This window comes from Diabrotica virgifera, chromosome 7, assembly GCF_917563875.1.
Source record: "Diabrotica virgifera virgifera chromosome 7, PGI_DIABVI_V3a".
Lineage (NCBI taxonomy): Eukaryota > Metazoa > Arthropoda > Insecta > Coleoptera > Chrysomelidae > Diabrotica > Diabrotica virgifera.
In genome coordinates, this window is record NC_065449.1 from 239,221,544 (window position 1) to 239,284,672 (window position 63,129).

The 63,129-nt window shown below is 32.7% G+C and overlaps 2 protein-coding genes across 3 annotated transcripts; one reads left to right on the forward strand and one right to left on the reverse strand.

Moving 5' to 3' along the window:
• The first annotated feature begins 1,286 nt into the window (after positions 1–1,286).
• Positions 1,287–12,630, forward strand: LOC114328184 (cytochrome b5). The gene is made up of 2 exons (XM_028276971.1): positions 1,287–1,684; positions 9,833–12,630. Exons 1-2 carry the CDS (start codon positions 1,469–1,471, stop codon positions 10,016–10,018), a joined length of 402 nt encoding a protein of 133 aa, XP_028132772.1. The 5' UTR covers positions 1,287–1,468; the 3' UTR covers positions 10,019–12,630.
• A 5,656-nt stretch (positions 12,631–18,286) lies between these two features.
• Positions 18,287–39,139, reverse strand: LOC114328133 (metallophosphoesterase 1). 2 transcript variants are annotated; one of them, XM_028276913.2, is made up of 6 exons: positions 39,005–39,139; positions 38,587–38,939; positions 36,924–37,090; positions 36,600–36,688; positions 34,430–34,696; positions 18,287–28,564 (listed from the first exon to the last, which is right to left on the reverse strand). In XM_028276913.2, the coding sequence occupies exons 1-6, from the start codon at positions 39,101–39,103 to the stop codon at positions 28,409–28,411; spliced, it is 1,131 nt and encodes a 376-aa protein (XP_028132714.1). In that variant the 5' UTR covers positions 39,104–39,139; the 3' UTR covers positions 18,287–28,408. The 2 variants fall into 2 exon arrangements, with proteins under 2 accessions (XP_028132714.1, XP_028132728.1); XM_028276927.2 differs by lacking the exon at positions 18,287–28,564 and adding an exon at positions 33,414–33,884.
• Positions 39,140–63,129: the final 23,990 nt, after the last annotated feature.

Below are 63,129 nucleotides of genomic sequence, written 5' to 3' on the forward strand. Positions count from 1 at the left end.
CAAATATTATATTATGATTGAAGGGAAGTTTTATCAATGAAATTCGATATTTTTAAGACATTCCAGAAGCGGCTGCAGATAAAATGTTTTAACATAATACATACATTTTTATTGTTGAAATGTTTGTCCGATGAAAATCGGTCCGGGTTAGCCGGACTTCCGGGTTATCGGGGGCCGACTTATCGAGGTTCCACTGTAATTTAGAGGGTGGGCGGCACAAGTGTTTGCATAAAACAAAAATAATTCTATGTGAATAATTTGCTTTTCGGGTGGCGCCCGCGTGCGTCACACTCGTCGCAGGGACCCTGGTTCGCAAAAATTCTCAGTATATGAAACATCTATTGTGATTTATTTTGTGGGAAGCCAGTTTCCGACTAATTTCATTGTCAAGTTTATATTATATAAAAAATCGCCTTTTATCATTTATTGTACCGCCTATGTAATTTCAACACACCACGTTAGATAAGAAACACTTAAGTTGGATTTATAGTTTGACGTAGCGTAGACGTAGACGCAACGGAGACGTAAGGAACGGACTGGAAACGTAAGAAAATATTATGTCAATTTATAGTTCGACGTAGCGGAATTTTTGCGCATGAGTAGAAAGAGTAAACAATGACTTAATTCTAATTCAACAACATAGCCTATAAATTATGCGAACAGTAATAAACAAACTTTGTGTTTATTTATTTATACTTATACTACTATTTATTATAATATTTATCTGTTTTGTGTTACATGGATTAGGAAATAAACGAAGATATGCTCCTTGGTGCCGCATGCCGTGGGATTTCCAACTATTTTGTTTCATTTCTGGTCTTTAAAATGTTTATTGGATTTACCTATCGTATAATATGTGTATATAACCCCGAATTAGGCTAATAAACAACTCATATTTATCTGAAATATTGAAATGACTCTATGATATATTTTTATTAAATTAATAACTTAACATTCATTGTATTCAAATAATTAACAAAATTCGAATATGTTGATAAACAACTTTATCTTTACAAAATTGATGAGGGAGTGTCCACTTTGGGTGACAGAACAAAATTCTTAATTTTGATTGGCCAGACGTAAGAAACGCACTGTAAAAGATGAAAGTTGGTCATCTCTTCCGTTACGTTACGTTTCTCTTATGTTCCGTCAGGCGCTTGCGTTCATTTATAAACACGAGTACACAAAATTCAGTGTTGATCTTTTCCACTGCGTCTCCGTTACGTCTACGTCTACGCTACGTCAAACTATAAATCCGACTTTAGTAATTGAGTAGCTAAAATCCTTCCTTCATATACTTTGCGAAACCTGATAACTATTTAAGCAGATTATGTTTATCGATTGGCATCATTCAAAAGATATCCGGTGCGGAAAGACAACTTAAAGAACTTAACCACAATATCAACGCGCTAACCGTATTTACCTACATATTTTTTCTACCGTTTCAAAATATACTTTCTTTGAAAAAATGGCAAAAGTTGCGTCAACTATATTTTCGGTTTTTTCGTTCAGTGCTCCGAGACCAGTGCGAGTTCAATTTGCTGATTCTTCAGGCTTGACGGTATCTGGATTACCAGGAGAAAGAGTTATAACTTTAGAGGAAGTTTCAAGGCATGATACTGATAAGGATTGTTGGGTTGTAATATACGACAGGGTTTATGACATTACGGAATTCTTAGACGAGGTAAGTTTATGAAATGGCATAATGGTTAATTAAGTTTGTGAAAAATCATCCTCATTTTCTTTGCCTTGAGGAAGCATTGCCATCCTCACCATGAGAAATAGGCGTTCCCAATTTTATTTTTCCATTACCTTGCGTTTTGGATCATTTCATTTTATTGGTATCGATATCTTATACAGAGGACCTTAAGCTAGCGATGACACATGAGAGGAATCTAATTCAACCATTTTTCACTAATTTATTACCACCCTAACAATTTTTTACCCTTAAACCACCCTTAATGGAAGCGATTCTGCTAATTTGAAATACCACAGTGTTCTGCTAGGTTTTTACGAATTTATTTCCACCCTAGTAATTTTTCGCTCCTCAACTACCCCGTTTGGGAAGTCAATAATTCTGTTACACTAAAATTTAAGGTGAAAAATCTGAAATTGATTTTCACAAGGAATAGTTGAGGGATGAAAATTACTAGGGTGGTAGGAAAACACTAGCTGAACAGTGTTATTTCAAAAACATTTATTTTAATTCTGCTAGCTTGAATATTAAGCTAGCGAAATCGTTCTTATTCAGGGTGGTTTAGGGATGAAAAATTATTAGGGTGGAAATAAATGAGTGAAAAATTGGTGAAAAAAATCGCAAGAAGAATCGCAAAAAACGGAAAAAATTAGAAATACCACAGTGTTCTGCTAGGTTTTTACGAATTTATTTCCACCCTAGTAATTTTTCGCTCCTCAAGTACCCCGTTTGGGAAGTCAATAATTCTGTTACACTAAAATTTAAGGTGAAAAATCTGACATTGATTGACACAAGGAATAGTTGAGGGATGAAAATTACTAGGGAGGTTATAAATTCATAAAAACCTAGCTGAACACTGTGTTATTTCAATTTTTTTTTTAAATTCTGCTAGCTTGAATATTAACCTAGCGGAATCGCTCTTATTCAGGATGGTTTAGGGATGAAAAATTATTAGGGTGGAAATAAATGAGTGAAAAATTAGTGAAAAAATTTGGCGCATGTTAAATTGGATTCAGTTCATGTGTCTCCGCTAGCTTAACAGTCCTCTTATACCTACTGATATGTCTAACAGTTCTTACAGCAACTTTATACTCAGCAATTTTTTCTTGTTGGAACCCCTTTCTGGTAACAACCTCCTTAATCTCTGACTTTTACCACCTATAAAACAAGAGACGACGAATAAAGAAAACGAAATGGACCGAGAACTAGCAACGTCGAAAAAAAAATCATTTTAAGACGGCTGATTCTTTCATATATTGTTCCCTATGCTTCCTCGAACACCGTACCGGCCATCGGGCTACTGATACAGGTTGCGTTCATTACTGTGCAGCACACTTGTACAGGTAAACATATCGAATTTAAAATTATTGTAAGACGAAAAATTTTTTATCATTACTTTTTAAACATTATTAGAAATATGAACTGTAATTGCCAGACATTTCTGTGGTTTAAAAAGTAATGACAAAAAATTTTTTCGTCCTAAAATAATTTAAATTCAATATACAGCGTGATTGATGAGTGTGATAAAGCTCAGTAGATCCGCTATAATAATATATAGCAATAACATAATAATAAATAATTAATAATAAAAATTGTGGCCAACTTTCTGCTTCACATTACGAAATTAGTTAGATTGTTTGATAACATAGTGGCAGACCAAACTTGTTTTTTTTAATGGAACACCCTATATCTTTTTTATATTCGAAATCCTCTTAACTTCCCCATCACAAAAATATACAGGTTTGTTATGTTATATAGGGCATTTACAAAGTTATAACCAATTTTTTATGAAAATCCTAAGAAGTTCAGCTCCCTGTATAAATAAAAAAAAGCAGAACAGCGATGGTTTATTGGTGCCATATTTTTTTGTTGATTGTGAAAATTTTTAAGAATTGTTGATATTGCTAATTTTCCTTATATCGAATACAGGGTGAGTCAAAACGCAAGTACATTCTTTTCTCAGAAATTTTAAATGGAACACCCTGTATTTTATATTACTATCGAAAAATATCAATACCATAAATTTGTCAGTTTTCGAGATATTTTCATTTTTCAGAGCAAGTTATTAATTAAGGCTATGGGTACATAATTCGCAAATATTTTACGTGTATCCCTACTTTTTGTCTTTACACGGCAAATTACGCGTAGTAAAATTCACACTGGTATGGATATGTAAACATTACTAAAATGTCATTCTACTTGAAAATGTCATTATTAATTTCAAGAGATGGGTTTTGAATGTTCTTGGATAACTGTTATTTTTATAATTGGAAATTATTAATTCAGTTAATAAATGTGATAATTTTTTCACTAACTATGTATTCAGTGATTGTAATAATTTATTTGTACAACAAAGACTAATACTCAATCGAGAAAAGAGGAAAAGTGTTAAAGTGATTTTTAATAATATATTGTTATGGAACGCTTACAATTTTGAACATCTTTAACAACAAAATACTTGGATCACAGAATATATTATCCTGATGTATTCTCTGCTTGGATCTTCCACAAATAATACACAATAAATAACATTTTATTAAGTTCACGTCTTAAATCAATTATTTATCAAATACACTATATTTCAATAATATTTAATCAATAACTCAACATATTCCCGATGCAATGTCAAATATTTAAAATTGTCACTGATTGTCAGTGTCTGACTGACAATATATGCTGACAATATTATATTCGGCTGAGTGCGTTGTAAGACAAAGATAGATTTGGAAAATATTACCACGGCATTGTGTTTATTTTTTTCGAATCCTGAAAAAACCAATAAATATTTTTGAAAAATTTAAACGCAGAATGAAAGACTAAATTATTACCGAGGGCCGAAAGTCCCTTAGAATAAATAAAAAGTTTATTTTGAATGATATATTTGAAATTAAAAATCACACTAAATTTTCTCTTAGTTTTTCACCCCTGTAACTTATTAAAATAAACATTATAGAAGTTCTCAGGGACTTTCGGCCCTCGCTAATAACGTGATCTTTCATTCTGCGTTTAAATTTTTCAAAAATACTTATTAGTTTTCTCAGGATTTGAAAAAAATGAATCCCCATTTAAATTGCATTGCAGCCGAAAATACGTACCGATCCTCTTAAGGTGTTCTATTTAAAATTACTGTGAAAATAATGTACTTGCGTATTGACTCACCTTGTATTCGATATAAAGAAAATTAGCAATATCAACCATTTTTATAAATTTTGACAATCAACAAAAAAATATGGCACCAATAAACCATTGCAGTTGTGCTTATTTTTATTTATACAGGGAGCTGAACTTATTACGATTTTCATAGAACATTGGTTATAACTTTGTAAATACCCTGTATAACATAACAAACCTTTATATTTTTGTGATGGAGAAGTTAACAGGATTTCGAATATAAAATAAAATATGGGGTGTTCCATTCAAAAAAACAAAAGTTTGGTCTGTCACTGTTATCGAACACCCTGTAACATTCTAACTAATTTTGTAATGTGAAGCGCAAAGTTAGCTACAATTTTTGTTATTAACTTTTATTGCTATCTATTACTATAGCGGATCTACTAAGCTTTTTCACACTAATCAATCACCCTGATTTTGTGTTTACCTGTACAGGTGTGCTGCGCAGTAATGAACGCAACCTGTATCAGCAGCCAGATGGCCGGTACGGTGTTCGAGGAAGCATAGGGAACAATATATGAAAGAATCAGCCGTCTTAAAATAATTTCTCGAAAACGTTGCTAGCTCTTAGACCAAAAAGGACTCTACAATATGCAGTCACATTTAGCTACCATTCGTCTAAGAAAAAAAAGTCCGAAAGAAAGTTCCTAGTACTCAAAATCTGAGTAAAGATAAAAGTGAAAAAGACAGTTTATGTTTTCTTTCTATTCAGAGGCGATACACAATCTCCAGACAACTGTTTCTGTGTTCCGACTCCTCAGTGGACGTGCGTATACTCAGAATTGTGCACGCAACAAGAGTAGTTTAAAATTATCTTCTCGAGGTAGAAATTACCATAATGTATATTGGCCACTAAAAAATCTAGATCTAAGCCCCATGAGATTTGTGGAATAATATGGAAATGCAACTTAGAGGTCTACAACCAGCACCAACAGACCTAAATGTGCTGACAATAAGATTAGTGGAAATTGACCAAATTGACCAATGAGGTGTCAGAACATTAGACAGTCAGTCAGACAGGTGACTGTCTCGCTTGGCTATCTCACCGATGGAAGCAACAACTACCTCTGCAAATTGCAGTGGTCATAGAACAATTCTCAAAGCAAGGTTCTCCTGTTAGCAATACCATTGCTAATGTTATATAATGTTATGTTTACAAATTAAGCTTTCTCGTGTTTTATATTTATAAACTGTTCATCAAACCAATGTAAATATCAATATTTAATTAAAATGCAGTTGTTAAGCATTATTTAAAGAGTAATTTAATTATATACATACAGTTATCAGCTGAAGTTATACCAGTTATAAATAATTTAATCACATAATATTTTCATTTAGGTACTTTAAATAACATTTTCAATGATGTAATAATCAGCAGATTAGTATATCTTAGTATTCTTTTTTTATTTTTTATGTATTTTTAGATATTTATGAGATTGACATTTTGATCAATTTTTATCTATCATTTCTTTGCTCTACATTTCTACATTTAAGAAGTAGGTACTAAACCTGAGATAGGAATCGAGACCTGCCTCTTTTCGGATTTGGTTCCCTCAATGTTGTGCACTATTCTAGCGCAGCCTTCCTCCACTTCCCATTCTGGTGCAACGTCACTCCTAGGTTTTTTACGCGTTTCTTCTGTGTTCGACACGCTCCCGTATATCGTAGTTCCACCCTTTGCCTGTTCCTTTTCCAATTCAGAATGATGGCTCCGAAAGTTTCAGTCCGTGCTGTGTCATCCATTTCTTCACGATGCCGCCTGTGTTCCGAACCCAGTATTGGATATACAGGGTGTCCGACAAACGAAGACAGGAGATTCCTCAGATAATTTTAAGATAATTTAACCCAATTCACCTAGTCCGAAAATGCTTCCTAAGGGAGCTAGAGCTCTTTGAAGATGGCGCCATGTAATTAGTTTTTGTTAAATACCTCCAGAACGCTTCTATTTAGAAAAACGAAAATTTGTATACATATTTACTTTCCAGAAATGAATCGATTCCATCCATTGCGAATTTCTAGTACCGGTCATAGACGTCCGTTTTGGGTAGGACAACGGTTATTTTATCGCAAAACTTTTTTGTCTTCAACTTTTAAGCATTTTTGATACTGGATTATTAAATTGTGAGGTATTCTAGTACTAAAAGTTACTCTTACTTTAAGTCGGTAGGACACACCGTTTTCTAGAAAAATCGATTTGAAAGTTTTTAGTTTTGGGAATTTGAAAAAAAAAATTGAAAAAAATAAAAAAAAAAAACGAAGTATTTTACCAACTTAAAGCAATAGTAACTTTTAGTACTTGAATATTTCCTAATTGAATAATCTAGTCTCAAAAATACTTAAAAATTAAAGACAATAAAGTTATGCTATAAAATAACTGTTGACCTACCCAAAACGGACGCCTATGACCGGTACTAGAAATTTGCCATTAATGAAATCGATTAATCTCTGGAATATAAAAAATGTACGAGTTTTCATCTTTCTAAATAGTTTTTTTTTAATCTTTTTTTTTTGAAATTCAAAGAACGAAAAGTTTTCAAATCGATTTTTCTAGAAAACGGTGTATCCTATCGACTTAAAGTAAGAGTACCTTTTATTACTTGAATACCTCACAATTTCATAATTCAGAGTCAAAAATGCTTAAAAATTAAAGACAAAAAAGTTAGGCGATAAAATAACCGTTGCCCTACCCAAAACGGACGCCTATGACCGATACTAGAAATTCGTAATAGATGAAATCGATTCATTTCTGGAAAGTAAATACGTATACCAATTTTCGTTTTTCTAAATCGAAGCGTTCTGGAGGTATTTAAGAAAAACTAATTACATGACGCCATCTTCAAAGAGCTCTAGCTCTTTTAGGAAGCGTTTTCGGACTAGGTGAATTGGGTTAAATTGTCTTAAATTTATCTGAGGAATCTCCTGTCTTCGTTTGTCGGTAGAGTTTCTGAACACCCTGTATTATGGCTCATCCTGCGCCACTACCATCCGCTAATGCAGGATTAAAGGTTGTACCCTCTCCATATTCACAGTTCATAATTCCGTCATATGCCAGGTTCCATAGTGTCAGATCCAAGACAGATCCCTGGTGAACTCGAGTCGTTACGTCGACACAGAAGGAGGCAGATGGGACGATATTTTTCCCTAGATTTGGAGAGCAGTGCCATTCTCGATGCTCTCTAAGGCTCAGTAAAGATCTGTGCTTCCAACAATGCATTCATGTGCTCCGGAAGCCACGCAGGCTACGCTTCCCATAGAAACTTCACCGCCTCAAGTTGTATACGATCCAAGCATTGATTTCATTCAATCTCGTCTCAAACGACAGACATTTTATTACATATGCAGAATATGGAATGCCTTTGTCCGGTTAGCCGCTCCTCCAAACAACCAATTTCTCTAAAATCTTTTGCCTTCTTAACAAAAAATATTCAAAGGTGAAGTTTTCAATCCTAATAGCAACATTTATAATATTGAAAAATATTAAAAATATTACTAAAAAATTTTTAAATTGAAAACTTATTGGTCCATTTCCCTGGTGACACCTCCATGGCTTCTAAAAATTGCAAGCCAGATGGATTCTGAAGTGAAGAAGACAAGAGGGAATTAAAAACTTACAATTCACGACCCCGTCTGTTCAGCTGGCAAATTCCAACGGAAAATGGACCTAGTTACTCAAAGGAGTAAAGACCAATATAATAATAAAATAAAAATTCCATTTTTATTCAGTTGCAATGCGAAGGAAAAACAATCTTATTTTTCACTTAGAATACGGAGCGCAGTCCAGCACTCTGAATCGACGATTTTCGACTCTTATTGGAGTCTCATCGGAGAGACGTAGGCCTGCTGCTCCATACTCGAAGTGAATAACCATGAAAGCTTACCCCCACATTACAACTGACGTGTATGGATTAGGTGACTAGCGTCATCTGGCAATTGACAGGTGAAGTTTTCAATCCTAATAGGAACATTTATTATATTGAAAAATATTAAAAATATTACTAAAAGATTTTTAAATTGAAAACTTATTGGTCCATTTCCCTGGTGACACCTCCATGGCTTCTAAAAATTGCAAGCCAGTCGTGAATTGTAAGTTTTTGAATCCCTCTTGTCTTCTTCGCTTCAGCATCCATCTGCCTTGCAATTTTTAGAAGCCATGGAGGTGTCACCAGGGAAATGGACCAATAAGTTTTCAATTTAAAAATCTTTTAGTAATATTTTTAATATTTTTCAATATTATAAATGTTGCTATTAGGATTGAAAACTTCACCTTTCAATTGCCAGATGACGCTAGTCACCTAATCCATACAAGTCAGTTGTAATGTGGGGGTAAGCTTTCATGGTTGGTCACTTCGAGTATGGAGCAGCAGGCCTACGTCTCTCCGATGAGACTCCAATAAGATTCGAAAATCGTCGATTCAGAGTGCTGGAGTGCGCTCCGTATTCTAAGTGAAAAATAAGATTGTTTTGCCTTCGCATTGCAACTGAATAAAAATGGAATTTTTATTTTATAAAAAATATTCATTTTTAGCGACATTTACCATTAGTTTTCATTGGAAATGTTTATCCTAAAACAGATTTGTCTGTACTGCTGGACATAGGCCTCCCCTGTTTGTCTCCAAAGTGTTCTATCTTGTGCTTTCTGTATCCAGTTTGTGGTTGTCTTTCCTACGTGTTGGTGGTCTTCATCTGCTACGTTTATCGGCTCTTGGTCTCCATTCAACTAGTTTGCGAGTCCATCTCCCGTCCTTCATTCTGGCAACGAGTCCAGTTCATCTCCTTTTCAAGTTACTACTTCTTTCAATGACCTCTATGATTTTTGGTCTTAGCTCGTAGATCTTCGTTTCTAATTCTGTCTCGTAGAGTGGCCCCTATCATCTAGATTCTAGATCTCATAATGAATATAGTATATTTCATCTCAGTATTAGTTTTATATAAACGATTTTCTCAAAAGAATTAATTATTTTCTAGCATCCCGGAGGTAGCGAGGTTTTACTGGAATATGCAGGAAGAGAAGCAAGCGCAGCGTTTAGAGGATCCGGACACAGCAATGTAGCAATAAAACTTCTCAACAAGTACTGCATTGGAGAACTACCGATAGACGAAAGAATTTTCCGAAAACCAGGCGGGTTAATGCTGAGTAATATACCAGAGTAAAACGGAGCTAGATAAATCTGTATAAGTATTAGGTATCAGGAAAATAAGACCAAATGGAGTCAAGTAGAGGGCATAGTCATTGGTGGATGGTTAGAAGGCAAGTTTTATATACATTTCTTAAAAATATTCAATTGGTTAATATCAACATACTCTTTAATAGTTAGAAAGTAACTTTTATTGTATAAAGCACTAATCACCCATTTCATAGCTTCAAATTTTGTGATAGAATGCAAATATATCTTCATTGAGGTCGAATAGACCTAATATGATATCGACAAACTTTTATTGTCATATTTCTTCCGTTAAAATCTTGAACATAGTTGTTTTATATTTGAATCAGTATATAATTAATTTATATTTATTATTTTTTGGTTGTGAGACATATTTATATATTGTTATTGCTAATTTATTTTGTTTTATTGTTAAGTTACTGTTTATTATTTATTATACATACGTTATTCGTCAATATAAACGGTAAGTAGGCACCTACCGAAATATCGGGCGCTGTGAATTGTTCACTTAACCCATTCGCGGACACGACTGCATATGCAGACACTTACAAAGGGAAATTACTGTCTGCATATGCAGTCGTGTAGGTGAATGGGTTAAGTTACATTTATATTATTTAACTTACTGTGATCGCTCTCTAAGCGGTTATAGCGGTGCAAATTATAGAATTATCTCATCTTCCTAGCTCCAGCATCCGATTGGCTTGCATTTTTAGAAGCCACGAAGGTGTAACCAAAAAATGGTCCCAATAAAGTTTTTAATTTAATATTATTTTATATTTTATTAAGTTGAAAACTTTGACTTGTTTCTAGCAGATGTAGCTATGACACCCAGGCTATTTCGTTAGTTGCAATGCGAGGCTAGTCATCTGGATTATTTCAGTTTGGTTTAGAGATAGTAACATACGCATTCTCTGCTGAAAAACTAACGAGTTTTGAAACCGTTCGGTAAGGGTGCTTGTTGCGCTTTCTAAACGAACTGAAATATAAGATGGCTTTGGATTCGTATTGCAACGAGATGAAAATGGTTATTCATTTTTATTTTTTATTAATTAAAAAATAGTTTGTAATTAATATGTACCTAGGTTGCGGTTTATTTTGGCGAATACGGTGGAACAATTAAAAGGGAAAATTTAAGGAAATATTTCCAGCAATTATTATTTCTTTAATTTAATTAAATAATTTAAAATTTAAGATTTCATACTGATAAGATGTTTATTATTAGTAAAATCATTTCTACCTCATTTTTAATGTTATTCACGCAATATTTTCAAATCTCACAAAAAAGTATTTTTTGTACAATAGTTTTCGTTTCCATTAAAAAGTATAAATATGCACGATGCATGAATATTTCATTAATGCACACTTTTAATTTGCTTGTAGTATATTATGTACACAAATTGTTATGCTCAGGTAAATACTGTATTATTAGTTTAATATGATAGATTGATACAGCCTGCATCAAATTATGAACGAAGAACCAAATCAAATATATGGTATAAGGGACAAAGAAATTCCACATGGAAATGGATTTCTTGTAGTTGGTATATCTACCATAAATCACAAAAATGTTTGATAAAAGGCATACTTATTAAAAAGGCCCTTTAGGACTACATCACACAACGTTTTCGGAATGACAATTCCATCATCAGTGTAGTATTGTAACTAATATTATGTGATGTTTGACCTTTTACTTGATTTTAAATCAGGGGAACTCGGTATTCCCAACCATGGGGGTTGCTGGCCCTGAGGGAACCTCTCTAAATGGATTCTAGATGGCAACTGATTCTGTTGCTATACTTTTGTTGCTTGTCCGTTTAGGGAGATTTTCCTCAAGGTTAGCAACCCACACAGGAGGGAGTACTGGATTGCCATGATGTAAAATCAAGTATAAGTTCAAAGATATCATAATATTATTTACAACAATGTAACATTATAATATTTTTACAGGAATTAAAGGATTTTCGCCCAGATATTTTTAGTGGCTCAACGATGTTGATACTTATACCTTCCATCACTCTATTTCCATTTGGCGTTTTCTGCGTATTGCACATCGAAGGTTGAAAGGTAAAAGGTTGTAACCCACAAATCAACTTTTTTCAAGACTACTTACAATCTACTTTTTTAAGTAATTTCATGAGCAATTAACCCAATAATTTTTTTCATTAATTTATACATCAATTATTGATCTACACATTGGTGGAAAAAATATTAGGTTAATTCCTCATAAAATTACTTAAATGGAACGTTTTTCATTGAAAAAAGTTGATTTGTGGGTTACAATATTTTACCTTTAAACCGTCGAATGCTATCTAAAAAGATGAAATTTTTGTTCGTAATTTGCAGTAATCTATATCAATTTTTTTTTATAAAGTACACCCTATTTGGATATCCAATATGGATGCTGGAAATATTATATTTTCCTAATAATCATTTTCAGTATTACAATTTTTAAATATGTACTGATTGTGTAAAAAGTATTTTTGTTTTAATTTATTTTAGCAGCAATTAGAACAAACGTAAAATATGATGCAACAAATATATATTTTACGTATAATTGTTAAGTATGTAAATAATAGTAAAAATAAATGTTATTAAATAGAATATGTTGTCATTTTTGTGTATTTTGCAACTTTTAGAAGTTAGACAACCCAAAGAAATTTAACTATGTGCACATAGGTCAAAAAGGTCATGTGGAAATATAGAAGAATGTATTGAAAATAAAGAAATAGGATAGAAAAATATACTCTCTATTTCAAAGCCTGATATGTCACCTGTATAAACTATATGAACGACTTATTTTTAATCGCACCCCGGAACAATTAGATGCGAAGTTAATTCCACACCAAATAGGCTTCGAGGCAGGCAAATCCTGCGCTAGACAAGTACTTAACCCTTCCCAAGGGAGGGAGTTCTGTAGAAAAACTAGTGGGGTAGCCTTGGTAGACCGCACGGTGCCACAAGATACAATAAACCACAGGACCCTGCTAAAATTTCTAAAAAAACACTGTGCTTGACTACGATCTAGGGATCATTAAATCATTGCTATTTAATGGACGCTTCTACAATGTTGTAGAAGCAGATAGCGTCAAAGAAGAGCAGATAGCGAACTCAGAAAAATGGCCTGCCTCAAGGAAGCCTTCTGGCCCCGTCCCTTTTTAACATCTATACGACTGACCAGCCAGTGCACCCCAAGCTGAACCTTAATGAAAAACAACAATGGAAAAAGGCTTTAATGATGTTAACTTCTTACAAACAAAACGCACTAAAACTAATTCTGTCCTAATTAGATTATACCGGGTGGTGAATTGGAAAACGGGCCATAGGAAATTCAATGTACAATTCTAAACTGTTGAATTCCTGCTTCCCTAATTATTTTACATCGAAAGTCATTCGAAACTATTTGTAGAGGATTGAAATGTGTATTGAAAACAACTGTTAAAATTGTTCTATGAATTAAACATATTCAAAAATTTTGTAAAAAATGTAATATATTTTTCAGCCCAAAATTAGGCCACACACAGTGCAATAATGTGTCACAATGAAGTTATTTAATTTCACAGTTTTGAACTGTCAATATTTTTATTTTATCATTTATTGTTTAAAAACAATACAGTTGATAAGATACCCTTAGTTGCAGAGAAAGTATTAATTTAATAATAAAGATTCTTTATTCAGTCAATGGTGTGAGCACTGTCAGTTAAATAGTAACGTGTGGCCTAACTTTTACACACATACCTACCTACTGTGGCAAATGTTTCATATTTTTCAAAATTTTGGAATGCATTTAGATCGTAGAATAATTTTAACTTTTAATTTTAATACAGATTTCAATTCTCTACAAATATTCTCTCATGACTTTTGATGTAAAATAATTAGGGAAGCAGGAATTCAACAGTTTAGAATTTTACATTGAGTTTTCTATGGCCCGTTTTACGATTCATCTCCCGTTATGTATATGGACATGATAGAATCGTACTTTGACAAAAAAATTGAGTTATTTTCTCCTCTGCGACCGGTGACTTTGAAAAGAGATAGCTAGACTATTCACTAGATGAGCTCCAGCAGACTCTGGTGTCAGAGAGAGGTGTCACCAAGACAATCACGATTGGAAAATTATGGTACTGGAGTAAATAGATCTACAAAAACTGTAGTGTCAAAAGGTAAGGTCAGTATATCGGCGGTAGCAATGTCAAACCGTAAGTAGAAGCTCCAGTTTGCCCATTTATTTAAAAATTTTAATTCTTAACAATATTATTATTGGGGAATTTATCTTGTAACAAAACTAACAAAATTAATCATGTAACACTGTTATCGAACATGAACCTCTGCACCTATTTTTTTTTGTCGCGAAGTTGATATAGTCTATCAATTAACGTCTATTAAAAGAAATAATTAATATGTAATATTACTGCGTAAATAAATATAAATGTTTTTGTAAATAAATAGAAATGTTTTTGAGAATGATGAAATTAATTAATTTATTAATAATACCATTAATACGTTATAGATCAAGAGATCGATATAACAATTTTTAGTTATACAGTGTGGTGCAAATGTCTGGAATAAATTCGATATTTCAAACCGGCGACTTTAAGGAAAAATCCCGAAACAGGTCGATTTCTATTTTTAAATTACGATATTTTGGCATATATTTCATACAAGTGACGTCATTCATATGGACGTGATGACGTATCGATGATTTTTTTATGAGATTAGGGGTCGTGTGATAGCTCATTTCAAAGGGTATTCAATTCTGTATTCAGTAATATAAATATTAACATAATTGTTTATACACAGTGTCCAAATTTTTCTTAAATTATATTGACAAAAAAAGAAGAATGTATATAATTTATTTAATTCAAAATACATTTTACTGTTGTCAGAAAACAGAAAACAGCCGTTTATTTGACAAATAAGCATTGCTTTTCGCTTAAATTAAATGTTCAAACTTCCAACAGGCAGGTGGTTGGCAGGAGCTGGTTTGAACATTGAATTTAAGCGTAAAACAATGCTTATTTAACAAATAAACATTTTTTTCTGTTTTCTGACAATAGTAAAATGTATTTTGAATTAAATAAATTACATACATTCTTCTTTTTTTGACACTGTGATTACACAATTATGTTAATAATTATATTACTGAATACAGAATTGAATACCCTTTCAAATGAGCTATCACACGACCCCTAGTCTCATTTAAAAAAATCATCGATTACGTCATCACGTCCATTGGGATGACGTCACTTGTATGAACTTTATGCCAAAATATCGTAGTTTAAAAAAATTGACCTGTTTATGGATTTTTCCTTAAAGTCGCCGGTTTACGAAATATCGAATTTATTCTAGACATTTTCACCATACTGTATAGTATATATTTAATAACAAGAATATTTTACATTCTAAAAGTTACATTGTAGGTTTAAGAGTGCTTGTAAATTCTCTAACGAGTCTCGTCTGAACTGAGAAGAAGAAGAATTATATTAATTGCATAATTTATATAAGTAAAACCACGTATGAATATAAATACACTTTATTACCTGTAATATTGTATAAATCTTTTAATATAAATATTTGGCACAATAATTTATGTTTGGAGTTACGATTCATATTTATATAATAATTCAAAACAGCAAAAATAATGATATATACTTTTAATCTCAACAAAAACATTGTCAATCGCATAAGGTGTGATCAGAACTATAACAATTGCTAAGTTAAAACAGCTCGTTCGATAAGCCACATTAGTGTGACGTCATTATAATTTTTTTGAGGTTAGATTGATTTTAAACTTGGTTGGCTACCTGTGTAGACTAAGAGCCGCTATAGGTGAAATTTCTTAATCATTTTAGGCACGATGGGACCCTATAACTTAAATAGTAGAACCTAAAAGAAAAGGTTTGAACACTGTGCCGTCACTTTTCAGTGGCACATGCGTCGACAGTGGCGCATCAAACTTTCCACTTATGGACGGGATAAATAAATTAAAAGTTACCCTCCCTTACTAACAGAATTCAATTTTTTTTATTTTTTTAAGTTCTATGTGATTAACACATAAGATTCAGCGTAATTTTAACCCACCACCCCCTTCCCCCTGCCCCCACCATCAAAAACTTTATTTTTCGATTTTATTTTTTTTGGTGGGATGCCATCAATTTTAAAATTTCAAAAAATTCACACGCATAGTTAAGGCTTTTATGAAACACGTCTATTTTTTATAGACCTGTAGGTTGAGTGTACATAACCTCAAAAAATTTAAACAAATTTTTTTTGGAAAAAAGTATATAACTTTTTTTTGGGGATAGCTGCAGATCTAATTTTTTCTTAATCTTATGTATTTTATCAAACACTATATTTTTATTTTTTTTAGATTTTTATGTAACGCCGGTCACCTTCAAAAATCCAAAAAACTGTTTTTTAAGGGGGTTTTGGGGGGTTTGAACGCGTTTCTCCCATTTTTAAATATTCTAAAGAACTCAGTTACTTTAAGTTATATATAACCTATATAATCGAAATTGATTTGATATATTATGAAGTCTATAAAATAGGGAAAACCCCCAAAACCCCCTTAAAAAACAGTTTTTTGGATTTTTGTAGGTGACCGGCGTTATAGAAAAATCTAAAAAAAATTAAAAATATAGTGTTTGATAAAATACATAAGATTAAGAAAAAATAGACCTGCAACTATTCCTCAAAAAAAGTTATATGTACGCTTTTTTGAAAAAATTTTTTTTTTATTTTTTTTGAGGTTATGTACACTCTACCTACGGGTCTATAAAAAATAGACATGTTTTATAAAAGCCTAAGCTATGCGGGTGGTGGGGCAGGGGGAAGGGGGTGGTGGGTTAAAATTACGCTGAATCTTATGTGTTAATCACACAGAACTTAAAAAAAATAAAAAAAATGGAATTCTGTTAGTAAGGGAGGGTAACTTTTAATTTATTTATCCCGTCCATAAGTGGAAAGTTTGATGCGCCACTGTCGACGCATGTGCCACTGAAAAGTGAGGGCACAGTGTTCAAACCTTTTCTTTTAGGTTCTACTATTTAAGTTATAGGGTCCCATCGTGCCTAAAATGATTAAGAAATTTCACCTATAGCGGCTCTTAGTCTAGTGCCATTTCAACAGCCATAGACATATAATACCCACAACGCGCGCTGCAATCTAAAATTGTTCACCCAGTGCGACAGAGAAAAATGTTGTAAACAGGGTATGCATCTCTTTCTAATCGGCGGGGTTTATCGACCACGTGACTTTCCTATTGCCGTCGATTAGAAAGAGATACATACCCTGTTTACAACCTTTTTCTCTGTCGCAGTGGGGAAACAATTTAGTTGAGAAATTCTTAAGAAGTATGAAGCAATTTTCAATCAATAACTAATGAAAATTCTCGCTTAATTTAAACCAACTATGTAACAGCAAATGTCATAGTTCTGATCGCAAAAGCATCCAATAAGCTCACTTAATCACAATTTTATTCCAATGTAACAGGTTTGGCACAACCCTCTTAAAATTAACAGAATACCTTTAATAATTTTATTGAGCACAAAAGCAGTTTTTCAGCAACATCGTTTTAAATGTTTTTGGTAAATTAACTATAACAGTCCTTGGGTCACCATTAAAAAAATTATTACCTCCTTCATGAGACTTTCTTTATTCAGTTATTCATGTCGACTGGGACAATTTTTTTATTTCGGGAGGGGGGTGTTTCGTAAATATAGAGGTTTCTAAACTTTACTGCGTCCGACAACTGGAGTACCTACCCTTAAAAATTTGTCGGAAAATATTACTAGTAAATTGTAAGTATTTTTATTAAACAATCCTGCAGAAAAAATCATCATTTATGACTCCATAGTGCGCCCCTTATGGAGGAAAGCTAGAGTGGTAGCCCTCTTAAAACCAGGGAAGGATTCGGCGGATACAAAGAGTTTTAGACCTGTCTCTCTTTTGTGCCACCTTTTCAAGGCATTTGAAAGAATGATACTGAACCGGATCGCTGAATATGTGGAGACTAAAATTATTCCAGAACAAGCGGGATTCAGACCCGGAAAGTGCTGCTGCAGTCAAAAAAATTAATCTCACCCAACATATTGAAGATGGTTTTGAACGGAAAGAAATAACAGGAGTAGCGTTCATAGACCTAACTGCCGCCTATGACACAGTTAACAATCAACAGCTACTCGCAAAACTCTACGAAACTACAAAGGATTTCCGACTAACAAGGTTAGTGAAATGTCTCCTTCAGAATAGAAGCTTCTACGTAACGCTCCAGTCCAAGAACAGTCGGTGGAGGGACCAAAAAAATGGGCTACCACAGGGAAGTGTCCTCGAGCCGATTCTATACAACATATACACCAACGACCAACCCATACACCAACAAACAAGGCAATTTATTTACGCTGATGATACAGCTGTTCAGCTCAGGGAAGAACCTTCAATGAAGTCGAAGTGAAACTGACAGATGCCCTGGGAGACTTAGCTCTATACTACGATAAAAACCACCTGAAACCCAATTCCACAAAAACGCAGGTATGTGCTTTCCACCTTAGAAACAAGCATGCCCGAAGGCCGTTGGAGGTGGAATGGCGTGGTCAGATGCTGGAACACAACGAGACGCCAAAATACCTTGGCGTCCGTCTGGATAGAACTCTGTCTTACCGATACCACTGTCAAGATGTCAAGAAGAAAGTAAGTGCCAGAAATAATATCATCCGCAAGCTAACTAATACAAAATGGGGAGCACAACCACACACACTCCGCACTTCTGCCTTAGCATTATGTTTTTCGGCCGCGAAGTTTGGAGCACCAGTATGGACAAACTCTGCTCACGCAAAGAACGTCGATGTGGCTCTAAATGAAACGGTTCGTATAATATCGGGTTGCCTGAAACCGACACCTATCGAAGAGGTATACCCCATAGCTGGGATTGCTCCACCACCTATCAGGAGGAAGGTCACGTCAGAGGTATAACTAAAAAAGCAGGAGACGGACCGAAGACACCCCTTATATGACCACCAAACTCAGCCAAGTAGACTAAGATCTCGGAAAAGCTTCCTGAAAACATCAAGATCCATCCCCGAAGCGCCAGAGACGCGCCGAATACACCTATGGTAAGCGTCAGCTACCGCGACACATTTTCCTCCCTCAGAGGAAATGGCTGCTGGACACAATTTACCGTATCCGACTTGGAAAGCGCTAAATAGACTAAGAACCGGCGTTTCACGTTGTGCTAGCAAACCTGAAAAAGTGGGGATACCAGGAGGACGATACCTGCGACTGTGGCGCGGTTCAGACCAGCAGGCATCTATCATGCACAGAGATGAGAGAGACCTGCCCAGAAGAAGACTTAATTATAGCAAATGACAGGGCCATCTATGTGGCCAACCATTGGAAATACAGAATTTAGAGTTGTTGGTGTTCCGGACACGGAAAGTAAGTATAGGGGAGCGACACGTATCATAAAGAGTAATAAATTTTATACCCTCACAGCTGATTTTTGCAGGATTGTTTTGATAAAAATATTTACCATTAACTGGTAATATTTCCCGACAAATTTTAAGGTTACTCCAGTTGTAGGACGCACCAAAGTTTAGAAACCTCTATATTTACGAAACGCTCCCATCCCGAAAATTTTCCGAAATAGAAAAGTTGTTCGACTCGATATGAACTGAATAAAAAAAGTTTCATGAGGGAGGTAATAATAATTTTTTTAAATGGTGGGCCCAATGACCATAAACCATTTTTTTCTGGATGTTTTAAACGATATTTTATACATACATTTATTTATACACTTTAAATAATAGTTTTATACTTTTATAATACCATAGGAAGTAAGATTACTTCTTAAACTAAAGACTTAACTTTCTTATCCACCTATATTACAATGACTAGTATTACATCTATTAGTGTTATGGTACCTTGATTTTAACCTGAGATTATTTCCTAGAACAGCGTTATAAAAGATTGACCAAAGTGATCAATCTGTATAACGCTAAGTTAATCATAGATTTTTTCCTCCGATTGTTTGTTGGTTTAAAATATTTTTGTTGTACTGTTTTGTAGTATTTCTGTTGCACTCAAAATATATCACACTTGTTTCAGTCTGTCCACTCCATTACCAATTACAAAAAACTCATAGTTCGCTATCTCAGATATTTAGTAAATTTAGATTCTTCATTACATATTGACATTAACACACACTTAGACCTATATTAGTTAGCTTTCTTTCCATTATTCACTCATACAATAACACTTCGTTTGGAAGCCTATCATGTTATATTTCCTAGAATTACTTTATTTTATCGAAAACAACATAAATTTCAATTAGATTTTCCCCTTTTCTCATATTTCATTTCCGCTGTTTGTTATTAATGCCATTACATAATTTTATTCATTTTATTATTTAAAATTATTTCTTTAAGATTATCATTCACTTCCGGATCTTTATTTTTTATTTTATTTTAGCTACTTTAACTTCTCCACAACTCCTACCCAATCTTAACAGACAGAATTTATTATTACAACAGTATGCAGCTAAATCTAAACACTTCTCATCTTGTTAGGCAACCAATAGTACATTTTTTTTAAAACATATAAAATTAGAACTTTGCTTTATTTACCATCCAATCTTTCCACGCCAGGTTATTAATTGTTTACTATGTAGTATATATCTCATTTTATTATACTAAATTAAACTGCCATCTTGTCATTTTACAACCAATGACGTCACACTTTTAACCATGGATTATACCAACCTTAAATCCTACAATCCAAAAGTTTTTTTTCTGGACTAGAGAGTTGCTAATTTAGACTTTAAAACAGATTCATATTTGTTATACAATTTTAATTACATTTTCAAACAGTTATTAACAACCATTACATTTTAATCAAAATCCGAACTTAAAACTTAACTTTTTGAAGTTCTTAACCAAAAATTGACTTTGTCTTATCTTGTCATGTCATATTGAAAGTACATTTCCTATTTTATCAGTTGCTCTGTGCCCATTGAACTGGCAAGTACCTAGTTTTTCCAGCAGGGAAGCATGTTGCCCTTTAAGCATGTACTAATTTAATCCTTCAACATCGACTGGTATTCACCATATTTTATTTAAATCTATCATGTAAACCATATATTATAATGTTACCACTCTAATTGGTGTGCTAGTTTCAACTAATCAGCAGAATGTAAGTATTCTCCACATGTTTTCTCTAATTAACAGTCACAATTTTAACTTTTTTGCCCTCAACTAACGTGGAAATACTTCATTCTAGGCACTGAAGATGTTCTGAATTAGAACGAAAACGTTTTGCACGACTTTTTATGAAGTTTTTAATAAACCATTTTATACCAGTATACAACTTGAAGATTTTACTTCTGTATGAGTTTTTTTAAACTATGGTATACAGCCAACTATTGGAATTTTTCCATTGATTTTGAGCATTATATCGTCTGCATATCTGACATTCTGTCTTCTAGTGCCTCTAGAAACATCACTTCTGAGCACATATAAAAAAGTACAAGGTAGCACATTTTGCATTGACAGTTTTCAGCTAGTTGTCAATCGGAGGAAAAAGCAATAATTCTAAGGTGATAAGTAGTAAGAGTATAAGTCAGTTTTTGTTGGTTCTGAGGATTTTCTTTGACTTCTCCATTGACGTTTTTCCAAAAATACAAGTCAGTTCATTAGTGATGTTGAAAAAGTAACTATTCGTTACAAAGTACTCGTTACTTACGAATACCGAAAGTAACGATTACTATTCAGAGAGGTAAATCGTTACTTTGATTACTCTGATTACTTGGTTACTTCGTACCAATCGTATCAGAGCTAGTAACGACTATTGTATATACTTTGATTACTCTGATTACTTCGTAACAATCGTATCACAGCAAGTAACGACTATTGTATCTACTTTGGTTACTTTGATTACTCTGATTACTTCGTACCAATCGTATTAGAGCGAGTAACGACTTTGTATCTACTTTGATTACTTCGTTACTTCGTACCAATCGTATCAGAGCAAGTAACGAGTATTGTATCTACTTTGATTACTCTGATTACTTTGATTACTTCGTCACTTCGTACCAATCGTATTAGAGCGAGTAACGACTATTGTATCTACAACCAGTACACTTGATTACTTTCTAGACTGACCGGAAAAATGTGGAAATGATAATGTTTCTACAGTATGATCAACAACTTTAATTTTGTATGTATTGCATTGGTTTTATTAGAATTAGACGAGGGCATTTAGGGGGGGGCATACAAAATACCTACCTACTGAGAAATACGATTTTCGATATAATTACCGGTACTCCAATACAAAAGTAACAAAAGTAATCATAGTAATCAAAGTAACAAATACTGCAAATGATTACTTGTTATATCGGAATACCTATACAAAATACCTACCTACTGAGAAATACGATTTTCGATATGATTACCGGTACTCAAATACAAAAGTAATCATAGTAATCAAAGTAACGAATACTGTAAATGATTACTTTATACAAAAGTAACGATTTGTAACGAATACTTGAAAGTAACTATAATCAACATCACTATAGTTCATACCATAATTTACTATACAACTCATATTGATCCATGTGAATATAAGTCCTATCTCTATTTATGGGATAACAGTCCAGAGAAAGAATGGTAGGGGAGCCCAAGCAGGGATTTTTGCAGTTACTCGAGCACGTCAGATTATTACACGGGGAGAAACCTTGTACCCTGAAAATGTACCTCTACCATATATTGGCTCTTAATGCAGGGGAGTTCGTTAAGGGGGGACCAAAAAAAAATCTGTCCTTAGAAAAACTCGAAATCGTCAGATTAAGATAGGGTAAGTTAAGTACATGCAAAACAGTATTTCAAAAATCTGACGATTTGAGCGGGGCGTAAGGAAATGGGTGAGTCCCAAAGTTAAACAAGAAAAAAAGCGAATATTTCGCGAAATGAATGACAGATCGAAAAACTAAAAAATATGTGCTCAATATTTTTCAAAAATATATCGAATGATACCAAACACGACTTCCCACGGAGAGGGGTGGGGGGTAAATTTAATATTTTAAATACGAATCCCGCGAAATTTTGCGAAATGAACATCAGATCGAAAAACTGAAAAATACAGTTATTCAATATTTTTGAAAAATCTATCGAATGGCACCAAACACGACCCCCCACGGAGAAGGGGTGGGGGGTTACTTTAAAATCTTAAATGGTACCCCCATTTTTTATTGCAGATTTGGATTCCTTACGTAAAAATAAGTAACTTTTATTCGAGACATGGATAGATGGAACTATAATCTAAAAAAACGATTGTTGAAATGGAAAATTGAATTAAAAATGGACAAGTGCCCAGTAAAATGGAAAACTTGACTTAACTTTTTTTGGTTTTAGGGCCTACTCTTCACAACCCAATAGGTCCTCAAAGCGCTCGAGTGGCTGCACATATAGCATACTTTGCTCCCCTACCATAAGGTTAAAAATCAAAAAGTTGTGGACTTTCACGCGGCCTGGTATCTGACGTTTTTTTTTGAGTTTTACGGACATTAATACGTAAAATCTCAATGTTTCATGCAGTGAATTCGGTAGGCTTAATAAATTATTTACAATTTAAGGCCAAGAATGCAAGTAATTGTTTTATAAAACATGATTAAAGTTTTCAAATAGCGATTTATTAAAGTTGATTTGCCAACTTGTTGCTTAGAAAACTATAAAAAACTAAAGAATTCATAATTTTCAATAAATTTTAATAACTGCAATAATTGCAAAAATGAAGCTACAACCTTAATATTGCGTGGAAAGTCAGGTCTTATAGAGTTAAAAGTTTGGTTAAAGTTGTACAGGCATTCATTAATCAGATAGTGTAAAAGTTATTCAATTTGTTTATTCCAAACAATTTTTCTTGCAATAACCTAAGTCAGAAAAAATGAACTCACAATGATTCTCCGGATAGCATAATAAGACTTTTTTGATTTTGCCTGGGAAAAATTACTTTTCATATTCGAAAAGTAGCCAATTTTAAACAAAATGGTCCTATGAATATTATGGACGACATTAATTAGTTATTTCCTTTTTTCAAATCGGCGATATCGAAAAATGAAATTTGAACCTCAAAATTAAACTACAAAATATCTCTTGTTCTTTTTGATGGATTTGGACGTTTCTTTTTATAAATTAAATGTAGTGTCTGCATATTAAATTGTTAATAATTAAAAAGTCTACTGAACCCACTGCAGTAAACATAGAAATAGGTTATCGAGGTCCATAACTCTCAAAAAATTGTCATGATATCTGGCAAGATCGAAATCACGGGAATAAGTAGTATATAGAAGTAGTATATAGAGTCTAAGAATATTTTCTGCAAAAAACTATTATTTGACTTATACTTTTACTACTGACCACCTTACGATTTTCGTCGTTTATTTGGATTTATGTTAGGAAAATATTCTTTTGTATAAAATAAAAGCTTGAGATTGTATGTGATATGTGCAGATCTGTTAGTGTTTGGTTATCTGTAAAATATAGTACAAATGTTAGTGTTCTTTTATTTATCTAATTTTTAATTTACATATAAAGCTAAAAGCGACAACGAGATTGTTATGATTACAAAAACAAATATCAAATTTACTCAGATTTACCCAGAAAAATGTTTCTTTGGTAACTACACCATACCAGCTCGACTCTTGCTTAAGAGTATTTCAATCAGGTGTTGTTGTGGATTTTAGCCTACAGTCTTCTTTGAGCAATCACAGTGACCCCTTTTACAGAAATATAAAAATGGCTACTCGATAGGTTTTAAAGAAATGTAAAAATGGCTACTCGATAGGAGCTAAATCGTAACAGTAATCAACAGACGGTGGCCTGAGAATGAGAAAATTTCAGTTCCTCTTTAATATTTCCAATCTTAGCTCCAGTGCCAGCTAGAAATAAGTTCGGAAAAACGGAAGACAATAGTAAACGCAGCAAAGACTCACGCAAAAGACAAAGATGCTGATGATGCTTGTCTTTTCCTTCTAAAAGTCAGTATCAAAGAGAATACAGACCCGGAAAGAGTATATCAGGATTTCTGTCGTTATTTGTTTCGAGTCATTCTTCGATTTGATACTGCTTGATGAGACTCAATAAAGGCGAAACATGTTGTAGTGCGAACACAAAACTTTTAGCGAGAAAAAAGAGGCATCCATAGTTTCTGCACGTCACTCTCTTTATGGTTTAAATAAGCAGAACTTTGAATGAGCTATTAAGAACCTACATACATATATGTATTCATTATATACAATGAACACTTATATGTATGTCGTACGGATCATAACGAAAGAATGATTTAACACTATTATCTAGTGTTAACATGTAATAACATAGAGAATGTTTATTGGAAAAAAGTAAGGATGAAGCAATCAATTGATGGTGGTCAATTCCTTCTATAAGTAGAAGAGGAGGAAAGACGAACTGGAAGACAATTTCGTAAATGATACTGACATTGTTATAATACAAGACAGGAACACTGGGATAAATTCTAATAAGGGAAATTGATCCAACACAATATAAAACCGTCAATAATACTGTGATAATACTATTAAAATAATAGCGCATTTTTGTTGTCACATGTCACATTAATTCCATTTATACACATATCGGTATAAATCTATTTCTTATTTCTATTAAAATTTCATAATATAACTTCTACGATTAAAATAATTTCAATTTTTAGATCCACATAATTTTCTTAACTTAATGTTTAGAAATAACTAATACTAAGAAAAATATAACAAAATTACACAATATATAACAAATCCAAGGCTTTTTCCATAATTATTTTTATAGGCAATAGCTGATCATTTTTTAGACCAAAAATGGTAACAAGATAAAACCCATTCAAAAAGAAAGAACATATAATAACAATTAAAGAAAAAAATAAGAAGTTTTCGAGTTTTTTCGTATATTTTTGCATTTTCTGAGAAATTTCGCCATCATTTCATCATCAGAAATTAGAAGTCTCGACGAACAAAAAGCATAGAAACAAACTTTTTGAAAATTTTTGATTAAAAATAAGGGTGCTTTTTCGATATTAAATCAAAATAAGGGGAATAATAAATATTTTAAATAAAAAAATAGAGAATGTTTGGGACATAAAGATGTAAGTTTTGACTAAAATTTCTTGAACATTTTTTTCTTTTGATATAAAAATAAAAAAAAGTTGTATATCTCTTTATTACTTACTTCTTCTTCATGTGCCGTGCTCGATTATCGAGCGTTGGCTATCAAATTGGCTATAGTAATTTTGTTAACGGCAGCCCGGAAAAGGGATGCAGAGGATCTGTTAAACCATTCTCTCAGGTTTTTAAGCCATGACGTTCTTATTCCACCTGGCCCTCTTCTTCCGTCTACCTTGTCCTGTATTATTAACAAGGCCATAACATGGCCAAAATATTCCACTCTATCCACCCAACTTATTCGTAGGATTCTCCGGTATAGCCAGATTTCAAAAGCTTTCAATTTCTTGAGAAGTGTATCTGTTAAAGTCCAACCTTCGACATCGTACAACAGAGTAGAGAACACATAACATCTCACTAATCTAATATTAAGATTCAAAGTAATGTTGTTTCCAAATAAAAGTTTCTTTATCTTAAAGAATGCAGCTCTGGCCTTCTCTATACGTATTCTAATTTCTTTGCTCATGTCCCAGTTCTCATTTAGATTGCAACCAAGGTAGGTGATACTGTTAGTTCTCTCTAATTGTTCACCAAAGTTGTTACTACTTCCGGTTGTATTGGCGTCTTACTGACAACCATCACCTTGGTCTTTGCGGTGTTTAGCTTGAGTCCATATTCATCACACGTTGTGGTAATCCTATTAATCAGATGTTGAAGTTCTTCATAATTGCTCGCAATTAACACTGTGTCATCCGCGTATCCCAAATTATTAATATTGACGCCATTCATTTTGATACCACGTTGAGCATCATCCACTGCTTTATGGAAAACAAACTCAGAATAGATGTTAAATATTAGTGGGGACAAAATGCAGCCCTGCCTTACTCCTCTTCATATTTGAAGTTCTTCAGACGTGTCCCGGCCAATCCTGATGTTTACACGTTGATGCCAATAGAGTTATTACTTACAACTTTGCTATTTAACTTTTTTCCCTTGTACTTGTAGTGTTGCCAAAAATCGTGATAAACCGTTTCTTACCATTTAAAATTCACCCACTTCCATTTCCCAAACTCAGATCACTCGTAAATAATTTTCCTTTTATTTTTTGCATATTTTCTTTATTGTATAATGGGCTTCATCCATTTACTATTTTTGTTTTCACTTTTTTCCCATTTTCAAAGTCTTCGGCTCTGGTCTATTTCTTATTTCTACTAAAACTTAATAATATAAATTACTACAAATAAAATAATACCAATTTTCCTCAAGCCCCCTATTTTCGTAACTTAATGCTTGGAAATAACTAATAACAAAAACAATTAACAACATTATGTACACATTATATAACATGGTATAGTATTAAATATGTACATATTTTGGATTCAAATAATCCTCAAAATGACGAATATCTATGGAATATGTGGGAATCATACCACATATTAAAAAAGCTGTAAAAATTGAAGATCTCTGCAAACGATAAAATCAAATAAAAATAAAATTAATATCTTAGGGAATCGTACCACATAATAAAAAAACTGTAAAATTTTAAGATCTCAATAAAAGATAACAAATAAAAATACAATGATCTCACAACGCCTTCCACAGAGATAGACTCGGTTAGTTACAATATATTGTCACTGAAATGAAATAAAATTTACATGAATAGGTTGGTCTCGAAATTACAATAATTTCATATCATTGCGCCACCTCTGAATTTTGAATAATAACTGCGTAAATTGATATAAATACATCTAAAATCAAATGAGAATGTCACTTAATAAATCTTTCTTCAGGTATTAAGGCAGAGGCTTACTCCTATCTTATAGATAATAAAGTATATATAATTTGGTCAGTCGTACAAAACTATATAGTTTCTCTAATCGGCTTAGCTCACGTTGGGTTAAGTTCTTTTCTATAGCCACTAGACTTATAGTATTTATGAATGACCGTTTTATGGACTTCAAACATGTAATTTTACGACGTTATTATATAAAATTCAGAGTTGTATAATCATATAAATTTTATTTCATTTATAAAGTTATAAATTTCATAAAATTTTGACGTTGATACAGTGTTGCCGTATTGTCGAGATAGTAGAGAATATAAAGAATCATAAAATGGAAGTTTAAAATAGTAATAAATAAAGCAGATTTTGATATAAATAGAAGTAATAACTGAATGATAGCCTTTGCATATATAAAAAAATTAACATAAAGCAAAACTGTGTCAGCGAAATTTGTACTTTCGTTTGCTTCTACACATTAATGAGTAGAGTAACCAAATAATAAATATTGAGGTTCCGAAGAGATAGAGGTTGATTACTGTTGATTCTCTAGGAAGCTCACATTTAAAGTAGGCGTAGTTGTTGGGTGTGATCGTAGCCTGCGATAAAAAGAACAATTTAGCTGCGACCAACAGTAGCAAATAAGAGTTTTGAACAATTTCCGCTGTCAAATTGAAGAATCTCAGATGCAGAATCCACCAATTTAATAAGAATTAAAATGGTAAATAGTATTTTAAAACTGAGATTTTTCGTGTTGAAAGTTCTTACTGGTACATCCTTAATCTGCGACTTTTTCAATAAATAAGACAGCAGACGACGAATATAGAAACCGAAAGGGAAACGATCACATTCCGCTTTCATTCGTCTAGGAAAAACGGACAGCAGAGGAACTTTCAGTACTCAAATCCGAGTAAAGGAAATAAAAATAATAAATGATGGTTTTGCTTGTTTTCGATTCAGAGGGTTGCACACCAGCTAGACAGGCTCTGTTTCTACCATTTCAGGCGTCCTCAGTAGCTTTCGTTAGTGTGCCTACCTCTAGACCTAAAAACAGCTCTACCATCATTTTAAAGGGAATCTGAAAAATATGAAAAATATAAAGGGAAGCTGTATCGCGTCTGATGGGAAATTATTATTTTTAATTTCCGCTGTATTTACGGGGTTTGTTCACATAGAAACACATATTTGGCCCAGAAAGTATTTATTGGTAAATACATCTATAAATATTACCACTATAATGAAGGCACATATCTCATTGTTTCACCAACCGATGTATACCCTGATTGAAGAACTCTTGTGGCTGTTGCTCTAATAATTCTTTTACGACACTTTGTACTTCTTCGTCCGACTTAAAACGATTCCCTTTTAGCACCTTTTTTAGTGGGTTAAAGATATGACAATCAAAAGGCGATAAATCGGAGCTATAGGGTGGATACTCTAATATCCTCCATCTCTTTCGATGTAGATTTTCTTTCACTATTTTGGCAACATGGGGCCGAGCATTGTCGTGCAAAAGAATGACACCATGTGAGAGCTGAACGTTTTCGTCTTATTGCTTGATGGCACGATAATCTTCTTCTTCTTCTTTTTGTATAGACATGACTCTGTCTGTTTTTTCAATGTGCCTCTAGTAAGTTGTCGTTCCATCGTTTTCGTGGTCTTCCCACTGATCGTCTTCCTATTGGAGAACCGTCTCTCGCTGTCCTGACTACTCTATTTGTTGTCACTCGGCTTATGTGGTCACTCCATTCTATTCTTCTGTTTCTTACCCAGTTATTAATGTTGTCCACCTTGCATCTCCGTCGTATATCTGTACTTCTAGCTCTGTCCCATAGAGTCTTACCATCGATTTTTCGAAGGGTTTTCATCTCTGCTGTTTCGAGCTATCTTTTTGTCCTCTCTGTGTCGGGTCGTGTTTCTGCCGCGTATGTCATTATTGGTCTGATGACTGTTTTGTAAATTCTGCCTTTCATTTCTTTTCCGATATTTTTATTTCTCCATATTGTGTCATTCAGGCAACCTGCGGCTCTGTTTGCTCTATTCACTTGATCTTCCAGTTCTGTGTCGAGCCTTCCGTAGCTAGATAGTGCGATGCTTAGGTATTTAAACTCCATCACTTGTGGCACGATAATATAAGATAATAATGACACCTAATTTCACCGCCAGCAATAATTGACGAAAGAAATGAATTACCATTTTGTCTGTACTCCGTGAGATGTTGCCAATATAAACTCATAGGCAAGCTTCTTTGGTACTCTGACAAAAGGCTAGGAACCCATTGGGCAGAAACTTTGTTGTAACAAGTCTTCCACACATGCTACATTCTTGTCTGTTGATTCATTACTCAATGTACCTGGTTACGGCTTATCATTCATCTCATGCCTTCCACCCTTAAATTTTCGACATTATTCCTTGACAGTTGGATATGTAAAACATGCGTTTCAAACCTTCAGCATACTAAAATTCAAAGGTCGCAAGTGTTACGGGTTAAAAGTCGCTAAGCAACTAGGAACGATTTTTAATATTCAGATTGTCATAATTTTTGCTTTATTCTCCCAAGTACTGGCCTAAACAACTATAAAAATCAAGCTTCTATATTGTCTTGAATATTAGCTGCTATCAAACCATTTTTAAGTCCGAAATTATATAGGAAATCAGGCATGAAGTAGGCTTTAGGTATAAATTGCTACCTGTCTAGTAAGTCTCATCTCTTTGTCTTTACCTGTCCAGTGTCATATTTTGTTCACTTTTGATTTTCACTTCATGAGGACAAGAAGTGTTGTCTTATGAAACTGTTTAAGATTTTAAATCAGAAGTCACCCTGAGAATTAATCAAGAAATATTAAACTTTCTGAACTTTTAGAGGATCTTGTTTGTCAAGGATTTATAATTCTCGGATATTTAGGTCTTCACGACCTCACTTTCTTCTGGCCACACGCTATCGTTCAGGTAAGCCTTGTCTTTTTAACACCTGATTCGGTGTCTAAAGGGAAACCTTTAGTAGTTCTTTTAATAAAATTTATACTTTCTGCACTTCTTGCATGCTGATGTATCTATTTATTTCAAACCATTTTTCTTTCTCCCCTATTTATTGTATATAGTGGGTTTTTTTGAGACACCTTTCCAAGGGCCGATAAATACTTGGAGAAACTATTAAGTGCCCGTGGAAACATAAAGTGGAAATAAAGTAAACTAGAGAGTTGTGTGCTTTTTTCCCGTACGACAAATGAAACATCGACAAAAATATAAGGTAGGATCAGACCAATTTTTATCCTAAAAGAAAACGTTGTTTTACCAGTCTAAGCCGCCACCTCCACATACAGATATACACTCACCGGCAAAGAAAACGGGCACCCCAAAAAATGGGTAATTTTTAATGTCTTGTATTTCCTAAACCTGATGTCCGATTTAACTCATCTCTCAACTCATCGAGATGAGTTGACAGGAGAGTGGAGAAGGCGCCGCAATGCTGAATTGGTGACTCTATATGGTACTGAAAACATCGTCAGACATATAAAAGCTAATCGGATAAGATGGGCAGGTCATGTAGTAAGATCAGAGGAAGACAGAGTGCTAAAGACAGTGTTCTTCGAGAGACCAGACGGTAGAAGATCAGTGGGCCGTCCCAGAAAAAGATGGAAGGATGATGTTGAAACCGATCTATCTAGGATTGGGGTACAACAATGGCAAATCGAAGCGCAAGATCGCAGACGATGGAGGGCCATAGTGGATGCGGCGAAGACTCACCCCGAGTTGTAAAGCCAGTCAAGAAGAAGAAGAAGAAGATGTCCGATTTAAGTAATTTTTTTAATATGTTATAGCCTTATTCTTTATCAATATCGCTGTAATAATATTGTTGCTAGACAGGTACATTGTCATTGTATACAGGGTGTACGAATCAAACTGTGTTTTTTTCTCAAACTTTGGAACACCCTGTGGAATGTTCTAGCTTTTATAAAATACTGAAATTATAACCAAACTATAGCCTCAGGTTTTCTTAACATTCTGTTTTTTGATTCATTCGCTTATGTTGGATAATAAAAAAGTTAAGCACTTTAACAACTACCCCTGTTTTTCGTTAATACAGGGTGTTTTTAAATAAGTACGGCAAACTTTAAGGGGTAATTCTGCATGATAAAATAATGACAGTTTGCTTTATAAACGTATGCCCACAAATGCTTCGTTTCCGAGATAGGGGGTGTTGAAATTGTTCTTACAAACTGACGATTTATTTATTTCTCTAAAACGGTTTGTGATATGCAAATGAAATTTGGTAGATTTTAAGAGGTAGTTATTGCGCATTTTTTGGCATACAATTAAGAATTTTATATTCACCATTGGCGTGCATACGGGTATAAATATTTTAGATATATCCCGTATGCACGCCAATGGTGAATATAAAATTCTCAATTGTATGCCAAAAAATGCGCAATAACTAGCTCTTAAAATCTACCAAATTTCATTTGCATATCACAAACCGTTTTAGAGCAATAAATAAATCGTCAGTTTGTAAGAACAATTTCAACACCCCCTATCTCAGAAACGAAGTATTTGCGGGCATAAGTTTATAAAGCAAACTGTCATTATTTTATCATGCAGAATTACCCCTTAAAGCTTGCGTACTTTTTGAAAAACACCCTGTATTGACGAAAAACAGGGGTAGTTGTTAAAGTGCCTAACTTTTTAATTATCCAACATAAGCGAATGAATAAAAAAACAGAATGTTAAGAAAATCTGTGGCTATAGTTGGGTCTTAATTTTAGTATTTTATAAAAGCTATAACATTCCACAGGGTGTTCCAAAATTTGAGAAAAAACACAGTTTGATTCGTACACCCTGTATACAATGACAATGTACCTGTCTAGCAACAATATTATTACAGCGATAATGATAAAGAATAAGGCTATAACATATTAAAAAAATTACTTAAATCGGACATCAGGTTTAGGAAATACAAGACATTAAAAATGACCCATTTTTTGGGCTGCCCGTTTTCTCTGCCGGTGAGTGTAGTAGTCAGATAACTTGTTTTTTTGTTTTTGTAAATAGTTAGTAACATATTACATAGTTTTAAATAATTACAATATTAGTGTACGCTAAAAAGAATATTCTTCGAGGCAAGCATAAACATTATTTGGGCTTTTTATCTCTTTCTTTTGTTTTTATATTTTTAACTAAGATTAAATAATTATAGATATAATATATCGATTTTATAGTTTTGTAAATAAGAATAAATAGTTTGTTTTCTTCGATTTTGGTTTCTTATTATGTATTTCTTTTTCTTTAAGTTAGGAAAAAAAGTATTTATTTACCTTCGCATAAAAAGAAATACAGAGTATAAAAACTGGTAACATCGGCGAAGAGTAACACAAGCTGATTATATTTGGACGGATTGTTAACAACAATCACCATTTTTAAGTCACATTACTTAAAATCAGTCAAATAAAAATGATAGGAACGGATCAGTGTGACGTTTACTGCTTTCAAGGCTAACCTGACCAAAGATGCGGTTCCAGTGAATAAGCTTATACTTAAACAAGGTATGTTTCACCATATCGTGATTTCTTTATATGTTAAACTATGAGGACTATCGGGCGAAGACTCGGTGGCAATACTGGTAGGTACTGGAAGTTTATAGGAGTTTTTGCGTGCTGTGACGTTGGAACTAGCTTACTCGGACATATAGAAATACCCCTTTTTATATTCTTCGAAAACAAAACGTTTTTATTATTTCTTTTTCACATACATACATGTTAGGTTAGTCAACTGGCTTGAACGTCAAAGACCACGTAATTTTAAAAAGGCAGTTACTTACAGTTAGTCAATCTTGAAATCTAGAACAATGCACGAATTGGTGGAGTTCTTCATAGAATTTTCGATGGCTTTCTACTACTGACTTGGGCATATATCAGGTAACACCTGCAATTATCTTTAACACTTTATTTTGGAAAGTTTGAATGTTTAGAAAATAACCCTTCTTTAGTAGAATCAGAAGTTTTGACTACCCGACCGAAGATAGAGCCCGCGACGATGGAAGTGGTCAAAAAAGCAATACGGGCACAAAGGAATAATAAGCCTCCAGGCATTGACACTGTCTCCTGTAAACTAGGTGGTGAACACTTAACAAGCGCTCATAAACAAGATTTGAAATGATGCAAAGATCGCTAGCAAATGAAAAACCGGGATGATATGCCCACTCTATAAAAAGGGGATAAACTGATATGCGATATCTCGGCACAACTTTTTCGTTTTGCAGCTTAGAAAATTTTTACTTACATCCTCAACAAGCGACTCCAAGCCAACAGTTAGCTGAAAATATGTCGGGGAATATCAAACACAGAAAACAAATGTTTGAGAAGGAAAATCTACAATTGACCAGCTATTCACAGTGAAATAAGTTCTAAATGAGAGAGAGACTATTTATTTATTTATAAATAAAATAAATTAATAAATGTGTCACTTACCAACAAATAGTTAGGGTTATCCTTGTTTCTCCAACTGAAACTCGGTATCGTCACTTCCAAACCCTCTCCTACAGGAAGCGGACGAGTGCATCCATGATGAGTGTGTCCAGACAAAGACAACCTAGGTTTGACCTGATTAAGTAACTGGTAAGTAGCTTCTTGACTCAAGCATTCCCATCTTTCTCTAAATCTTTCTTGTTTGATAGGAAAAGGGGCGGCATCAAAATCGTTGCATTCCATATCTGACTGTCTGTACAAAGGATAATGCTACAAAATAGGGAAATATATAAGATTAGTCATCTATTCATTATTCTGTTCCGTGGTGTGTGTGGATGCGTGTAATAACCTTATTGTCCACGGAAACAAATAAAATAAAAGTAAGAAATAAAACGTAAAACAACTGTCAATAATGTAATTATTTATTTCGATAAAAAGGCGTGGTTTGTTTATATCTCGTAAGGGCTTGTTATCCTTTTGCCGAGCGAGTGGTTATGACCTACCGGACTGCAAGCTGTGACTGAACTAAACTACAAACATTAATTTGTCATTATGTGGTTTTACCATATAGCCAGACATTTATTAGATCTGAAAAGCTGAAAACGCATTTTACCTGAATAAATTTCCTTTCTTAAAACTGAACAGGCCCTTTTATGCATATGGTTTGGTATATTATCAGCGGAAAAAATGTGAATTTTAAATGGGACGTCTTATTTCGTTTTGAGAGAAAAGTTATTAAAAATTAAAATTAGCAAAATAGTAATTGAAGCGTGTCGCCACAATTCTACCTATTTTAACACAATATTCTGATTTTTAAGATATAATTACTGGTTCTGTAAATTTAGACGTGAACCTCGTACATTAAAGAATGATAGGAGATTGAAGAAACTTAAAAGTTTACCGAAATCTACCAAAAAAATTAGACCAAAACTTTTTCTAGATGATTAATAATACGTCATTTATAATTACGAATTGAGGACCAAACAAAAATCAAGAAAATGGGTCATTAACATGAGTAAAATAAGTATTACGAATTTCTTTCTCCCTGGCTCTTCCCTCTGATTTCCTACAGTGCCAATATTTTAACTCAGTATTTTCCAAGCTCTTCTACCAAACTAGTCATATATCCTGCCTTGTAAGAGGGTTTACATATTTCAGGTTCCAAATTTTAAACACATACTCATGTCGATTTTTCTTTTCTAAGTTCGTCGCCGGCTTCTATTGTTACTCTTGGACTATTCAACTGTTTATTAATATTTTTAAAATACTTAAGAGTAGAATTTAAAAAACATTGTTATCTAACTATTTTTATTTTTTTAAAATAAATTTCTCAAACAAATTCAATTTAAAGAATTAAGGATTTGGATAACTCGTGCTGACCAAATTTGAATTTGCTAAAACACATTGTAAATATTGTCTGTTATTACAGCACACTCACGTAAAGGACCACATATTCTATCTATCTAATTACCCTCCTGGACCTCTTTCGGTCCATCTTTGGACATAGGCCCCCCAATCCTTTTCCCTTCTTCTCTGTCTGTCGCTACAGTCAATATCATCTGCCCATCTCATTTGGGACCTTCCTCTGCTTCGTTTATCTTCCCACGGTCTCCAATTTATAACAATTATTCTGTTCCATGTTCCATCAGTCTTCTTTTTGTCTTATATTGTGTCCGGCAAATCTCCATTTTAATTTTGCAACTTCTTGTCTAACATCCCTAACTTTTGTGACATCCTCACCTGTATTTGTTATGATTTTGGTCTTGCTGTAATTCATATTAAGGCCTATCTTTCCAGCTTCTATGTCCAGTTCTTTCATCATTTCAAACAATTCTTCTTTTTTATCGGTTATCAATACGATGTCATCAGCGTATCTTAGATGGTTCAAGCGCTGTCCACAAATGTTTATACCTTTTTATTTCCATTCTAATCTTTTAAAAATATCTTCCAGAGGCTGATTGAAAAGTTTCGGTGATATTGTGTCCCTCTGTCTCACATAGGACCACATATTATTTATTGAAATATAAGGGGAGCTGTTACAATATTATGAACCAATATTATTTTGATTTTCTTATTAATAAATGACATACTATTGGATTTGTACCTCATACCATTAGTAGATTATGTTACATCTACATGTATATTTAAGTGTTAGTTTTAAAATTTTGCTTACCTGCATCAATATGGGTCTACTATATTTTGCTAATTTCATATTTGGCTTACACTTTTCGGTATAGGTTCCTTTTGTACATTTTAAAATTTCTAAAAACATTAATTTACATTAAAATAAGCAAAGTATTTACAAACTATAAAATTATTTAACTATACAGTTAAAATCAATGTTAAAGCAACATTACGAATGGGTTTGTATAATTGCTGATATGCAAGTGAAATATAACTTAGTAGAAGTTGTAAGAACAAGTGATAGAATAAATCCTAGAAATTTCAATAGAATATTTTTATAATATTCCTTATAACGTTAGTTTACTCCACTTACTTTCAATTTTTGTTAATTGTTGTTCAGCAGGCTTACACAAAAAGCATCCATCTCCCTCTAAAGCCATACTATTTACAAGAACAAAATGGTTGCCTCTGAGACTAATCATTTTCACTACTGGAGCGTCAAATGCTTTTACAAATCTTTGATTTAGGTACGGACTCACACTAAAACATACCTATAATTATTTTCATAGTTTATCTTTATCATCTGAAGAATATAGCTCAGGAAAATAAGCAAAAAAGTACTCTGTTAACAACATGAGGGGGGGGAGGCACAACTGTAGAAGATGTTATCCCTTTGAATGCTGAGGACATCTGAGAACTTCATACCGTTACTACTGCCGAGTGCACATGACATCTTCAGGCATCATATGCAGATATGCACCACCTTCTTTTTTAGGTTAGTATTTGTTTGACTTTGACTGACTCTATTGAGTATGTAGATAAAAGTGTATTTATAACATCAGTTTAGATTCTTATTATGGATAAAGCAATTCCAGGGCCATGTCGACCAAAACACTAGAATGTAAATGCAGTAAAAAATTGAGTTAACATCTAGGTCATGTTAGGTACACTTCATCAGCAATGGAATGCCAGATTTATACTCAGCCTTTGCCACTGCTAATGCTGGTGTCAGAAATATTGCCGAAATACGATATCGACACAAGTGAAGTGTTCACACCAGTCCTCACCAACGTCGGCAATGTCCTCAGAACTAATACTCGCATTCGCGCTGCCTCTCCTTTGACTTCTGTACCAAAATCCGACTTTTTGGGGAGCACTGTGCAATGGCAGTAGCTGAGCAGCGGCAGCGCAAGTGAGCTATTTACACATTCACGCTACCCACTTCCCTGTCCATAGGACTGAGTGTAAATCCGGTAAAAGGGTTATGATGAATGGGACAGAGGGGAGGGAAGTAGTACAAATATTTTATGACTCTTTTTAAGTACAGTAGACTCGCGATTATCCGAGTCTCGGTTATCCGAGCCCCTCGGTTAACTGAGGCAAAAGTCATAACTGGTGAGTTACAACTTTCAACCTTAGCGCAACATCGCCGCCCCAAAAACAGGAATGAAGCTTACGCAAAAATCAATCAAATATTTTTTTAAACAGTTAAGGCGGCGCCAGTTATGCGGTATTTGGCAATTACTGAACAAGTGCTTGCTAAATATCAAATATTTGAGTGCTCATGAAAATGTTCGTTAAACAGCAAGCACCTTGCACCACATATTTGAGATTCACCACGGCGAATATTTGTTTACTTTGAAGTGTTGAAAAGACTGATAACATACGGGAACACAACAAATATTCGACACGCACTAAAATTGGTCAATGCCAAATAGCAAGCAACCCCTCCACACTAATAGGCAAATAGTAAGCATTTATTCGGTAATTGGCAAATACCGCATATCTGGCGCCACCTTAATATTGATAAGGTAAATGTTTTTATCTTTTATAGACAGTAAAAGTTATTAGTTTTGTGATTAAAATATCCACAGTTATGGTTATTTACGTGTTTTTCTATCAACATAACCAATCTCAGTGTTAACCGAGTTTTTCCATATCCGAGGTAGTTACGGTCCCACATACCTCCCATAATCGCGAGTCTACTGTATCAGTATAACAATTAATATAATTTGGTGTAGGTTAAAAACTCTTACCCATAATGGAAGCCTATATCATGATTTCCAACAGCAACATAAATTTTTGTCCCTTCCGGAACAGCAAATAAACTATAAAATCTGTTCACATAATACTCAAACTCAGTGCTGCTGCAATACAAGCCTTCGTCAGTAAGATCACCTAGTACGAACACCAAGTCAGGTTTGTGCAAAGTCATGGCACTTTGAAATGCCCTGTACATTTGCCACTCCCTTCGTAGCTTATCAAACCAATGGCCCTTTCTGGAACCCAGTAGGTGTGTATCTGCAATGACCATAATTTTAACAGGGTCTTCATTGGAAGGCTCTATAGATGTATCTTCGTTATCAGGGTCTAATTGGGGCCAATCACACTAAAAATATTTAAATTTAAATTCTAGAATAGTGTAAAATGTTGAATAATTATATAAATACTCACGTTAAGTTGTACTGCATAGAAAATCAAAAATTCGCAATAGAAAAATAAGAATAATACTCCAAAGCTAGTTTTTACTATAAATTTAAGGTTAGGTCGCATTTCAGTTTTGTTTTGATGTTTTATTTATGAACTGTCACTGTCATGTTGCTGTCAGTTTCTATTATGGATCATTAGTCTCTAAATTACTTCATAGATGGCGCATGGTGATTAAATTTAAAAATTTTACAGGTTGTTTGAAAAGGGAAACGTGGAAACAGAAGAGAAAAATTGAACATATAGAATTTTTGAAATTGTATAGAAAAAGTTATTCGCTTACCTAAAAAATACTCTATTAAGAGATATTCTTTTATTAACACGTGTTATAAAGTGATAAACTTATTAAGGAGTAAATGGAAACGTTTCGGGACCTCAAATTTCTATTCCTTAAATTATTGGAATATTCGTATAACCGGTATTCTAATAAACGAGTTCGACTATCAACTTTGTGATTGTGGCTGATTTTCTAAATAAATAATTCCTCTGAGGAATTTCTCTAAAATAGGCCTGGATCCCGCGTACCAAAAAAAGGTTTATTAATAGAAAGCTGAAATAATTTGTTATTTAGATTAACGGTGTCTAGTCGGACAAACTTTGATGTACGGGAATACTGGAACAGGGGAAGTTTTATTAATTGTGGAACAGTTTAAAATTTTGGAACGTAAGATATTACGAAAACGTCCCATGTATTTTGTCGGACAGAACATCCAATTGATTTGTTACCCTTTCATTAAACTCTCATGCAGAAATCAGACTGCTATTACTATAACCAACATGATTCATGTCATTTGACATGTTCCCCGTGTTTCACTCATTAAAATACCCAGTTGGTGATAAGTAAACACAAGTCAGATTTTTGCATGAGAGTTTAATGAAATGGTAACAAATTATATGGAAGTTCTGTCCGACAAAATACATGGAACGTTTTCGTAGTCTGACGTTCCAAATTTTTAACCTGTTCCACAATTAAAACTTCCCCTGTTCCAGTGTTCATATGCATCAAAGTTTGTCCGACTAGACACCATTAAGCTATTAACAAATTTTCAGCTTGCTAATATTAATCAACTTTTTTTGGTACGCGGGATCCAGGTCTATAAGAGTAAATGCCTTTAAATGAAGCCTTTGTCGGGAGGCTAAAAAACATTAAAAATGTAAATTTTTCAAGAAGTACACTAATTTGTCATGGCACACTAATTTGTCATTTTACTGCATGTCTCTTACATCTTCAGAAATTTCTACTTTTAGTTTGGATTTAGCAGAACGAAAAATTTGGATTTAGCAGGTTTTCTGATGGGTTCAAATATTGAATTTCTAACTCGAGAGTAGGTAATACCTACAGAAATCAGGAATAGCTGGTTGCTACTAAACAACGCCTATTTCTGAAAATAGTTTATCTGTGGGTAACGTTTTCTAGTTAGTAATCTTATCCATCATCCATCTTTACATGCCCATTTTCTCTTTTATTTCGTTTTTAAACAGTTTTTTTCGTTTATCAAACGGTCGTAACTATGGCTAGCAATGCTAGAAATGGGAATACGAAGAAAATTAGTGAAGCTAACTTAAAGTGCGTCACAATCTCATATGCACGGGTATACCTAATGCTAGGAAACAGAACATCGATGCCATTTGGGCCATAACATCAGGACTTAGACAGGGAGACCCCTTATTTATCACCAGTTGCTATTCAATTTGACCTTAGAACATATACTTAATATAGCTCAGACGATATATTATAAGAAAAATATCTGGGGAAACCATATTCTACCGAAACAAGACCAGATATATACAAGCAAAACACGAAGACATCTGGAAACAAACGAAATAAAGATCTTAAGAAGGATTGCTTCAGAATAGGGTAAAGGACTACAGAATAGGGTAAGAAGTGAGGAAATCAGACGCATATGTGGGGTAGACAATATAAATACCTGGGTAAAGAACAGAAAAGAAGAGTGGAGTGAGCACATAAGCAGGATGTCTGAATCAAGGATAGTGAGAATAGCCAGTGACCGGTGAAGTCACCGTTAGACAGGAGAAGTATAGGACACCCAAGGAAAAGGTGGAATGACAAGTTAGGGGCAGAATGAAAGGCACCGTTAAAGAAAAACAGGCAGTACTGCCTATATAAAAGACGAAGACGAAGAAATAATCGTAGGTTGAATTAAACAAAAGTGTATAAATTAAATGAAACACAAATGCAAAGTTTAATTTTTATTTAAATTGCATATGAACAGTGTAAAACAATTTTAAATTATTAAATTCATGTGATTGTGGCATTTACTTACATATTTGTCTCATTTCAAACAAAAATCCTATTTCATAACAAGTTATTTAAAATTGAAATAGGGTTATATCACTAACTATTATAACATTATCATAACAATTATAAATACTAGGAAACAATTATAGATTTATTAGTTTATGTACTATTCTGGAATTTATTTACATTTTATTAAATTATTATATTGAATATGGTATTTAATTGGTTTAGATATTATATAATTTTTAATAGTTTACGTCAATTCCCAGCAGATGCAGATTTGATATTAGTTTCTATATAAATAACGGGAGTCTCAAAATTCACACAAGATTTTAATATGACAAAATTTGCATTGTGAATTAGTGCAGTAACTGAAGGTTTTCACCTCTGATTTCGTTGAACCTTAATCGATTTTCATGAAAATTGGTGAGTAATTAGAGGATACCTCAAGGAATAAAGGTGACATGATACCAACTTGCGCTTTTACCCTGGGGTTGGATGCCACCCCTTCCCGGGGGTGAACATTATTTTATTAAAAATAATACCACTAGTCGATAGAGGGACAAATCATAAGCAAACTTTGTTATATATTTATTTATATAAATCAATACTTTTTGAGTTATTAAAGATAAAAATTTTACTTTTTCGTAAAAAATGCATGTTTTAAATCTGTTTTTCACGTATAACTCATAAACTATAAGCTTTTACAAAAAAGTTATAATTACTAAAATTGAAGATAATAAAACATTTAATACACTCCTCACTTGAAAAGCTAAATTAATGAAAAACTCAAACTGAGTTATGGGTAATTGAATGTATATTTTTTTCGACGAGTACTCAAATATAAGTAGGTATTCAATCTTAGATAACGGGAAAACTATGCATTTTATAAAACATGGTTTGGAACATCGAATTGCTGGGGAACAACTAGGATAAGCAGGAGAATTTAAGTATCGTGGCTTCTATATAACGGAAAATGGAACACTAAATTGAGAAATGGTCCACAGGGAAAAAGTGGACAGTTTTTGTTTAATAATCACTGTTAATGATAAAAACTAATTCTTGCGTGAAGTTTCAGAAATTTGGGATTTTCAAAGCATATCTCTAAATTTAAATTTAGTTAAATAATTGCACAATTGAAAAGTTGTTTGTGAGTATATATGCACTGCTTGGATCGAAAAGGTTATTTGAATTACATACTTGTAAATAAAATTCGCAATTAATGACTTTTTTATTGGTTCCATTTTACTGTAGGGCGTTTGAGTAATTCATAGTATTTGTAGAGAGCTCCACTGTGAATAGTATTTTATATTTTTATCTGTTAATGTGATCCGTTAAAAATAGTTTGACTACTTTTTGGCGGATTGTTATAGTCATGGCAACTTATCCTATCGATAGATGTTGGCGAAGCAGAAGTGAAATAGAACAATAATTAATAAAGTATAAAATATAGGTATAATAAAGTGTAATAAAATAAATTAATTTGGTGGACCATATTTCGAATGGGGAAGTACTTCTTAAAATGAGTACACAACCTGAAGCACAACTATAAAGATACGTAAACTGGAGTACTTTTGGATCACCTGTGATGGTGAGCCACTGAGAATTGGGCAAAAGAAGGACAATAAATAAAAGGGCTTTTCTTTAAGTTTAGGAACCCAGCAGTCCAGCACTGTCAGAAATGTTTACTTCCGGCGTCTGTTTGCAGATTCCCCACTTAGTCATGGAAGAATGGTGTGATTAATAGTAAGATACACATAATCAGTTGGCGTAAACTGAAAAAAATCAAGAAAACGTCTCAATTGAGCATAAGAACTGACGTGGACTGAAATTGATTGAATGTAGGTACAGTAAAACCTGTCAGTAACGGCCACTAAAAATGACAGAAATATTGGCCGATATAGAAAGGTGGCCGGTATTGCCAGTTTTTGTAGTCTACATATAATTGGTTTGGGGATTTTTTAAACTGGCCGTTAGTACAGGTGGCCGGTAACACAGGTTTTACTGTAGTAACTTTTCGAGCTTCAATGTTCCTATCCAAGAAATTAATGGAACCTTAAGTATTGCTTTTATAAATAGTTGTATTAATTACGTAACTTTTTGAAACGTTGATAATGTTTCTTCGTATTTTATCAAATATTTTGTAGTCTTAAACATATTTTGGAATTTTTAACGTTTTTTGTATGGTTTCTATTGTTATTGTTTTATTTTTTGATGATTAATCACATTTCCTAGGACAGATAAATATTTTTTATATGTTTCTATTGCTTATAAAATATTTTTAGTATGATTTCTTATCATTTTCGTTTGACGACGTAATATAATAAAGTTGCTTAAAGCTTTTATAGTTTTTATGATATGCTCTAACAATTTACGTACTTTTAAGTATGTTTTTATACATATCCAGAATATTACAACAATTTAAAAACAATAATTTAGTAATTCAAATATTACTTGCGCATCAGAAAAAATATGTCACATAAATTTAGTTTAAATTTTTGTTTACACATTTGATGTACCCATTTTAAATTAGTATGGTTTTTTTAATAAAAATCTTAAAAATACATTTACAATAATTTTTTTAATGTAAATGATATGCATTTTATTTATTGGAGATTAGCAACAATTACTCCACTCTATTTTATTTACTGTATATAAATAATAACGCTAATGTAAGAGTTAATAATGTGGTTTCGAAACACTTCAAACTTAAATTTGGAATTCGACAGGGATGTACAATATCCCCCATTCTATTCAATAAATATAGTAACACATTATGTGTCAAGTTTTTGAGAAATGGCAAGGTTGAGCAACTTTAGGAAGAAGAAAAATCAAATATCTACGTTATGCTAATGACACTGCTATTTTGGCGTCTTCATCAGAAGAACTGCAACAAATTATGAATAGGCTAACACGGTGCGTACGGAATATGGTTTGAAAATAAATATACAGAAAACCAAAGTAATGATCATCGATAAAATCAGAAACAACCAAGCATAGATAAGAAACATGACAGGTTACGAAGTGCTTCTTCTTCAGGTGCCATCTCCGCTACGGAGGTTGACAATCATCATAGCTATTTTAATTTTTGAGGCAGTAGCTCTAAATAGTTGTTTTGAGCTACATCCAAACCATTCTCTCAGGTTCTTCAGCCATGAAATTCGTCGACTTCCGATGCTTCTTCTGCCATCTATCTTTCTTTGCATTATGAGTCGCAGGATGCCATACTTCTCGCCCCGCATCACGTGTCCGAGATACTGTAGCTCTCTTTCTTTAATTGTAAGTTCAACTTCCTTCTCTTTACCTATTCTTCTCAGTACTTCAATGTTCGTAACTCTATCTACCCAAGAAACCCTCATAATTCTTCTATAGGTCCACATTTCAAAGGCGTTAAGTCGTCTCATTGTCTCTACATTTAACGTCCATGATTCCACTATAGTATAGTACACGTATACGTAACATTTTGTTAGTCGTACTTTGATTTCTGCAGTGTAGTCATTATTTTCTATTATAAGTGTTCCTAGGTAAGTGTACTTTTTTACTCTTTCGATCTGCTGGCCCTCTACTCTCAAGATTTCGTTATTATTATGGTTCTTTTTACTAATTTTCATAAACTTCGTCTTTTTGATATTGAGAGAGACTCCGTACTCCCTACTACATATCGGCTATTTTTACTGTATATCTGCATATCTGATGTTGTTAACTAAGACTCCATTTACTCTTATGCCGACTGTTTTATCTTCCAGAGTTAAATAATAGAGGTGATAGTATGCAGCCTTGCCTGACTCCTCTCTTTATTTCCATTTCTTCAGATGTTTCTTTTTCAATTCTTACTATTGCTCGCTGATTGTAACAGAGGTGTGTTATTAGTCTTAAATCTCTTTCATCTAGGTTTTTAGTTTTTAGAATTTCCATGAGTCGATCATGTTTTACTTTATCAAACGCTTTGTTGTAGTCTATAAATCAGACGTAAAGAGGACGGTTCACATCCAAGCATCTCTGTGTCAGCACGTTGAAGGAGAATAATGCCTCTCTGGTACCCATACCATTGCGGAACCCATATTGAGTGTCACTAAATTACAGCTCCAGTTTAGAGTGTATTCTGGCGTGGACAATTTTCAGCAGAATTTTCAAGGTATGTGACAATTATCTTATGGTTCGGTAGTCACTGCATTATTTGGAATTCACTTTCTTTGGCAAACACACAAATGCTGATGTCAACATTTCTCTAGGGATGATTCCCGTAGTAGGTATATATAGCGTTGAACAGTTCTACTATTATGTCCAGGTTTTTCTCGTTGACCAACTTTATCAGCTCGCTAGGTAATTCATCTGGACCAGCAGATTTATTGGTTTTCATAGTTTATTGCCTGACTAACCTCTGATTTCGTTATCTCTGGGCCTACATCTCCGGTTTGGCTATCTACGAATGTACTAGCTTCTCTCTGGTCATGAAATAGTTCCTCGATGTACTCTTTCCATCGTCGTATTTGTTGTTATGTCTCCATTATAATATTTTCATTTTTGTCGAGCAATATATTTGAGGTTCTTCTATTTTCTATTCCGACTAGTTTTTTGACTTTTTATGTACGTTGAAGTTGTCATATCTGTTTTGCAGTTCTTCTATTTCTTTACATTTTTCAGAGAAGTAGGTTTCTTTAGCCTCCCTAATTGTTCTTCTTATTTGGTTTTGAAGCTGTTTATAGCGGGTCTTATTGATGGTTTTGTTTTTTCTTCTTTCATTCATCAACTCTAGAATGTCCTCTGTCATCCATTCTTCTTTCTTACATTTGGTTGTTGACGAAGGGATCAGGAAATTTAAATATTTAGGCTCCATTATTAATTATTACTAACAGTGGAGGATGCGAATACGAGATCCGTCGACGCATCACAATGGACAGAGCGGCAACAGCCAAACTCACACAAATATGGAAGAACACTGAAATTACAAAAAACACAAAATGACGCGTTGTTGGAGCATTGATAATACATATATTTCCTATCGCTACCTATGCTTCAGAAAATTGGACAATCAAAATAGCTGATTTGAAACGTATTGGCATTTGATATTTGGGCCTACCGTAGAATGTTGCGCATACTATGAACCGCACATCGTACAAATAATTCAATTCTAGCAGAACTTAGTGAGATGATTGTATAGCATGAGATATTGTATAATAATTAGAAAAATTCGTTTGTATTACTGATTTATGTAACATATTTTCTTTGCGCACTATATATTTTAATTTTTTATTCTATTAAAACTATTCTTTGATAAACAAAACGTTTGATCTGAAATATAGAACATCCTCATTTAAAATTTTTCTTTAAACATATTTTAAACAGAAAACTGTCTCTAAATAGATGAAATATAGATTTCAGATTCTGCTGTTTGGATATACATAATTCTCCTAATAAGAGTAGTAGTGAATACTATTCAACAACTTCAAAAACCATTTGTTTCTAAAGCTGTTGAATAAAGTTCCTTTGATAAAGTAAAAAGTTAATATGTTAAACATGCTCGTCAAACGTTTAGTACCTACCTCAGGAAGTTAAATGATGGTAAAAGTACTGATTATTCATCATGGAAGCCACTTTAACGTTTAAAAGACCAATAGACCAGGTCTACTGCCTTAGTTCAACCAATTCGACTGGAAGATGGAAAAAAAGGGCGAAAATAGTGTTGCGCCAGCTCTTGCTAGACCCCTTATCGAATTTACTAGGCGATTCGCAAAATGTTTACGTCCATTCCGACGGCATGAGAGTTGTACTGAATTCTAGAAATAATCCGAACAATAGGCGAACTATATAAAATATATAATATAATAAGGGCAATTAGATTTTAGGAGTTAGTCAGATAAATATATTTTTGTATCGTTAACTAACTAAACTTTATAAATTATTCGTGTTTTAGTGCTAGTGTTAGAAGACTTTAAATACATTTAACAACATATGGCCAAAGTAAAGATAAAACAGAAAAATTTGCAATTATTCGTGTTTTAGTGCTAGTGTTAGAAGACTTTAAATACATTTAACAACATATGGCCATAGTAAAGATAAAACAGAAAAATTTGCTATTTATTTAGAAAATATCTTTATTCCCTATGAAAGATAGGAGATAATAAGAATGGGAAAATATCGAGTCATTAATCACCTAATACGTGGAATAGCTGATTTGCAAGTTCCTAGAACGGGTAGGAGAGAAAGACCAACGAATATGGAGATAGTCTTGTAGGTACTTAGTCCAGAGATGGCACTTGTTTCATTTTCAACCGTTAAAGCTAAATCTTACCCAATAAGGGTAAAAAGTTAGTTTTTTTATCTTTGAGTCTTTCTATCTTTGAATTTATATTAGACGTACTACTATCTGCGGACGAAATATATTATAACGTAGCTAGAGCACAAACTTTTAGACATAATGGACAAGCTGTTCATACTTCCTAGATGCATAATATCAAAATAAATCATTCAATTAGGCAGAATAACATATATCCATCTGATAAAAAACAAACATTCTAAAAATATTTAACAGTAATTATTCTACAAACAAATCACATAGTAAATCTCAAACAATCACCTTTACTTCCTATTTTCAAGGTAAAACATGATCAGATTAATAATCAATAGTTCCCTGATTCGTTTGAATTATATATCAAATTGCATACCTAATAATATCAACAACAATATACTTAACAATAGCGAAATAAGACAAAAACAATTGACTGCATTGCGATAAGTGATATTAAAAAATATTTGAGATGACTTTTTTTCCAATAGTAACAATCTAAAACAAGATTTATATTGTCTTAGTTGTTTTGGTGATAATTATAAATCCTTGAATATTGATACGTTTGGAAAAAGTGCATCTGGTATATATTGGTATATATCTGGACTCTTTCAAGTCAGACATGATGAATTACAGATATTTGTTAATAACTATTCATTTTTTAAACACGTCAACTATTAATTGAAATTAAGCGTCATTTATATCAAGACTAAGTTCTGTTATTTTGAATGGGTTTAGAAGCTTAATTTCGAAAAGATGTTTGACTTTATTTCTGCAAAAGAGAATAAAATAAAACAAAAATCTAGACTTCTAAGTATATCTTGAGCAAATCCCCTACGAGTGATTAAAAAATGTACAGTGAAACGAAATTCTTCTGTTTAAGTTTCTTTTTTATTCCTCATAGTTGATTTCTTAAATACATATTTCAAAAGAGTTTGTTTACAAACTCAGATTTGGCTCGGTAATAAAAATATTGACATAACCAATTGGGGATGGATCAGAGTTGGGAAATTTTTTGTGATTCAAATATCTAAAATAGTAACGCCTTTTTTGGTGAAGAATAAATGTTTATCTTTCCTTTTAATTTTGTGTGTCACCTACAAGCTCTGGGCAACGGTGCCTTCGAGTCATTTTGTTAGTACTACGTCTTAGTAATTTAGAGTTTAGAGTTCACTGTGTATGGTACACTATAATTTTGGCGCCCAACGTGGAGATCGATTCAGTTAAACAGAAAATTCCAACGTCCAGAACATGGTATATTTCAATTAGACCAGGGCGCATCTATAAAAATATTAGTACATTTGGACGTTCAGAGGTGACTCAAATTTTTTTGCAGAAATTGCTTGAAAATAACTTAAATAATAATATTTGAGTTATCCTCCCTCTCAAAAAGGTGCGGAACATTGTATAAATAATCAAAATGTCAAAAAATGAAGGAAGAATTCGATTTTTTTCTTCGTTTTTTGATTATAACTTTAAAAAGTATTCATTTCCGAGAAAAGTTGGGCCGACATAAAAGTTGCGTAATTAAATTTCCTACAATATAAGATTAGTTAAAAATTTTAAAAATTGTCACCCTTGTTGCAAAATACCAATAATTGTGAAAAAATATAAAAAAAACAAGTACAGTAGAACCTCGATTATCCGTCTCTCCATTAACCGTCACCTCTGTTAACCGTCAGGGTCCGTACGTACATAAGTTGTATTGAGTACATAATAAAAAATTTGAGTCATCAATTCATTTTTTTTAACATTGTGATAAGCCAAACGAAATTCGCTGAAATGTACAATGTGGTAAAACCATAAAATGAAGTTATGGCTGAATCAACTGTTTTGTTTTCGTGCCTAAAGATGACATAAACGAATGGTTAATTTGTGATGAGGACACAAACGTCTATCGATTGCTAACAGTTGATGAAATCGTTGAAATGGCAAAACAGAGGCTGACGAAACAGGTTCAGAAGCTGACACAAACTTGGGAATTTGACGGTGGCGATGTCGACGATGCTTTTGCAACTGACAAAGATTTGACTAAAGATGCTAGAGAAGCTGCATCGCACATGCAACCATTCATTGAGTGGTATTCTCGACAAGAAGAATTCAATAAAGTAGATTGCATGACCTTACGCCGATTAAGAAATTCAACCCTTGCAAAATGTGAAGCATCAGTAAAGCAAACAAAGATTTCAGAATATTTTAAACCAAATTCGACCATATTAACACGAACACAAATTCCTTTTATATTATCAAATAAAACATACAAATAAAATTTGATAGTTGTATTATCAATTTTTAACTTTTTTTAATGTTCTGTTACTTCTTTTCGATTATCCGTCATACCCTTGGTCCGGTGCCCTGACGGATAATCGAGGTTCTACTGTATTCGCATTTTACGTTTTTCAACCATTTATGCTACACTTAGGACCTTCATATTTCACCCAGAAAAACTTTATGATATTTTAAAACAATATTGTAAATTTTATTAAGATCGGTTCAATAGATTTTGCAAAATAAATTTTGCAATCCAGCTTTCGCAAAAAAATTCATTTTTTCAAAATGTTACAGGACTGAAAATAAAGCAGATAGCAAGTTGAATTTTTTTTTGCATATAGAAGTGTACTGTACCTTTCATTTGCAATTTGCAAAATTAAAATCGATTAACTACCACGGCGTCAGGATTTTTTTAAATAAACATTAACTATTGGTGCTACGCGCAGGACAGCGGATAGTTTGCTCTAATTGGGCATTTGAATGACCTTCGATAATGATTGATACATTTGAATTTTTATTACATTTCGATATAAATAAATAAATTTGTTTATTGCAAAATAAAAACACATACTCCATCCTTTGAAATAACACTTTTTTAGCAGATACTTTCTTTGTTTATATATTTTAACTTAGAGAATAAAACTTTATTATTTTTAAACATGTGCAATTGTTTAAACAATATTTCACAAACAATACTACAATTAGTTTGATTTTTGAGGAATTAAAATATTAAAATACAACAAAATATAGAGAAAGAAAATAATATATTAGATAAAGGTTGGAAGAAATTTTGGTGGAAATCAACTTGTGTGAATGGAACACCGCTGTCCTGAGCGTAGCACCAAAAATTAATGTTTATTTAAAAAATTTCCTGACGCCGTGGTAGTTAATCGATTTTAATTTTGCAAATTGAAAATGAAAGGTACAGTACACTTCTATAAGCAAAAAAATCAACTTGCTATCTGCTTTATTTTCAGTCCTGCAACATTTTAAAAAAATGAATTTTTTTTGCGAAAGCTGGATTGCAAAATTTATTTTGCAAAATCTATTAAACCGATCTTAATGAAATTTTCAATGTTGTTTTACTATATCATAAAGTTTTTCTGGGTAAAATATGAAGGTCCTAAGTGTAGAATAAATGGTTGAAAAATGTAAAATGCGAATACTTGTTTTTGTATGGTTTTTTTCGCAATTATTGCTATTTTGCAACAAGGGTGACTAATTTTTAAATTTTTAGCCAATTCTATATTGTAGAAAATTTAATTACGCAACTTTTATATCAGTTCAACTTTTCTCAAAAATGAATACTTTTAAAGTTATAATCAAAAAACCAATAAAAAAATCGAATTTTTCCGTCATATTTTGACATTTTGATTATTTAAACAATGTTCCGGACCATATTGAGTGGGAGGATAACTCAAATATTATTATTTGTTATATTATTAAATATTATTATTTGAGTTATTTTCAAGCAATTTCTGCAAAAAAATTTGAGTAACCTCTCAACGTCCATCTCAAAACAGATGCGCCCTGGAATAAATGTTTAGTTTAGTTTTCTAGAGCACGAGATTTCCATTATCGTTTTTGGCTTCTTGAGCTTAGGAGACATAGGGATTATTTTCAGAAATAATTTTATCAGATGAAAGAGGTATAATCTATAAAAAAAAAGAAGTTGAAATATAATAATTGATACGTTGCAATTAAAAAGCAGTTAAGCGTGAAGTGCGGTAATATAACAATATAATAGATTAAATGTTTTCATACAGTTTTTAACAAATACCTTTAATACAAAATACTTGAGCAAAATTCCCACGAAATTTTTATATATGGAATTCCAATTGGCACTTACATTTAAAGAACAACCAAACAAATGCAAAAACGATAAAAAACATTTTGCCGTGGTTACACATTTAGTTTTTATTAAGGTTTGCAATAAATCTATAATCTATTTAACTATAAAATTAAAGATGATAAGTAAATTATTTAACAAATAATCCAGATTAGTGTCGACGTCATAATGTCAATTCGCCAAAAATATTGCCCGAAAAATTTTTGAGGGTACTCTAGTTGTTGGAAGCACCAAATTTTAGAAACCTCTTTACTTACAAAACGCCCTTTCATGAAAATTTTCCAAAATAGAAAAGTTGTCCTTCTCGATGTGAATAACTGAATAAAAAAAGGGAGGTAATATTTTTTAAAATGGTGGGCCCAAGGACTATAAGTAAGTAAATCTGAATTAAATATTATGTTTATATGGAATTAAACCACAAATAACTGTAAAGAACATTATATTTTTATCTAATAGGGCTCTTCATTCACAGTCATTTGTTTCGAGCTCCTGTCCTATGTCATATAATCCGTGTATTATATTATACACAGATTATACAACATGTGACAGAAGCTCGAAACAAATGACAATCGATGGAAAACCCTATATTTGACGTTTCGATTTCCAGTGCGGAAAACGATCGTTTTAAACATAACTTCAAAATGAAGGCTTAGTGACCTCACCAATAATCTACCAAAATAAATAAAAATATTAAATAAAATATTAAATAAAATAAAAATATTTCATTACTGCCTAGTTACTAAATATACGTGCCATTTAAAAGTCCATTGTTTGATGTTAAATAACATTTTATAACCGTTCTCATATAATAATGAATGTGTTTTTGTTACCCGTGTTGAGCTGCCGCCTCCCCACTTGCAAAAATTAAAAAACAAATAGCCCTGATTTATGAGCTATTTATGAGCTTTCATATTCCGCAAACTAAAAATTTTGAGCTCGTTCCACTGAGCAGGAATTTAATACTTTATTGGGGGGGCTGAGTCAGCCCCCCCACTACTTAAAAATAGGAATATTGAATCGGTTTTTGCGGCAGAATTACGAGCTATTTATGAGATCTTTAATAACTCAAAAAGTATTGATTTATTTTAATAACATTATATAACAAATTTTGCTTAGAATTTGTCCCTTTCTCGATTTGTGGGGTTATTTTTAATAAATTAATTTTCACCCCCGAGAAGGGGTGACATATACCCCAGGCTAAAACCGCAAGTTGTTATTGTCAATTCTTGAAAATGAATGGAGATTTACCGAAATCGAAGGTCATAGATGATTTTTACCTTCAGTGACTGCACTATAGAAAGAAAATGGCAATTCAATAATTGAGATGCGTATATTTTGCGAGCTCATAAATTATTAAACGATATGTAGTCGCCAAATAATTAATTTAAATTATTTTAAGTACAACTCTCTCTTAAGCCGGGAATATGGGATGGTTTTCTTGCGAAGGTGTTGTAACTCTATAATCGAAAGGCGCGTGATTTAAGAGTTTATTCTTAGAATACGAATATAAACTATACGAATTAAACTACTATTAACTTTTTTGTAAAAACTTACAGTTTTTCAGTGATTTACGAAAAACCGCTTCAAAACATGCATTTTTTTGACGAATAATTAAAATCTTTGATCTTTAATAACTTAAAAAGTATTGACTTATTTTAATAACTTTATATAATAAATTTTGCTTATAATTTGTTCTTTTATAGATTTGTGCAGTTATTTTTTATAAAATAATTTTCACCCCCGAGAAGGGGCGGTATCCACCCTCAGGGTAAAGGCGCAAGGTGGTAGGTACCATGTCACCTTTGTTTCTTGAGCTATCCTCTAACCACTGACCAATTTTCGTGAAAATCGATGAAGGTTCACCGAAATTGAAGGTAATCGTTGATTTTTACCTTCAGTGACTGCACTATACAAAATAAATTGCAATTAACTGATCTAAATGCGCGTAATTTGGGAGCTTAAAAATTATTAAATGATATGTAGTCGCCAAATAATTAATTTAATGCATTTTAGTACAACTTTCTCTTAAGCCGAGAAGATAGGGTGGTTTTCTTGCGAAGGGGTTGTAGCTCAATAATCAAAATGCACGTGATTTAATAGTTTATTCTTAGAGTATATAAGCTATAGGAATTATATCCGCAATACGATACACTTTAAGTTTTCTCAGCATTTTTCTCTTAAATCAATTAAAGGGTTGTTTGGGAGTGAAGGGGATGAGCTCAAAAATCGAAACTATATAATTTCAAGAGCTCATAAATAGCTCGTAATTCTGCCGCAAAAACCGATTCAATATTCCTATTTTTAAGTAGTGGGGGGCTGACTCAGCCCCCCCACTAAAGTATTAAATTCCTGCTCATTGGAACGAGCTCAAAATTTTTAGTTTGCAAAATATGAAAGTTCATAAATAGTTCATAAATAGCTCATAAATCAGGGCTATTTGTTTTTTAATTTTTGCAAGTGGGGGGGGGGGGCAGCTCAACACGGGTGTTTTTGTTAATAATAGAATAATGCTAGATATGCTACGTTCGGTATAATAATTTAGGTAAATGTTTAGCATAAAAAAGTTAACAATCATGGCAGAAACAATGATATGGGGTATTTGTAACAAACATTATATTTTATATAAATCAGGAAGTATTTACAAAAATATTAAAATATTCATTTTTTTGAGATTATTTTTTTAAATTTTTAATTTGTTCATTAATTTGAATAATCGTTACGTGATAATTTCAGTTCCTCATTAATACCTTTTCGATTATTTTATTTTTACGCCTAAGACAGCCCAAAATTTTTTAATGGCAATGGAGATCAAATAAGATCATTTTAAAATCGTTCAATTTTAAACGCTTTAAATTTTTATACTCGGTTCAATATTCTATTTTATTTATTTAAAAGCGCTTTTAAACTAGTATTTACCTGCTTAATTACTTGATTTAGTACTCCAATGATATATCATATCAGTTACCTAGTGTAACAAATGTGACAAAAAAAAAACAAAAGATGGGCGAAGAACGAAATTAAAAACTAATCCAACTAATTAAGCAGGTAAATACAATTTAGTTTAAAGTCTATTTAGATAAATAAAATAGAGAGTATTGCACCAAATATAAAAATTTAAAGCCTTTAAAATTGAAGGGTTTTAAAATAATATCTTAATTGATCTTCATTGCCATTACGAAATGTTGGGGTGATTCTTACCCTGGCTAAGACGTGGCTATGCAAATATAAATTATGTTTATTATAAAAATAATAAATATAATTATAAATAATAAATGTGAAAATATTGTGGCCTAAAGTTTTTAATCTCCATTTTGTTAATAATAATTCTTCCCATTTGTTTATAAAAAAATTGGTATCAGATTTTGAGAACATTTTCCAAAACAGTTTTTTTTCTGTAAAAAAATGTATTTTGATGAATGAAAATTTTCATGTGTGAGCTAATGCGTTATCGAACCATGTCAAATGTGGATAAAAACTGGTTTCTAAACTTAAACATAAAAATCATTTATGATGAAAATTTTTTTTATGTAATTAAACTAAATATAGAGAAATGAATAACTGTTTACGTTAATTAGTTATAATAGTTAGTTAAGTTCTATTAAAAATACCCCAAATTCACATTAATTGATTTGTCCGTCAATGCGTATAATGAAAAATACTTTATGAAAATGACGTCATGCGTTGAGTAGTTAAATATTTTATTAAATCACTGCAACGGCAATGTCAGAAATATAACAATATTGATTTAAAATTATTAAAGCATTAAATAATTTATATAATATTTTATATACATAGCACCTATGACCTATTTACATAAATTGATTTTTAGCCAAAATGTGTAGGCGTTAATTTTAAACGGTTCAATTATTTCCTGATCGAAGTTCTTTTTACAGGTTTTGCTTTAATTTTATTTTATAAAACCAAAATAGATCGAAAAAGGAATGGAAATACAGTTAGTGAAAAAAACAGAGGTATCTATAGAACAAAAAGAAATAAAAAGTTATGACGAAGTACATTATACAAATGGCTTCTTATACTTGTAACGATGTCATCGCCAGCTCTCGCCCAGACTTGCCACCGCTTTGTATGGACGCACTTCCACCGTTACCTACCACTTCCATTCGATGCGCGCTTGAGATGTACAGTTTGTCAAATATACGGTGATACTTGGCCGTATTGATATTAAGCTCCACCTACGATGCACAGTCAACAGAAACACAATTCACCGAATGCCTTCTCACTTCCACTTATTTTTCTACGCAAGTGGACAAAGTCGCCAAGTATCACCGTATCTTTGACAAGCTGTAACACCAGTAAAGGTATCAAACAGCGTAGATATCGCCGATTCATTCATCAGGATGAGTATTTTATTTTTATTGTAAGTACTTATTACGTAAAACAATTTAGCAATTGAACTTGTTAGCAATTGATAAGGATTGCAAATTGATTCTGAGGCACTAGATCACGTTTTTAATGGAGATATTTCTAGTAACGATTTATGTTCGACCAATACTTACATAGGCGGTAGAAACAAGAGCTGATACAAAGAAAACAAAACATCCCCTAAGAATAGCTGAGATGAAGACACTCTATAGTAGAGAAAACTAGATATTGAGTAAGAAACGGATATGTTAGCAAAAATGTGATTTCCAAAATGTAGTGAGATAATATGTAAGATATACAAGCCGTTCTTCCAAAAAATTTACATCTCCATATATTAATAAATCTAGTCAGTAAACCAAATTATCAGAGAGGCCTTAAAATTAAAATTTCAAAGACAAAGAGGATGGCAGTTGGTAAGATTAATATAGGTAGATCAAGGTTTGTTTTCTCTGGAGATTTTATATTTCATTCAATATAAAATTTCATTGTGATTCACCATACACTCTTAAACCGGAAGTCCTTCATTCAGTACAAAATTAGTGACAACTGACAATTCTTCTTTTTCTAAATGGCCACATATTCGTAATGCCACAGCCTAATGGCCTGATTTTACACTTCTTTATCACAAACTTTTTTACTACTCATAAACAGCTCATTTTGTAAAAATTCTTCAAAATGTCTAATATTTCAGTAAGATAATTGAACAAAAACCAAATGATAAATAAGACAATAATTAAAAACAATTAAATAATTAATTTTGGATGCAGGTTTCTGTAATTTAAATTTTTCTTTCATTAATCAACATGACATTGTAATCAGGGAATAACTAAACCATAACTTAACTTTCACAAAATTTTGCAGTAAGCTCTATGTTTGTTTATATTTCTAAACTATTTATTACTATATAAACAGTCCATCCGCACTTATCACCTAAATTAACATTATTTACATATCAGCGCACAAAAATCAACAGTGCTTTGCAAAAATGCAGTGAAGGCAGACATTGAAATCTTTTTTGGATTCTTAGTATGTATATGTTTTAGTATTATTCATATCTTATTCTATAATAACAGTCAAATATTTCAATATATTTTTCTTAAAGATACGAAACAGTTGTTTATTTTTAACTGTGTAGGAAATTCTGAAAGGTGACACAAAATTTTGAAAATATATTCAAACAGTTTAATAAGCTATTGATTATGTTCAAAATAAGAGAGCTAAAAGAAACTACAACGTTAACGGGGTTTTATTGTCTCATATGGTCAACGGACCTCTAAATTAGAAAAAACCGTGGAGTGCTACCATTTAAATGGGTTCGTTTTTGAGAAAGGGGTGAATTAGTCCCTAGGCACAAGGTGAATTAGGGTGAGTTCTATGCACTTTTAGTACAAACACGTCTACAGGAAAATTGTTCCAGGTTAAATTTACAATCGAAATATTATATTTTAACGGCAAAAATAGTTTTTTTTACAAAAATATATTCAAAAGAAAAGGAAGAAAAAAACACGAAATTAAGCAATTTTGTTTTTTGCCCCATAACTTTTTTCCACAGGGATATAGGTATAGGCATTGCTTTAGCAAAAAATAACTTCCAAAATAACTTCCATTCTTTCTCTTTAAAATGAAGTTCGGTAAAATTCTCTAAGATTTACAGTTTCCGAAATAGGATTTTTCAAAGTTTGCCGCTCACAGCATTTTTGGGCAATTTTCCCCATTATTTCGCAAACATTGTTCTGTAACTTTTTCCTACGCATTTCTAGGTATATCCAATGGTACATTTAGTAGAAAGACAAGTAAATTACCTTTAAAATGGTCTACTATATAAGGCTATACGGCTCTTTTTAAGCAAGATATGCTTTTTCAAGGTTTCATACTTTTAATGATTTTTGATATTTTTACTGATTATTTTTTAAATTTCTCATTATGACTTTTTTCTTGTACATTTAGGTATATACATTGTGGAATAAAAAAAGCTTATTTTCTTTACTTTAAAATGGTGTATTGCAAAAAATTCTAGGACAATTTTTAAACACGATATCCGTAAGATATCCAAGAGTATCCGTAATTTGAGAAAAATTTTAATTTTTTTTTATTTTTTTTTTAATTAGACAAAATATGATTGCATATTATAACATAATTTTTAATTCCAAATAACTTTTCTCAATAACACTTTTCGATATTATGAAATATAAAGATACTTTACTCTTGAGCGAAATTCATATTTTTTAACATACCTCGTACACTATTGATAAAATTTTATATCTGATGATTGCATCATAGGTATTAGACTATGCAGAGCATTTTATAAAGAATAATTTTTTTTCATAAAGTTAGTAATAAAAAAGTTTTCCATATGGTTCCTTACTTAGTGGGACCTATTGCATGTGTATATGTCACATTTTGATATCTTGTTTAAAAATATTCCCAGAATTTTTTACCATACACCATTTTAAAGTAAAGAAAATAAGCTTTCTTTTTTATTAGACAATGTATATACCTACATATACAATAAAAAAAGTTTTAATGAGAAATTTAAAAATAACCGTAAAATATATCAAAAATCATTAAAAGTATAAAAGTTTGAACAACCAAATCTTGCTTAAAAATAGTCAAACAGCCTTTTCCGATAGATTGTTTTAAAGGTAATTTACTTTTCTTTCTATTAAATGTAACGTTGCATATACCTACAGCTACGTAGAAAAAAGTTACAGAACAATGTTTGAGAAGTAACAAGGAAAATGGGCCAAAATCGCTGTGGCGAACTTTGAAAAATCATATTTTGGAAACCGTAAAATCATAGAGCCTTCTACTAAACGTTATTTTAAAGAGTAAGGATGGAAGTCTTTTTTTCTATAAAGCAATGCCTATTGCCTATACCTATATCCCCATGGAAAAAAATTATGGGCCAAAAAGCAAAATTACCATCTTTTGTGTTTTTTCTTGCCTTGCTTTTGAATATATTTTTGTAAAAAAAATATTTTTGACTTTAAAGTGTGATGATTGGATAGTAAATTTAACCTGGAACAATTTTCCTGTAGATGTGTTTGTACCAAAAGTGCATAGAACTCACCCTAATTCGCCCTGTGCCTATGGACTAATTCACCCCTTTTTCAAAAACGCACCCCTTTAAATGGTAGCACTCCGCGGGTTTTTCATATTTAAAGGTCTATTGACTATATGAAACAATAAAACGCCGTTAACGTTGTAGTTCCTTTCTAAAATACATACAATAGCCTATAACCTAAGATTCAATTTTTACCTTTTATATCTCTAAAAATAATATTAATAAATTGTAAAAAATGAGAAGAATACGAATCAGACGATTTTGACGAGGCATCCATACCTAAGAAACAGAATAATAGAAAGCAAAAATGTTATCAAAGAAAAAAATATTCTAAAATAACGTTGAAAATAATAGAGGGGCGTAAAAAACAATAAATATGACACATAAATGTGTAAATTCACGAATTTTCACGAAATAACAGATTAATAAAGTCAAATTTGCAAAAGGGATACAGGCTTCTTCTTCCTTTACTTTTTGTGTAGGAAGACATGACTTTGTCTGTTTTTTTCAATATGCCTCCACTGATTTGTCGTCCCATCGTTTTCGTGGTTTTCCCACTGATCCTCTTCCTATAGGGCTTTTCATTCACAGTCATTTGTTTCCAGCTTCTGTCATGTGTCATATAATATTAATATCTACGTCATACGTTATTAATATATTTATACCAATGATACAAACCAAAGACGCATGACGTAAAGATATTAATATTACGTGACACATGACAGAAGCTCGAAACAAATGAAATTGATGAAAAGCCCTATTGGGGAACCGTATCTCGCCATGCTTACTACTCTATTTGCTGTCATTCGGCTTATGTTGTCGTTCTATTCTACTCTTCTCTTTCTCATCCAGTTCTCACCCAATTCTTAATGTTCTCCATCTTGCATCTCCATCGTATATGTGCACTTCTAGCTTTGTCTAGTGTCTTAGAATCGATTTTCATCTCTGCTGTTTCTAGCATTCCTTTTGTCCTTTCTGTGTCAGATCGTGTTTCTGCCGCGTATGTCATTATTGGCCTAATGACTGTTTTGTAAATTCTGATTTTCAGTTCTTTCCCGATATTTTTATTTCTCCATATTGTTTAATTCAGACAACTTACGGCTCTATTTGCTCTATTCACTTGATTTTCCACTTATGTTTCGAGCTTTCTGTAGCTAGATAGTGTAATGCCTAGATATTTAAACTCCATTACTTGTTCTATTATCTGACCTTCCAGCTCCAATTTACATCTTATTGGATCTGCTGTTATAACCATGCATTTTGTCTTTTTTGAGTAATTAGTATTGCAGTGGTATTGCATCGTTTGCATAGCGGAATATTTTAAGTCGTTTTTCTGTCATTTGGTATCATTTTTTAGTTCTTACTTTTTTCTAATTTTATTTCATCCACGATCAAGTTAATATGATACATCAATTTCGTTTTCTTCCTCATCCTCCTGTAGTGACACGACTCCAATTGAGCATTGGCATTCTGTAACTCTACCTCAAATATTGTTGTGTACAGGTTTCAGCATCTTCTATCCTCTTTTTCTTCTTTTCTGTGGTCTTCTTTTCTTCTGTTTGGCATCTCCATATCACATTTTCGTTGATCAATATAAGGATCTTTCTTAAGATTTACGTGTCAAAGGAAACATCCTATTAACTTTACCAAATGATAAATTATGTGCGGTACTTTGACTTTCGGCTCGAAAAAGATGCTCTGTCTTATTTCTCTTCACTTGATGCTCACATTTGGCACAGTAGCAACATTAACTGGAACTTTTAAATCATACTCTTTTTTCTTCTCTTTGATTTGCAAGCAATACACTGGTCTGAATGTAGCTCTAGATTTTATATTGTGCTAGTAGTAGTAGTGCTTGGAATGTGAACTGAATAATTTCCAGACTGAGGCCTGGGAACGATTCAAATATTTCGTCCCACTCTTCGTTCAAGTTGGTATTTAATGTAACTTCCTCACATAGTTTACATACTTCGTCAATTTATTTGTTGTAAAATTTCATGAAATTTTATTAACATTAATTCTACCTGATTTGTCACTAGGTGATTTTTGAAATTTTTGTGTTTTTTGCCTGCTATTTTAGCCGGATTTTGATAATTTTTTAGTAATTTAGGAAGTAAGAGTTATGATATTTTGGTGTCCAATTTGCAAATGTTTTTATCGATATTTACGAAAAAACTCTTGTAACTTCCTAAAATCATAAAAAACTATCTTGAATCAAACTGTTCATTGGGTTACATCACCGATATAATCTGAATGATGGATCACGTAACTTCCTAAAATTATTCCAAGTAAATGTACAGAAATCAAGTTTTGTTTACAATGTGTTAACCCGACCTGGGATAAATTATAATTGTTAAGTTATTCAATTGAAAGCGCAACATGGAGAATCGGTTGGGTCAACGTAGATGCAGTTCAACACCACACCAGTGCAAGAGAGAAGTACTATCTCGCCTGAGGTTAGAAGAAGAATAAATCCTCCTCCTCCTAAGTGCGTTCTCTATTGAGGTTGGCGATCGGTAAATTGAGTATTTTTGTATTTCAGGTCATTGTATCAACTGTCATTTATTTCCTGTCGTTCGTTACTTCAAAATCTCGAGCTTTTCAAATTCTAGGCTCAGAAGCCCGAGTTGGCGCCCATTTTCTTCTCTCCTTGTCGTACTTTTCATATCACTCTATTTCCATCGTTCTTATCAAGTTGCCTTTCATTTTTGTATTAACAGGTCTCATTTTCTTCCTTGTTTCCATCATTTCATTATCCCATCTCTCTATTTTTATATCTCAAAGCCAATATTCAGTGTATTGAAGCTAGCCCGAATACTCACTTGAGATATAGTGTCTCTCTGCCCATTTGATTTGTTCTTACGAGCTAAGCCACTCTTTATTAGTATCTAAATCACTTCTCTTCCAGTGTTCCCCTATTTCGTCAGTTCTTCCTCTTCAAAATCTCAATACCCAGAGTATAGAGGTTTCAATTGGCAAATTTCTCGCTGTCCTGGACTTGATGAATTAAGTAATTTCTATTGTGTGTAAACATCCAATCTCTGATGTTTCGTAGCCAAGATTTGTCTTTCTTCCCTTTTACCTTGGATTTTGCCTTCTAATATTACCTGGAGCTGCACAACTTTCCTACGGCGCATTATGTGTCCTACATATGCCGTCTTTCTAATATTGATAGTATTGACCAGATGAGGATGTGTGTTCATTCTTTTCAGTACTCCTTCATTAGTACTTCTGCTGGTCCAGTGTATTCGGCGGTACATCCACATTTCGAATGAATTCAATTTGTTGACATCATACTGTTTTAATGTCTCACATGTCTCACAGCCATATAGTAATAGAGACCACACTTAACACTGTAGTATTCTCAATCTTATTGTGACTGATAGCTTGGGATTACAGAGCATTTTACGCATGTTCACGAAACTAGACTTTGCTATTTCAATGCGTCTTCTAATTTCTTTTGAGTGGTCTAGCAGCTCTCTTCCCTCCCAGGTATATGAAGCTTTGGGAACTCTGAAGGGTGATACCATTTATTTGTATGTTGGGTGTAATTTTTTCGTGGGGGTTTTTGTGGAATACCATAATTTTGGTTTTGGAAAAGTTAATGTCTAAGCCCAGCCTGTGACTTTCTTCTGATAATATGTTTATCAATATTTTTAGTTGGTCCTTTGTTTCCGCTAATACTACGGTGTCATCGGCAGACTTACATTGTTAATGATGATTCCATTGACTCTGGCAGCTTCAGGGCGATATTCAAGAGAAGCTATGATTATATTTTAAGAGTAATAGAAGAATAAGTAACAGAAATTAATATTGCAGATAATTTGTATAAAACAATAAACAACTTTACTTGTATTTAACCTTTGCAGTATAGTGTTAACTGTTTATGTATGTTTTGAGAAAAATATACTGAAAACATCAATAAAATTAAAAACGCATTCGATATTGTTATATTAAATGTACAAATAAAGAAATTATG

Bases quoted from the DNA above. Each gene is read 5' to 3' on its own strand.
- LOC114328184 (XM_028276971.1), top strand. From the start codon at position 1,469: ATGGCAAAAGTTGCGTCAACTATATTTTCGGTTTTTTCGTTCAGTGCT. The intron at 1,685-9,832 runs GTAAGTTTATGA...ATTATTTTCTAG, and splicing joins TTACGGAATTCTTAGACGAG to CATCCCGGAGGTAGCGAGGT.
- LOC114328133 (XM_028276913.2), bottom strand. From the start codon at position 39,103: ATGCGACCTAACCTTAAATTTATAGTAAAAACTAGCTTTGGAGTATTA. The intron at 34,697-36,599 runs GTAAGCAAAATT...CCTATTTTGTAG, and splicing joins GTAGACCCATATTGATGCAG to CATTATCCTTTGTACAGACA. The intron at 28,565-34,429 runs GTAAGTGACACA...TTTTTATCGCAG, and splicing joins ATAACCCTAACTATTTGTTG to GCTACGATCACACCCAACAA.